Raw genomic sequence first — 69,106 nt, forward strand, 5'->3', positions numbered from 1 at the left:
AATTTTGCTACAATATTTCTTGGGATTTTCTTTATGTAATCTCTTCCAGGAAATGATTGAAGGATTCTTTTAATGACGATTTTGCTCTCTGGTTCTCCTATATATTATGGCAGTTTTCCTTGATGATCTCTTGAAGAATATTGTCCAGGCTTGCTTTTTTTTTTTTTTTTTTTTTTTTTAAGTCGGCGCCTTCAGGTAGTCCAATAATTTTTAAGTTGTCTCTCTTTAATTTATTTTTCAGGTCAGTTGTTTTCAATGAGATACTTTAATTTTCTTCTTTCCTGCTCTGGAGCTGTTGGGGTGTCCCTGCCCCAATATATCTGGATCTAGTGTGCTAAATCAACAGTTTTGCTTTGCTGGTGCTGGGGTCTTATGTTTGGGGCCAGGGCTGCACTGTCAGGGCCTGCACTGGGGGCTCCCAACTTGGTAACACAGACCCTTCCCATTGACTTTCTGAGTCTTCCTTGGTGTTCCCTGGCCAAGAAATCCAGACGCCTCTAGCACTACTGGTGATTCAGAGGTCCCACCTCACTGAGGCTGGTGTCTGGTCTGGGTCTGGGTCTAGCATTGGTGTAGCCTGTGCTGGGATTATGCTAAAGTCTCACCCTGGTTCCTCGGACTTTTTCTGTTGAACTTCAAAGTCGCTTTCAGCTGAAATATGTTCTATTCTGTCTTTGGGGGTATTCTAACAACAGAAAGGGTGAGAATGCTATGTTGTGTTCCACACTCAGGTCCTACAGTCCTCTCTCTATGTGTAGATGGCCCTCTTCATCACTGAACAATTGGAACCCGTTTGAATCATCTCACAGTTGAAGAGAGCTGTGTCCATCAGAATTGATCATTGTATAGTCTTCTTGTTGCTATGTACAATGATCTCTTGGTTTGTTATGCCAAAGTTCCCTTTTAATGGGGTGACCAGTTCCTCGAATTGTCCTATTTCGTAATTCTGCCTTAGGTTATGACCGTCCCCTCTTAATGGTTGAGATAAAGGTTTTATAGACATTCCTTAATGTCATTAGAATGTCAGTAACCTCCTTCTATGAGGTTATCACCACCTAGGTCCCTCCATTATGTCATTGTTCTTGTTATTCCATAAAAGGCTTGCTATCCAAATATTCGGGGCTAGACTCTTTGAAATGATAGTCTCGTCTAGCCCTGGGATCAACATTGGATGCACTGGTCCCAGTATTTCTCTTCATTTAATAAATTATTGAATTGGTCTCTAATCTCTGTCTTGATCAGTTTCTTCGGCATTACAGGTTCTGCTCATTTCACTCAGTATCAGTTCATATAAGTCTCTCCAGGCCTCTCTGAATTCGTCCTGGTGGTTGTTTCTTAGAGAAGAATAATATTCCATAACTTTCATATACCATAATTTATTCCGCATTCTCCAATTGATGAGCATCCACTCAGTTTCCAGTTTCTCGCCACTACAAAAAGGGCTGCCACAAGCATTTTTGCACATGTGGGTTTCTTTTTCCTCCTTTAAGATCTCTTTGGGATATTAGCCCAATAGAAACACTGCTGGTTTAAAAAGGATATACATAGTTTGAAAACTTTTTGTCTTGCTCATCTTTTTTCTCCTTCTCCTCTTTTTGTGATTTTTAAAGTCTTAGTTCTGCTCCTGCACTTTGGGGTTATGTTCCAGCTTCTTGTGCAGCTTAAAGCTTGGCTTTGAGCAAAGCTCAAACACAAACCTTTGTGTTTGGTATCTTGCTTACAGCTCTGGGGGTAGCCTTGACTAGTCCCATCTGTTACCTGATTACCTGGGCTGCATGCTCCCCCCACTGATCTGCTCTGCTACTATTTCATCGAGTCAGGACAGAGGGTCTTCTATTTCTGATCTGCTGATATTAAGAGCTTCCCCACTTGCTTTCTTGGATATCTTCTGAGCTGGGCTGCATACCCCTTTCACCTCAGTAAGATTGACCTTTCTTGAAGTCCTATCTTGAGCTGGAAAATTGTTTCGTTTCATCTCTTCATAGGTCCTGCCACTCCAGACTCTGTTCAGAGCTTGGTTTGTGTGGTTTTCAAGGGAAACTGGGAGTGCTCGAGCAGCTTCCTGGCTTCCCTCCACAGCTTCTGTTCTGTTTTCTTGTGAGTGGTTACTTCATATTTCATCAGTTCATATAAGTTTCTTCATGCTTGTCTGTATTGATGATAATTATGTAAAATTGATTATTGATTGATTAGTAGTGAAGAGTTTTATTAATGACAGCAGTAACCACTGTAATCAATTCCTAAAGACTGAGATTCAGAATTATTTTGTAAAGGCCTTAGTAATATGATACTACAAAGGAGACTATGCATATAACTTTGAGCTAACTTGCCTCTTAAAAAAGCTAAAGCTGAATGGAGGATGATTCAACTTGATCAGATATTTTTCTAAGCACTGGGTTTCTTTGGTGCAAGGGACTGTTGAGTTGAGAATTTTCCAAAGGTGTTGACTAATTCTGTGTTACCATAGACTCTGGAAGACTCTTGTTACAAGTTAGCACAATATGGGCCAATGAAGTCTTAGTTTATTTGGTATCAGTTGATATTATATAATAAACTTATATAATCAAAGTGTTCAAAAGAATGCTTTGATTGTATGGGTGAGATTTTGATCACTGAGATAAGTACTAACCTTGCTATTAAACAGATTATGCTTAGACTTTTGCGCTTCTGTTTCTCTTAGTTACAGGTTTATGGAGACAGTTATCATTTTTTACAGTATAGTAATATTTTGTAACACTCATGTGCTACAATTTATCCACTTGTTGTGTATTTTCATTGATTCTGTTTCTTTTTTCCTTTAAAAAATGCTGTTATTCTCTTTTTATATATATATATATATATATATATATTTATTTATTTAATAGCTTTTTATTTACAGGATATATGCATGGGTAACTTTACAGCATTAACAATTGCCAAACCTCTTGTTCCAATTTTTCACCTCTTACCCTCCCCCCCCCCCTCCCCTAGATGGCAGGATGACCAGTAGATGTTAAATATATTAAAATATAAATTAGATACACAATAAGTATACATGACCAAAATGTTATTTTGCTGTACAAAAAAGAATCGAACTCGAAATTTGTACAATTAGCTTGTAAGGAAATCAAAAATGCAGGTGGGCATAAATATAGGGATTAGAATTCAGTGTAATGGTTTTAGTCATCTCCCAGAGTTCTTTTTCTGGGCATAGCTGGTTCAGTCCATTACTGCTCCATTGGAAATGATTTGGTTGATCTCGTTGCTGAGGATGGCCTGATCCATCAGAACTGGTCATCATATAGTATTGTTGTTGAAGTATATAATGATCTCCTGGTCCTGCTCAAAAAAATGCTGTTATTCTCTGAGGCCACTACACATCTCTCAGATTGGCTAAGATGACGGGAAAATATAATGCTAAATTTTGTATGATAAATGTGGAAATATGCTTAGAAGAATTGCAATGTTTTTCTCACTCTTTTTGTTGCTGTTCACTTGCATTTTGTTTTCTTACTCATTTCTTTCCTTTTTGATCTGATTTTTCTTGTGCAGTAAGAGAATTGTATAAATATACTTACACATACTGGATTTAACATATATTTTAACATGTATAACATTGGATTGCTTGCCATCTAGGGGATGGGGTTAAGGAAAAGAAGGGGGAAATTTGAAACACAAGGCTATGCAAGGGTCAATGTTGAAAAATTATCCATACATGTTTTGAAAATAAAAAGCTTTAAAAAGGAAAAAAAAGAGTCTCTTTCCCTCGAGGAGCCTTTCCTTGAAGAGAATCTGAAATTTAAAGTTTTTCTCTCTGAAATCGGAAGAGAGAAGTAGGATTTCTCCTCTCCCACTATTTGCCAATTAAATAATTAATTTATTATAATAATTTAATCGCCATTAGATAATCCTTCTCCACCAATCGCACCACAGGAATCTTACGCAAATGACTTGAGTTGTTGGTTGCATTTATTAAACTAGATGATACAAAAAATTTTAAGATACTCTGTATTCAAAGAGTTTACAATGAGCTCTTATACCGTGCAGAATAGAGACCACGATCACCAGTAAGGGGATGAAGTTATATGCAAATGCTGAATGACTGAATTAATTGGCAAGAAAACGAGGTCAGCCTCTTCTCTTCCCCCTCCTCTCACCTCCTGCAATATCATTCCCACCTGGTCTCTGAAGCTAAGACATAAAACAGCACTGCTCCATTTGATTTGCAGAGTGGAAGAGACGTTAAAAAACTGTGGCATGTATCACAGCTCAGTTCTGCCTAGGGTGTCCCCTCCTCATCCTGACACCCCCCAGTCAGTCACCGACCTCTTGGCTCTCCGGGGAGTCTTGAGCGCCGCTAAGTCAGGGAGAAGCCAGAGCAGCAGGTGAGCGAAACGCAAGGCGTGCAAGAGGGGGAGGGGCGGAGGCCGGGACATGCTCCTTCTCCACATCTCCCCAGCTAGAGGTAGGAGAAGACAAAAACTTGCCCCGCTGAGCCGGCCACAGAGCTGCCAGGTCGATGCTACCCCCTCGTGGTCGCGCCCGGCACCACAGCCTACCGAGTCCCACCTATTTGCTGAGCTAGAAGTTTGCAAACTCCCCCAGGCGGCAACTGCATTTCGGTCCCAGCGCTGGGAAGAAAGAAGCAAAGGGAGAAAAGGGGCAACGCGCCCGAAAGTACATCTCCAGTATGTTCCTAAACACGGCTTGGTTACCCGTCGTTTCTCCATCTCTTACTTTACAACTCCCAAGTCTGCTCCCTCGCTTTTCTTTTGAGCCGGAAATTCTTCAACTTTTTTTTCCTACAACTCCCAGCGGGCTTTGCGCAGCGAGCGCGTTCCCAGATTGGACGGTTGAATTCGGAGAGACGGGCCAATCGGCTTGCAGGGAGGAATGGGCGTGGCCCTCGTTCCCCGCCTTTCTCCCCCTTCCCCCGCAGTTGCCCCGGTGGCTGTCTGTCTCGCTTCCGGCTTCCGCGCTGTGGCCGCCTCGGGGAGCTACGATGGTGTCTTCCGCCGGCTGGGGGAGCCCGGGGATGGCGCGGCTGGCGCTCTGCCTGGCGGGGCTCGCGCTCTCGGCTTACGCGCTGCACGTGAAGGCGGAGCGCGCCCGGAGCCGGGAGTACCGCGCCTATTGCGACCTGGGCGAGTCCATCAGCTGCTCCCGCGTGTTTTCTTCCCCGTGAGCGCGCGGGCGGCTTCGGGGAGCGGGGTGCACGAAGCGGAGATAGGGATGCTGGTGGCTTGGGGAGAACAGGAGGAGCCGTGGGCGCGGGCAGGGCGACCTCAGCCGTCCTGAGGCCCCCGGGACTGTGCCTCCTGGCGGGACGGAGGAGGAAGGGCGATTGCTGTAGCGGAAGGGAGCTTTAAGGCGCGGGGGGCTTGCGTTCCTGGCACTGAGGCCGTGGCCGTTGTTGCAAGCGTGACGTGGCTTTCCTTCCCTCCAAAGGTCATTGACCTATGGACTGGCCCCCTTAGGAGGGAAAAGCTCCGGGTCTTGACCTTTGTTCGAACCTGGGGAATTGGGAGCGGGGAACGGGGCTGGGAAGAGAATAGAAGGGAGCCCCAGCCTGAGGGCTTTCTTCCCTTGCTTAACCAAAGGTCCGTCCAAGCACTATTGTGCCTTCTGCCTGGGGGTTCAGCATGTAATCCCTACCCACGGGTTCATCCCTTTGGATCTCGGAGGAAGGAAGAAAACACGTTGTTCTTTAGGCACTCCCTTGTTCGGCTGGTACTGTGCTAATTGCATTACAAACACGAGAACTTCTCCCGAGGAAACTGAAGCAACCAAATCCCTTGACCAGGATCGCACAGTTAGGAAGTATGTGAGACAAGATTTAAACTTAGGGCTTCCTTCCTCCAGACCTAGCATTCTGTTTGTTGCTCAGAAGTTTAGACTGTTGGGGAAAGTTCCATATGTATTCCCAAATTGCCCAATCTAATAACTCCTTCCACAGAACTAGGATGAGCCCGGGAGCGGATGCCACTTCTTCAGCCTGAGTCTCCTTGACTCCCTCCCCCTCCCTTTCTCTATCCTTTAGATGGAGTAAGGGCTTTGGGCTGGTGGAACCCTTCCTGGGCTCTGAAAGCATCCTGAACCAGTCCAACAGTATCTTCGGCCTCATCTTCTATAGCCAGCAGCTCCTTCTGGGTGAGTGGGAAGTCCCTTTGCCCCATAAGACTTACTTCTTCACAGTGCCCACCCCTTCTCCACAGTCCCTGCCTCTTCCCGGTGAGGCCTCACCCATGCTTTCCTGGAATCCTTACTTTTCTTATGACCCCACCTCATCTTCCGCTTTCCCATCTGGTTAACAAGATGAACCAAGCGACCCTTATGGACTCATGATCATCCCCACCTCCTCCCCAGATACTGGTAAGGGAGGATAAAGACCTTCCCCCTGTCCTTGAGATCTGAAAATTCTTGGAACAGAAGCAGGAAAATTGTTGATGTAGATGTTTACTGGTAATCAGTATAGATTGGTATAATGCTTTGCTGGAAGATGATTAAAAGAGGTAGTCAGAATGGTACTGCTGCATCTAGCAAGACTTCCTGGAGAAAAGTACTGATTTTCCTACCAATGTCTTCCCCCAGGCTGCTACAGTGCTCCATGGGCTTCCTCTGTCTTGATGTTGAGCTCCGTGCTGTCCCTTTTGGGTTCAGTTTACTTAGCCTGGATCTTGTATTTTGTGTTGTATGACTTCTGCCTGGTTTGTGTCACCACGTATGCCATCAATTTGGGTCTAATGATACTCAACTACCGGAGAGCAAGGAGGCCCTTGAGACTACAGGACCAAAATAAAAAGCATCATTGACTTCGATGACCCTACTGAGGACTGCCAACCCCCTAAGTGAACTCTGATCTCACCTAGGAGGAGCCCACCTCATCAGCTCTTGGAGTTTGGGTGAAGACTGAAAGATGATGGCAAGGATCCATGCTCACAGTCTGTGTTTTTCTGTCCTTGACTTCTTAAATCTCTTCCATATCCCTTCTTGCCTCTTATGTACAAAGACTGTTCCTATATCCCCCTCTTCCCATGGAATCCTCCAGGAAACCTAAGCAGGTCCCTACTGCCAGGACCAGTTGTCTCTGGAGTCACCTGCTGATTCCACCATTTTCTCCTACACTACCAGTTTTAGGAAAAGCTGGAATAAAAATTGCTCATCAGTTATGGGTGGGAGCATAATCAATGCTATTCAATAAAAAAAAATGAGAAAGACATTGGGCATGTGGACTCTTTTTGTCTTGGACCAAGACTAGCCCCACTTCCTTCTCAATAGCAAAGCATTCAGTCTCCACCTTAGGCTGCCTGGGGGCTGGTGAGGATGTGAGTCAGCATTGGGACTTTGTTTAGTCCTGTTCCCCACTTTGCAGAGTCATTTAGGCTCCTGGCAGTCTGCCTCAAGCTTGGGGAGTAAACCCCCTCACCCCAGGTCTTTACCCCACTTCCCTTAGGGACTAGGGAGATTTCTTGTCCTGCCTTGGCGAAGAAGAGATTCTCTACCCCAAACAGGAAAGGTCGTTGGGAATATATTCCATCCCTTTGTCCTCACCAAATAGCTCTGTGAACCATAGAAGGGATGGTCCCAACTATTTGGTAGGAAATATCGTTTTTACTATGAATTTGAATTGCAGTTAGTAACAACATAATTTTGCCGTTTTATTCTTTGATCCTCCATCAAATTGTCTGATTAAGACTGGGAAGAGACATGGATTGAGAGAGAAATTGTAGCATTTGAACTGAGGTTACGATGTGGAATGGGAATAAGGACCCAATTGGAATTTTGGTAGAAGCACCAGAACTGGGAGAATGGATAAGGTCCTTATGTTTTGGATGCTGTAATCGGTTGCCCTAGGATCAGGTGTCTTTTTTTTTTTTTTTTTTTTTTAACAGTTGGGACCAATAGATTTTGCCAGGCTAGATTTGGAAATGTGAGGCAAACTGTTGGGGCATTGGTTAACTGGACTATGAAGAACAAAGGAGACCCAAAGAAACAAAACGGAAGAAAAGAAATAGATTTGAAGAGAGTGAAAATAAAAAAGGAAAAAAGCTAGAAGACATGCAAATAAGATCAAGGATTAGGCTATTGGACCAGTCTTTAGCAGAATGAGAAGGGAAGGGAATAAGCATTTATTAAATACCTAGTATGAGGTAGGGATGTAATTACCTTAATTGACCCTCAACTTTTGGAGAAACTGAGGCAGATGGGTTAAGTGACTCATCCAGAGTGACATATTGTCTGAGGCTGAATTTGAACTTTAGGTCTTCCTGATTCCACATTTACGATCTTAGCTAGTGTACCACCTAGTTGTGCTGGCAGATCTGAGCTTTATCCCTTGTAAACAAAATCTAATCCAAAAACCAGAAAGAGGCAGAGGAAGTATTGAAGCAGCCTGGTGAGGAGGGAATATTGTTGGGTATGAATGTTGAATTAAAATATGGTAGAGAAGAGGCAGTGGAGAATACGGCCATTTGATCGGCAAGTAGTTAAAAATTTTAATTGTCGTCTTTCTACTCCAGAACCACACCAAAAGGGGATGGAGATCTCCTGATGTTATAAGAGCACCCTGGTGTTAGGGTATCAGGCTAAAATAATGAGACAAGCCATCCCAACAATATTCTGGTGAAGGTTCTCTGAGAAGGAAATGTTGCCTTCTTAATTAACAACCCCCAGGGTCAAGTTAGTTTGTCCTAACCTGGGATTATGTCAGGGTGGAGGAATTCATTTGGTGAGTGAAGCAGAATGGGGGTGGGACTTTGGAGGTGGGGCTCCCCAAAGAAAAGGAGACTTGGTGGCCTTCCTGAAAGCATCAGAGCAGAGCTGGGAATAGTATGAAGTGGAGCTGGAGACGAGGACTACTGATATTAGAAGCATTGGTTCTTTCAAGGGGTGAGATCAAGAGGGAAAGGACCTCACCTGCTCAGGGGAAGGAGACTGGGCTGTGGTGTGTGAATAGCTGGGGTATTATAGAACTTCTCTAGCCAAGCAGCTCCTACAGTTTATAGGACCCTTAAGGGGTATGGTGTTGGGCTTTCTGGAGAGGGTAACCATAAACTTAGGCTGCTTTTGAATTCATTGTGTGAATGACTATACAATTATACCTGTCACTCAATAATTGTATAACTATATATGTGCCTGTGACCATCTGTGTGAATCCATGTCTATGCTACTGTTAATTCTTTGAGAAAATTTGACTTCACTGCTATGTTACTCTAGATTTTGTGATCTTCATACTTCACTTTGCTCTTTCTCTGTGACCAATTATCTATTTGTCTGTGTGTGTATTAAGGTGTGGATATAGGTTTTTGAAATGCCTAACTGGGGATGTCTCCTAGACAAACTAGAGACATGGGAGGTGGAATCTCTGGGTTCCTTCTTTCTCCATGTAAATATGACCAGAATTGCCTTTTTTCCATCCTTCAGAGTGTGGGGCAATTAGGCTAATGACCCCCCCATCCTTTCCAAAACTCAACTTTGACTTACCTATTAGGAGACAGACTAGGGTGCAGGATGCCTGAGGTCTATGAGTAAAATGAGAGATGGGAAACCAGATATTTAGGTTCAGAGGGCTACCTAAACCCCAGAGATGAGCCTAAGGTCCTCTCCTTGCCCCTTGGATTGCTGAGGGAGGGAGGAGAAATAATTATCTCAGTGTTGCTTGACGCTCTGAATCGGTTCCAGTAAAAGCTGCTTCTGGACCTCATAAATATTTTCTTTCTGGGAGGTGGTGGTGATGGAGTCAGGTAGTCTCTGAGGAGGAGGAGCTAAGGGGCCTCTATCCCTCACTCCAGTTCCTTTCTCAACCTCAAGCCACCATTTTTTTGGATAACAGAACAGAATGACCAGTATCTCTTATCTTTTTTCAGGACTTCATGCAGCTGAACAAGGTAAGATCTAGGACGTGAGGTGAGAGGCAGAGATGCTTGGATCTAACTATGGGGGTGGGATTGGGACCCTGAGGTCTAATTTTGAATGTGACTTGAGTCTTCTTTGGTAGTGATGGTGTCTGGCTGACCTGGACGGGGAAAGGGGCACCTATGTCCAAACTTTCTCTTATCTCTAGACTGTGGTCAACGTGGTCCTGGCCCTCCCAAGCCTCAGGAAGCTAATACCACACCAGGAGAATGGCCATGGCAGGCAAGTGTAAGGCGGCAGGGAATCCACATCTGCAGTGGCTCTCTAGTTTCAGATACTTGGGTTCTCACAGCTGCCCATTGTTTTGACAGGTGAGTCTGGGGAGGCTCACCCATCCACTATGGGGTTGGGACTCCTTTCCTTGACTTAGGCACTAAACATCCTGGCTAAGCTTTCATGAGAGCACCTTCTTTTGATGTGATTCTCCACAAAGAACAATTAGGGAACAAAACTAAAAAACCTTACTTAGGTTTAGAAATTTGTCAAAGCCAGGAACTTCTAACCACTCTTAATCTTATCCATGTAGGACCTCTGTGACGGATCCGAGTTCCTGGACAGTAGTACTGGGCTCTCTGCAGCAAAAGGGACTTAGCTTAGGGGCAAAAGAAGTAGGCGTGGTTTCTATCCATGTCCCTCAGACATATAACCACTATACTGAGGGCTCTGACATGGCCCTCCTTCAGCTGACTCAAAGCTTGCCTCAGTCTCCCATCTGCCTGCCCCAGTCTGGCCACCGCTTTCCTTTTGGAGCTTCATGTTGGGCCACTGGATGGGGCCAAGGCACGGATTGGGGTGAGTGTCATTTCTGGGCACTTGTCTGTCCCTCTAGTACTGTCCCTCAAATCTCAGCCCTAACCTCTCTAGCATAATCTCCTCCTCACCCCAGCTCCTGGAATCCTCAGGAACTTGCACCTGCGCCTCATCAGCCGCCCTACCTGTAACTGCCTTTATAATCGGTTGCATTTGCGGCAGCTTTCCAGTCCAGCTCGGCATGGGATGCTGTGTGCTGGGATCCAGCCTGGAGCTCAAGGTCCCTGCCAGGTACCATTGGAGATATCAGAGTCCTAATTGGCCTTGGGGAACTGGGGGAGAATGAGACAAGCTAGTAACAGAGTTGGATGGAACCCAGGAAGTAGGGGATTTGTGGGCTTAGCTAGCTGGGCAGGCAGAACAGCTGATTACCAAGTAGTCCTTTGGGGGATGAGATGAATACATGAAGACACCAGAGTGGACTTGAAAGAACAAGAGAGATAAATGGCTACAAAAGAAACAAAATGGAAAGATCCTATTAAAGTATGTCTTCACTAATCAGGGGCATTCATGGGTCTTGAGTCTCTATAACAATGCTTCTGTTTATTCTAGGGCGATTCTGGGGGGCCAGTGCTATGTGAAGAGCCAGATGGGCACTGGGTTCAGGTTGGAATCATCAGCTTTTCCTCAAACTGTGCCCAAGAGGACACCCCAGTGCTGCTGACTGACCTGGCCACCTATGCACCGTGGCTACAAGCTCAGGCTTTTGGTGCCATCTTTCTCCACCAGAACTCTGAGGTCTTGGAGAGCAGTGATGAGGACAGCTGTATCTGTAAGGGCCAGGGGTGCCTGGGTCTGAACTTGGGGTGTGGGGGGAGACAGTGCCTTCTCCAACCTGACACAAACAGCAGCTCTTGCCATTTAAAGTCAGGGAGACATGGACTAAAGTCTGTGGGGGGGGGGGGGGGGGAGAGAAACATTTATATTTCTGCATTAAATAACCAAATATCTGAGGTGGAAGCTACAGTCTTAGATCAGAAACTTGAGCAACCCAGGCTGGGAAGACTCAAAACTCAAAGGGAACTTGAGAACCAGGAACCCAGGTACTTGGGGCTGCCAATACTAAGAATTTAATCCAGGTATAAAAGTATCTTTTTCTTGTAGCCTGTGGTTCACTGAAGGAGAAAGAGCCCCATCCAGGTGCTCCTTCTCCATGGCCCTGGGATGTACAACTGAGGCACCTTGGGCAGTTTGTATGTGGAGGAGCCCTAGTGTCTGAAGAAGTGGTACTGACAGCTGCTCATTGTTTTATTGGGTAAGCTGCCCTCAGATCCAAGATTCATGGTCTATAACCCCTTCATACTCAAGTCCAGATTTTCCAGATCCTTCATCCTCTTTCTACAGGCGCCAGACCTTGGAGGAGTGGAGCATAGGGTTGGGCAGGGGTAAGGAGCAGCGTGGGCTTCGCCAACTCACCCTTCATGGTGCTTACACACACCCAGAGAGTGGTCATGATATTGCACTGCTGCTCTTGTCCCAACCTGTCATCTTGGGTCCCAGTCTTCGGCCCCTCTGCCTGCCTTATGCCTCCTACCGTCTACTTGAAGGGGCCCGGGGTTGGGCACAGGGGAGAGCCCACAAAGAAACAGGTAGGTGGCAGTGATCTATTTGGAGAAGAGATGGGTGTGATGGAGAAATCCTCGTTCTCAAGCTGGAATTAGAGAATCCAATGCAATCCAAGCATTTTGGGTGATCTGGGAGTATATGTAAATTTGAACAAATGCAAATAACCCAACTAGGACCTGATAGTCTCCTCTCTTCACAGATCTTGGCTCCTCCATGGCAGTTCCTGTGACTCTCCTTGGCCCCAAAGCCTGCAGCAGACTCCATGCTGCTCCCGGGGGAGAGGGTGTCCCTATTCTCCCAGGGATGCTCTGTGGCAGTGCTGTGGGAGAACTTCTCCAGTGTGAGGTGAATACTTCAGGTAGCCCTGAAACTGCATTCAGAACCAGGACTCCCAATCTAAATGCTTCTTCTGTCTTTATGTTTCAGGCTCTATTTCTTTTGGAAGGCTAAAAAAGGTTCAACGTCAGCTTTAATCCTTGGTTCTTATATAGCCTAATGTAGCCTCCCACTAATAACTTCACACCAAGTAGTTTCTGACCTAACCAGGCAACACACATTTTTCTTTCCAACATTTTCTATCCTGGACTACACAATTTCTTATTTTGGAAGCATAAGGTTAGGTAGTTGTTAACGAGTCTCCAGAGAAATGGCCCAGAAGCAAAACTAGTCCTGTTGTCAGGGCCACTCCTAGACTATGAAATTGATAGGGCACCTCAGACTTTCTAAGGCTCAGGCTTTGAGCTCAAGAGATTTGCATTAAAAAAAAAAAAAAAATCCTTGTTACTAGGACCTCAACAAACTCCACCCAAGTAAAATTTTTTCTCCCTTTGGCAATTGGGGTTAAGTGACTTGCCCAGGGTCACACAGCCTGTGTTAAGTGTCTGAGGCCAGATTTGAACTTAGGTCCTCCTGACTTCAGGGCTGGTGCTCTACCTACTGCACCACCTAGTTGCCCCCAAAGTGTTTTTACAAAGTTCCTTGTGTTCCCTGACTATTTAAATACATTTTAACTGTGGGAAATGTTGAGGAACAGAGAACACATAGTTGTGCTTTGCCACAGGACCCACAGTGTCTTCAGAAAGTTTAATAAGGGTGACGGGTCTTTTCTCCCCTTGCCAGGGCTTGTCAGGGTCACCATTGGTGCAGGATGTGATGGGCACATGGTTCCTGGCAGGGCTGCAGAGTTTCAGCGACGCCTGTCGGGGCCCAGTCCATCCTGGGGTCTTTACTGCACTTCCCAACTATGAAGACTGGATTAGCAGCCTTAAATGGCAGGTCTATTTTGCTGAAAAACCTGAACCTGAGGGAGAGAACTGCCCGGCTAATCTAAGTATGAAAGCCTGCAAGCCACTCCTACTCTATGACCTTATTTCCTATTCATACTTCTTTCATTGCTTCCTCATCACCTTGTCCTCAGGATCAGATTGTTCTTCCAATTCCTACTTTTACTCTCAGGGAAACGGACAGTTTTGTCAAGTGAATAACCTATTTTTTCTCTACACCCCCATTTTCCCCTCAGGAGGTGGTCTTTCTAGCTGGTGACTGAGCTTCTCTAAGATGTCATCATCATCCAGGGACAGTCCAAAGGTAACTCCCAATTCATTTTTCACCACATGACCCCTGTTCTCTTTCCCCACACCATGTTTTTTTCTCATTACAGGGATAAAAGGACTTGACACATAATGGCCTTTGAGAGATCAGGCCATTTGCTCCCTCTTCACAAGGACAGGCCTTTTGGAAAGACCATCATCTTGTAAGCCTGGCTCCATAAGAATACAGGAACCCAGCTGAACTTGGGAAGAAATATGAGCACTGCAGAGGCAGGAAGAGGCAGAAGACAGAACACCACCATTAAGACACTCCCCCCTTTACCTCCCAAGTTATCCCTGGCAGAACAGGGAGATTTCTGTATAATCTTCCCTAAATGTCATTGCACTCCTCCCCACCCAACCCATGCATCATGTCCCACCACACAAAGCCCCAGAATAGATTTTCTCCCTTCTCCAAATGCCAGATAACACAATACATACTAAAAGCCAACTTTTTTCTTAAAATTTCCTTTTTTTTGGAGCAAATTTCCCCTTTTTTAAAACTTAAATAAAACCTTACAAAATAGACTTTAGAAAATAAGTTACAAATTGTAGCAAAAGGCTTTTCCCCAAGGGAGAAATCTCATTCCCTTCTCCCTCGATGGGAGTCTAGATATCTCCTTTGAACCTATGCTTTTCCTCCCCTTCATTCTTAAGACTCCAAGGTTCCTTTGTCCTATATCCCTCTTTCTATGACCCACACAGTAGATCTAGGGTCCTTGATGCTAAGGAAGAGGGGGGGGGGAGGGGGAGGGGGAAGAACTTAGTACAGCTCTAATCCTTTCCTAAAAACTGGATAGCCAGCATCCTGGAAAATTAGCCCCATATAGCAAAAAATGGGAGCCAGAGAGAAATGGCAAAAGGGCAGAAACATTTTCTCCAGGGTTGGGATTTCCTCCCCTTCCTAGATCTTTCATTGGCAGGAAGGGGAAGAAAGCATCTCTAACCGTGTTCTATCCTGCCCCTCTCCTGAGAACTTCCCAAGAGCATGACAGAAGAGATCCGGATATCCAAACTCTCCTGAGTTAAAAGCAGAAATAAGAACCCCGATGTCCCAGTCTTTGGGAAAAACAGTTCAGAGGAGAAGCCGAGGTCTGGAGGCCACTGGAGTGAAGGGTCTAGGACCAGAGTCATGGGGGTGGATTGAGAGGAGATGTGAGATCCCCACCTCCTTCTGTAGGTGACTGTGAATCTCCTGAGGGAAGAGAGAAAAAGACAAAGGTCACAAGCTGATTGTATATGCTTAACACAGCTAAATAGAACTTTAAATCCACCAACTGTTAGATGTTCTATTGTTTTGTGAACTTAGAAGCCTGACTTTCTCTTCTTTTCTAAGAAGACCAGATATCAAATTCTTCTAGTTTTTTTAAGGTGACAAATGGCTTTTGCCCCTGAAAAGATCCTCTTTGGGAAGGGGCAAAAAGCTTTTCCCCTCTTGGGAATAAAAGCAGCAGGCTAGAACAACAAATTCTCTAACCCTACCTCAGTTTCCCTTCTGGTATTAAGAGAAGGCTCATTCTAGAGCCACAGTATGTAGACTCCATTCCTGCTTCAGTTTTCTCTAGCAAATGGAAGAGGCTCATCCTATAAACCAGTGTGGGTGGAGGTATTTTATACTTTGATCCCCTCTGATAAAAAATGCAAAATGGGGGCTAATTATTGTTATTGCTTCAACCAGGGCCAGCTTCAAAGAAACAATTAACTGTGACTCAGCTCTGGAGTAAGAAGCTTGGGATTTAGAAGGGGGAAGGATGACTGGGACTTGGAAAGAATTGAGAAATGGGAGAAAAAACCAAAGGTAACCTGATAAGAGATTTTTCTTTAAAAGGAAAAGGATATTTATATTTTAGAACTGCAGGTTCTAAGAGAATGGAATAAGTAATAAGCTACCAAGGTGACATGACATGGGAATTGAGGGCCCAAAATATGGCAAAATAGCCATGGACTGTGAAGCAGGATGTTTAAAATGATGCAGAAAGTTAAGAGGCTAGGCTCTAGGAGGGAAGGCATAGCCATCAGAAGAGAAAAAATACAATATAAGTGCACCAGATCAATCAGCAGAGAAACCATGCTTTCTGAACAGTAGCGAATAGATGCCCCTTCTTTCCCTTTTTTTGCTGCCTGCTCTTTGGAATTTTCAAAGAAGAAAAGAACATGAATTGATTTAGTCTGTTTCTTTGCTGAGTAGAAAGAGATTCCAGATTTGGTTAACTAAAGGGGTACAGAGCTGACTCCCCCCGCCAAAAAGTTAAATTTCCAACAGGAAAGAAACAGGTTAATTCCAGCTGGGTGCTTATAGCCACTCTTACCCTCTTTTCTGAAGAAGAGATTCCCTGCTCTTCATCACCCTGTTTCTCTGCCTACCCTGCCCCAGGCCTTCTACCAAAAGACATCATATTGCTTTCTAGAAAGAAGGCATCTACCCATTATCCTACCAGAACCCAGATAATTGGGCCTCCAGACCTAGATTCTTCTCCCCCTACTCAATTCCTTTGTACCTCCAGAATGTAAGAATTTCATAGTTCCTCTTATTTATGCCCTAAGTGTGTTTCTCTCCCTTGGTCCTTGTTCTCTCCCCACTTTAGCATTTGGATTTTCAAAATTCCACCTCATCTTGCCCTCCTAAGACTCTTTAACTCTTAAGACTACCCTCTTCTCCCTCCCCACCCCCAACCCATGTTCTCATACCAGTGCCAGTCATTGTCCACTCCTCATGTTGTTGCTGGTGCTGCAAGAAGCTGATTTGGCGGCGGAAGCGGCGAGGGCAATGCGAGCAAGAGAAGGGTCCCTCCCGAGGTGCATGGACTCTCCTGTGGCCTTCTAGTCGGGCTGCTGTCCGAAAGGCTTTCCCACAAACACCACAACGATGGCGCTTTGGATCTGTGTGTGTCCTTCCATGATTCTTGAGGGCCAATAGGTTAGGCAGTAGTTTGGGGCAGAGGGAGCAAGGATAAAGACCTGTAGCATGAGCTTTTTGGTGGTTCAACAGGCTGCCAGCATGACGATAAGAACGCCCACACTGGGTGCAACAGAAGGGACGTTCTTCTTCTATGGCTTGTTTTAGCCCCTCTTTTGCTTCCTTCACAGCTATCTCAGACCCTGATATTTCTTTGGTGGCTCTATGAGTCTCCCCTTGCCCTGACGTATACTTATCTTCCATATCCCTTTTAGTCTCGATCTCTTGCCCATCAGCTTCCTCTGCCCGAGGTGGGGCCTGTCCTTGACCCATGGCATGGGTTCGCTGATGGCTGGTCAGCTCACGGGAGGCACGGAAAGCTTTTCCACAGTGAGGGCACTTGAAGCGACGGGTTGCTGTGTGAATACGACCATGGGTTTTGGCCGCCATGGGATTTGAAAATTCCTTAGAGCAGAGTTGACAATAGTATTGGCCTGTTTTGTGGGTATTGCGGTGGTTTAGAAGGCTGCCTGCGTGACGGTAGGTCTTGCCACACTGTGCACAGCAAAAAGGGCGGAGTTCTAGCTGGGATTGAGAACTGCTATCTTGGTCCTGGGTCTGCCCACTATCCCAACCTTCTAGGCTACTTAAATCTGGCTCATTAGGTTGATTATCTTCCTGTCTGCATGGACTCCCAAATCCAAAGTCACTGAAGGTAGCATGTTCTTGGCTACCTGGCTTACTCACTGGTGTCTCATTAATATACCACCCATCTGTTTTCCCAGTGATCCAAGAGAAGGACTCTCCCTTGCCTTCCTGACTACCTGATAACCCACTGGGACCCTGACCTAATTCTTCTGTGCCCTTGGTTTGGTTATCACCCTGAGCTCCAACTTCATACTCACGTGATCTTCCTTCTAGTTCACTGATATCTGCTTGACTCTCATCTTTGACAGTTGTTTGGCTGAATACTTTAATTACATTTAGCTCCTTCTTACTCGATGCCTCATGCTCCTGTAAATGCCTCTCTAGAGATGCCCGTCTAGGGAAACTGCGGCTACAAAGGGCACAGCGAACAGCTACCCGAGGCCCACACCCACGCCTTGCCCTTCCTGTCCGTCGTCTCCGACTTTCTGAGTGTAGGCGCTGGTGGTTCTTTAGTGCCATACGGTTTGAATATGTTTTAGGGCAGGTTGGACAACTGTATTGTCCTATCTCGTGGCTCCTCCGATGGTTTAGGAGGCTTCCCGCATGCCGGTAAGTCCTTCCACATTGCCCACAGCGGAAAGGTCGTTCATCTCGTGATAGTGAGGATGATTTTGGCAGCAGCTTTCCAACTCCTGAATTGCCATTTTGTTGCTCCCCATGGACACGCTGATGGTTAGCCAGCTGTTTCCGCAACCTAAAAGCTTTACCACATTCTCCACAATGAAACCGACGGGGTTCAGCATGAATACGTCGATGGTTTTTGAGAGCCATGAGATTAGAGAAGCCCTTGGAGCATGCCTGGCAGCCAAAGTGTCCTATTTGATGGCTTTGGCGATGGTTGATGAGGCTACCAGCATGTTTATACGTCCGACCACACAATTCACAGCCAAAGGGACGATCCATACTGGCTTCTTCTGAATTCCCCTCTTCTATGCCACTGTCTTTTAGGGGCACTTCCACTTCCTCCTGCTTTATAGTGGTTTCTTCTGGCTCTTTCTTAATGGATATTTCTTCCACTGCCTCCTCTTTAATTTCTTGCTGTTCTAATGGCATCTCTGTTGCCGTTTGTGTTCCCCTGCTTTCCACCATAGGGTTGACCCCTAACTGGGGTTCTGCCCCTTTGCAACGAGGATGATTACGCAAATGATTTTGGTAGGCAGCCAAATTGGGATATCTTCGGGCACAGATAGGACAGGCAAAATCTCCTGTTTGATGTGTCTTTCTGTGGTTTACCAGGCTCCCACCATGGCGATAGGTCTTACCACACTGACTACATTGAAAGGGACGAGGCTGGGCAGAAGAAAAGGCTTCAGGAGCAGCTTCTACATTGGTGCCTTCTATCTCTAGTACAGAAGTCGCATCCACAGTCCCTACAGCTTCCATACCGTCTCTGGACATAGAGTCAAAACACTCCACAGAATTAGTACCTGTGTCATCTTGAGAGATAGGGTCCACAGTACTTTCAGAACTATCACCCACAGTTGTTTCTAAGATCTCATTCTTCTCTCCCATGTCTGCAGAAGTCTCATCAATTTTATCTACAGAAATATTCCCTAGACTTTGATGATGGCGCTCCAGACTTCCTAGGTCATCATATGTCTGGCCACAGCAGGCACAGATGTGCCCATAGCCAGCTCCATCCAGTCCCTCTACTTCCCGCTGCAATTGATTTAGTAGCTCTGCTTCTGAGAGTTGCAAGGGAGTGGAGTTAGAGGCCAATTCCTCTTCCTCTTCATCCTCTGAAGAACCTTGGCTCTCACCCGGGGAATCATGGGCCTGACTTCTATGCTGTCTATAATCTGCCCGTCCAGGGAAGATCATGCCACAAAGGCAACAAAGAAAAGGCTGCCCTAATGTGGCCTCTCCTGGTCCATGGTTCTGAAAATGGCTGCGTAGGGCAGGGAGTGAGTCAAATTCCTTAGGGCAGAGTGAACACTGATAGATGCCTGGTGGATGGCAAGGTCGATGGTTCAGTAAGCCAGCTGTATGGTGGAAAGATCGCCCACAGTCATGACATGTGTGGTGGCCAGAGGTCCGCCAACCATTGAGAGCCTCAGGGCCATGGGAAATGGCATCACATACACTCTCCTGTTTATGTTCCCCTTCTACCAAAACTGGCATATCCCCATTGCCTCCCTTACTGCTTGTTGTTACTAACTTCCCAAAGAAACAGGACTGCTTCCCTTCCAATCTTTCTTCATTGGTTTTGCCATCTTCATTACTCTGGAAGCAGGCCTCATTTTTTTCTTGCTTACATTTGTCACGCTGAATATCCCCCTGAAAACAGTTCTCATTGTTTTCCAACTTGCCATTGGCCATATTGATTCCATTCACTTTTACATCTTTATGAAAGTCATTTTTCTCTTTTTCTTCTTTCACGACCAAATCCTTTTCCTGGTAGTCCTCTGGTGAGGATTCACTTCTATTTGTTACCATCACTCCACTGCTGCTTCCATCAGTGATTTCACCAGTCTGCTGCTGATGCCTCTTGTTCCACCTCTGACTATGACGTCGTAAGTGGCTCTTCATGGCTGCCACAGTATGAAAGTGCTTGGCACATGTCCCACAACCAAAGTCACCTGTCTGGTGGGTCTGTCTGTGGTTGATGAGACTTCCTGAATGTCGATAAGTTTTTCCACAATCTCTACAGGAATAGGCTCTTGGAGGTGACTCCACTGACTCAGTTTTATTACCCTCCCCTTCATGATGGGTTTGGCCATGTTGTTTTAAGCTTTGTACATCATCAAAAAGCATCCCACAAAGACCACATATTTGTGCTACTGCCATATCTACTTCTGGATGGCTGTCCATTGTCCCTTCTTCATTAGGATCTTCTTCCCCTTGGGTTGTCTGTTTTATCTTCTCTTCTGGGTGGTACTCCTCTTGACTAGGGGTAGAATCTTCCCTTTCTAGGCCAAGTGTGATATCTTCCCCATCATGACTCAATGGTTCCTCTCTCCCTTGACTCCCATTGCGTCGTGCTGCCTTAAAATGCACCCTCACATGATTGCGGAGGGCCATGAGGTTTGGATACTGGCGAGGGCAAAGGGAACACTGATATTCACCAGTCTGATGGCTGTGTCGGTGGTTTACCAAGCTTCCCCGGTGACGGTAAGCCCGTCCACATTCACTGCATTTATAAGGGCGATGGTCTGTGGTAGTAGTTGGAGTAACAGGATTCTCTTCCTCCTCTGGGTCAACTTCTGGTCGTGTTGCTGCCATTAGGGAAGGCAGTGGTGTTGGAGGTGGTGGTTGATGCTGTTCCTCTTCCCCTCCACTACGACGAGTTTTAAGATGAGCCCGTAAATGGTTTTTAAGGGCTGCAGCATTGAATAGCTGCTTTGGACAGACTGGACATGGATAGATACCAGTCTCATGACTCTTCCGGTGATTGATAAGGCTCCCAGCATGTCGGTAAGTACGGCCACAATCAGCACAACGGAAAGGCCTATATTCTTCTAATCCACCATCATTAAGCTCTCTGGCATCAAGCTCTCCAGAAGTATTTAACTCCCCAGAGGCATTAAGTTCCTTAGTATCATGAAACTGATTTCTATCATGTCCACTTTCTCCATTAGCAGATGGCTCTCCTTTTCCTTCCCAGGATAGTTCCTTCCCTTCCCCCTCATGGGCTTGCTGATGTCCCAACAATTCACTAGGCAGCCGGAAAGCTCGAGGACAACGAGGACATTGATAAGGCCTATATTGAGTATGTAACCTAGAATGATTCTTTAGAGCCATAAGGTTAGAAAACTCCTTGAAGCACACAGCACAGGGATAGACACCTAGGGCATGGCTCTGACGGTGGTTGGTTAGACTTCCAGCATGTTTATAGGTTTTGCCACACTGTCCACACTTATACCGACGTTCATCCTCAGCAGGGGGGGACTGAGGTGGTCTTTCATTCCCTGTAAAATCTACCATGGATTCAGCTAAGTACTGCTCTAAATTGCTAAGAAGGCTATTGGCTGGAGCAGGCAGAGCAGGGGACATTGTAGAACCTGATGTGTTTCCCCATCCCTCTATACTCTCTTTAGAATCTGTCTTGTTCTCCCAGTCATCCTTGTGTCCAGGTGGCTTTTCCCAGGTACTAGAAGATTCTCTAGGATCAGGCCCAGCCTCCCATACATGTGTACTTTGTCCATGGCTTGTCTGGTTGTCCCAGTTTTCCCGAGAACCAGGCACACTTCCCCAAATGTTAGTGGTAGTCATCTGGCCCTGGCTATATGATGCAGCCTCTTTGTGGTGGGGAGGCCTATGCCTCCTGCGGCCCTCTGGGGCATGAGTCCTCAGGTGACTCTTGAGGGCCATAGGATTGGAGAAGTCTTTGTTGCATGTGGTACAGGGAAAACGACCAATCTCATGGGTCCGTCGATGATTGACCAGACTACCTGCATGACGGTAACCCCGCCCACACTGTACACATCGGTATGGCCGGGGAATCCCATCAGCTTCATCATCATTCCTGTTTGGAGGTGAGTGATGGAGCAGCTCACGGTGACGTGCCAGTTCTGGAAGGCTGGGGAAATGACGCTGACAATCAGGGCAGCTGATCAAAGCAGGGGTATCCTCCATGAGGTGGCAAGGCAAACTGCAGAATGCTCAGGAAACACAGGCAAGTGGTAATAGCATCTTCTTGCTCTGAAGAAGCAGCAAAAGGGACTAGAATTTAAAATAAAACTAAATTTTAAAAAGGAAGCATTTAGAAAGGAGTTGAGAATGTAATTTACTGTAAGTGACCCTGTCCATTAGGGAGTATCTTCATGTTACTTCATGTCCTGCATTAAAGTTCCTATCTTATATGATCAAATTCTCAATTTCCCCCAAATAAAAACAAGAGATAGGGTAAGCAAAAACTGAGAGACTGCCACTTCCCTGGATAAAAGGAATAAATTTCTATTACCTTTTACAGGTTTTGATCCTCAAAGTCCAGCACCAAGACCCCTTAACTGTAGTTATCACAACCCAAAGAACTTTCCTTCTTTCTTTAATACCCCCCAAACTTAATTTAACTGTCATTGGTGCCCCCATTTCACCCTCTTTATTTCCTGACCCAATGAACTGGTTTTTATCTCTCTCAAGTTTTACCTCTCCAAAATCTTTAGATAAGAATAAAGTTCACTTTTTACAACCCAAGTTAAAGTCATTATTTAAGATAAAGCTACACTAATACCTTATATAAGTTGCTGGGGATCCAACTCAGAGTTTCTCTGTATCACTATTCTCCAACTGAGGATCTGTTAAGTTAAAAAAAAAAAAAAAATCAAAACTCACTGTTCAAGAAAAGACCAGCTTTTCTATACTCTCTACTTTCTTCCACCATTTTACTACTTTAGCTTTTATTTTATCTCCCCCCTCCCCATCCTTTGCAGATCATGCATTCCCATTGTTTCCCATCTAATAAATACTTCAGGTATTTTTTAAAATTTGAAAAAAAAACCACTTGAATTCACAAATCCCTTTTCACATAATCCTCACAACAAGTCTATAAAGCAGGGAGAACAGATTTTATCATTCCCTCCCCTATTACAGACAAAGAAACTAAGACTCAGTAAGAAGTAATTTGGCTAAGGACCTACAACTAAGTGGCAAAGTTAGGCAGTCTTGAACCCAGGTCTCCTGATTCTTAAGTCTTATCCTTCTTTCACATAACCATGTGCTTCCCATCTGCTTCCTTGCTTTTTATTCCCTCTCTTCAAACTCTTTCAATCTTTTCTCCTCTTCCTCAGTCATTCTGTTACTTTTGTTTTTTCTTCACTCCTCAAGACCTCTTTTTCTCCCACACTTCAAATCTTGGGTCTTCACCATATAATTCACATCCACAGGTATACAGAACATACACACACACACACACACACACACACACACACACACACACACCTCTTGCTTCCAGAAGGTTCTTTCTTCTGGCTATCCCAACTGGACCCCACGTTTTACTCTTCTTTTAAACCAATCTTAACCACTGCTTTGTCCACCTTTTAGAATCAACAACTTGAAATGGACACATGAATGTTCTACTTTCTCTCCAGGGGTTTCAGATCAAAAGGGAAGGTCTTAGGTACCCCTTTCCCCCATTCCCCCAACAGTAGCCACTATCCTGACTCTTCCATCTTCCAGCCCCCCACGACCCAAACCCCTTCTAGTGTCCCGCCCCCCCACACTCCCGAAGCCCAAAACAAGCCCTCAAGTCCCCTCCCCTCCCTCACCTCGCCTCCCTGGGGGCGGGGAGAGGACGCTGGTCCCTCTCTGAGCTCCCTGCCTCCAGCTCACCAGTTGATTGGGAGGGGCCCAAAGTCCTTCGTTTCCCTAGGGACTGAGAATTAAATTGGGGGAGTGGGGGTGGGGAGGGAGGTCGGAAGGTGTAGAAGACGACAAGGTTGCGTTCGTTCGTACAGGGCAACGGTCGAACGGGGTGGGGGGGATGTCCGAGTCTCACGAAGGCTGAAGGGCCGTTCGCGCGTGCGCACAATGAAGACCACTACTCTTCCTCCTCCCCCATAACCCCCCCCCAACCGCCGAAGAGTTCTGTGAGGTAGGGAGGGGGTGGGGGAGGGGGAGGAGTAGTCAGTCGCCCGATGCCCACTCAAGTTTCCCCCCCCAAGAGGGGGGGGGAGAGGGTCTCTCGTCCACGCGCAAGCGCGCTCAGGCCAGGAAGCCAAGGAAGAGGAGGAAGGGAAAGTGGGGAGGGAAAAGGGAAGGGGAAGGAGGGGGAAAGGAAAGGGAGCTCAGCTGGCACGAGCCCGAGATCTCCCCCGGCTCCGCGGACACTTCCTATTGTTACTAGGAAACAGGAAGTGTTCGCCCCGCAAAGGCTTCCCTACTAACCTCCGCCAAACCCGCCCCGGTAGCACTTTCCCTTCTTTTCGTCCGGCCCAATGGGACCGCCCCGTTTCTGGTGCCTGGGAGCGGTATCCAAGGCACAATACTAGCCCCTCCCACATCACTAGGCATACTTCCGTTTGTCCAATAACTGTTAAACTGCACATCCGGTGGGGTAGAGCTAAAATAGTTCCCGCCATACATTTCTCTAGGAACGGTAATCAAATGATTGCACGTGTTACATGCTACAGGTCAGGTGGGTCCTAGACAAATGGCTCTCTATAATGTTTGGTGACACTTCTTATAGAGTTCCCCCATTTGGTTAGTTATTTTCCTCTTCCGGTGACGTTAGCTTCCAAGTGTTATATGACAGTAGTCACCGGAAGTGTGGCTTGCTTTAAGTCCTTAGGCGTGCTCCGCCTAAATCTTTCCCCACTCAATGACAGCTAAGGGGGGTGCGCTTGGTCCTTGGCTCTCTTTCAAGAGTCTTACCCACAAACGAACATCTCTTCTAACGTCTAGTGGTGGCTTTCGAACCCTCTCTGATTTTATTTCCGTTAGTCCCCGCCTATTGCGAATCAATTACATTTTCCATCCTCTTTCTCTCAGGGGCCCCGCCTAAACCCTTCCCCCTCCCTCTTAGCGGGAGAATACCCCCACTTCCGGTGCCTTGCTCTCCTCCCATCTCCCCCGCTGGGTCCTAGCGCCGGCTCTATTTCTAGCGGGAGCTCCGGCTCTGTCCTCTGGAGCTACTGCAGGCGAGAGCGCGTCAGGCTCCCCCAGGTAAGAGCCGTGAGCGCGACCCTGGAACGTGCCCTGTGCAACTTGGGTCATGGAAGTCCCGTTGGTTCGGGTCGTCACAGGTGGACTCAGTTTTCCCATCCGTAAAATGGGAGGGGGTATGCGAGGACCAAATGCCTTTTCATGGTTCATTGAGGTCTGACATTTTGCTGAGGCAGGGACTCTGCATTGATTCTGGGCCTGGAGGCTAGTAAAGCCTTTGACACCCCATTTTATTTTCCCCTACCCCCCCATTCATTGACACACGCCTATTCCTCTCCTGTGCAGTGTCCAGAGATTACCATTGCCCCCCGCCGCTGAGACCCGGCCCAGCACGGTCCTAGAGACCGCCATTTTGCATGCCTTTGTGTGGCGCGACCGGACGCGGCGGCTCCAGGGCTTCCAAGCTCCAAGCCAGACCCGGGGGCGAGGCTCAACGAACGCCGCTTTCCTCACGCTCCTGGGCCCAGCGGGTAGAGAAACAGGAGCTGGATGTTTTTTTTTTTTTTCTTAACCTGGTCCTAGTGACCGCCATTTTACAGGCCTCTCTTTTGTCCCAGGAATTGCAGCAGACTGAGTACCCCGGCTCCCTACCCCCTAGTACTCCTCTTCCCCCCCTCCCCCCGCTCCTTCCTGCTTCCCTCCTTGACTCGGCCCCAGTTTCTTCTGTGTCCCAGGAGCCAGCCCCTCCTCAATCCGCCTCGGGCGCTGGAGAAGGCTTTGCTTTCGCCGTGGTCGCCCCTCCCCCGGTCCTAAAGACCGCCATCTTGATCGTCTTTGTCCCGCGGCCTCGCGGCCCCCTGCGGCGCTCCATGAAGCTGGCGAGGGGGAGAGGGGGAGGGGAGGAGGGGGAGGAGGGGGAGGAGGAGGGGGAGGAGGAGGGGGAGGACCTCCTCTCGCTCCCGCTGACTCCGCTTTCGGGATTAAAGCTTTGGCGCGGGACGGGGAACGGGCGGCCGTGGGAGTTTAAAGCCGGAGGCACCTTTAGGGTCCGGCCATCTGTCTCATTTTGCTGATGAAGGAACTGAGCCATAGTCCTGTCCCCCCTCCCCACCGCATTAACACAGATGAGGAAGTCGAGGCTCTGACCGAAGGAAGGGACTTGGCCCGGGTCTTGCGGCGCGGTCAGTGACTGAGTCAGGACTTCGCGTTGTAATGCCAAGTAGGAAGATCTGGGTTCGAATCCCAACCCTGGGATTGTAAAATGAGGGGCCTGGACTCGCTTTCTTCATGCGCCTCAGGGGCTTAAAACATTAAAACAAAACATCTGTCTATAATCTCATTGTCGCCCCCGTTTTTCCCAGCCAGACTGGCCGAGTAGGAGCGCCGTCCTTTGTCGCTGCCCAGCCTTGCGAGAATCGCCCTCCTCCGCCGCGGGGTGCGACTTGCTTCTCCCCTCTTCCTCCCTGCGGCCCCTGCCTGTGCTCCCTTTTTCCTCTGCCCTCGCGGTTCAGCCCACCCAGCCTCTTGGCCCGGCCCGATTCCCTTCCCTCGGTCCTACAGCCGGGCTTGTCCGCGCCTCCCCCAAGAACTGCCCTAGCCCGGCAGGGTCGGACTTTGGGGCCGGAGAGGCTTTTTGCGTCTGCCTTCGCTGGGTCCTAGAGCCCGACCTTGTGGAGGGGCGGAGGGGCGGAGGGGCGTTGCTTCTAAATGGACAGCTCCCAGCTCGGACCTTGGTAAAACGGCGTGGCTGGGACGGTCCGCCGCGGAGGTGTGGGCTTGCTCTGGGACTTGGCCGTGACGCCTTCCTCCGCCCCGAGAGCCGTGGGCTCGGCTTGGGCGTCCGCTGTAAGAAGCTGGCGCGGTTTGGTGCTGGGGGATTGGGAATTTCTGGCCCCTGCGCTGCCAAAAGAGAATTGTTCACAAACTAGGTCTGAGAAGACTAATTTTCGTTGATTGAAAGCTCATGCCTGGAGTTTCCTTCACGGTCATGGGGACCCTGGGGCGCTAAGAGAAGCCGCTGCTTCTCCTAAGCTTCTTTTGGAAGTTGAGCTAGAAGCTCTCCGAGGTCCGTTTCTGTTTTAGATCCGTGATTCAGTGATCCCTTATTTTATAAATCAGGGAATCGATCGGGATGAGATGGGAAGGAAGAGAACGGGCGAGCCAGGTAAGAAAGTGGCATAGCTGCATTCGAGTCCTTCTCTTCTGCCCCGAAGTCCTAGATACGGTGCCAGGGTAAGGAGCAGAATATTCCCCTTCAGGAGAACAGCTCTCACCTCGGGGAGAAGAGAGAGTGCTGAAAGCGAGGACAAATTGGGGCACAACCGTGGCTCCCCTGGCGTAACAGCATCTAAGGATGCTGCCGAGATGGAGGTTTACCCGGGGTGAAGGGGAAGACCTCAGGGCTAGTGGCAAATGGTAAACCCTGCGGTTAGCTGATTTGGGAGGGAGCTTCGGCCTGAGCCACAAGAATTTTCACTTCCAAGACGGTGTGGAGAGTCTGGCGTCTCAATGGGGAAAATAGAAGGAAGTTCTGCTGGTAAGGAATGGCAGGCCCAGCTGTGCGCAAACCGGTGAATGAAGAAACAGTGGGGGACACTGCTGGCCAGGGCCGCTTACAGGGGGGTGGAGTTCTCAGTTTGGGTCCCAGGCCAGAGCCACCATTCCCCCAAATCCCGGCTCTGGAGGTTGTCGCCTCCTCCCCCCAAAAAAGAGTAGCCAAGGGAGAAAGAACCCAGCTACTATTCCCAGTTAGTATGGGAATAGGGAAGATGGGGGTTCATCTTCAGTGGAGGATCCTGAAGTAACTCAGGCCTCTTCTACCCAAAAAGTCATGTTAATTACCTCACCAAAAACAATTTGTAAAACTCAAAAAAGACTAAAAATGAAGTGAGAAAGACTGAGGGAAAAATTTTTAATTCAAGAAAAACAGGGTGATGAAAATCAGTAAATAGAAAGAGAAATCTAGAATCTTAAGAAAATGACTCCTTGAAAACTAGAATTGGGCAAGGAGAAACCAAGAAAGTAATGAGACCAAGAAATAATAAACTATAAAGAATGAAAAAATAGAAAACAATATAAGACATCTCATAACAAAAACAAAATATCTGAAGAACAGATCAAGAAAAAAAAAACAATAATTGGACTACCTGAAAAATACACACACACACACACACACAAATCTTGACACAAGAAAACAATTAAAGAATTGTCCTGAAGCGTTAGAACAAGTGGGAGGGAAATAAAAATAGAAAGATTTCACAGATCACCACATGAAAGAGACCCTACAGGGAAACCTATATCATAACCAAATTCTGAAACCTCCAGATCAGTGAGAAAATTATATGAGCAACAAGGGAAAAACCCAGTTTAAATATGACAGAGGCACAATTAGAATCTCATGAGACATAGCAGTTGTTGCATTGAAAGACTGCAGGTTTTGGAAGACTATATGTCAAAGAACAAAAGATTGAGGATTAGAGCCATAAATATCATACCCAGAAAAGTTAAGCATGATCCTGAAAGAAAAAAAAGTGGACATGTGATTTGTCAGACTTTCAGGATTTTGTTGCAAACAGACCTGAACTCAATAGCAAATTTGTTATATCAGATCTAAGAGAAATTTAAGGTAAACAGCAAAGACAAATTTCAAAGGATTTAATAAGGACAAACTTTTTGTTTTATATGTGGAAGTATAAACCATGTCATTAGTAATTGGGCAGGTCAAGAAAGATTGGGGTAGAGTAAGCTCTACCCCAATTTGATTTAAAAAGCAAAACTTTGTAGGAAAAAGTAAAAAAATGACTGTCTTATACAAATGAGATACAAGAAGAAAAACTGACAGAAAAATTAGGTACTAAAGGAAGCTTGATTATATGGAACCCTGCTCTCATCTGGAAAAAAGGAATAACATATATAGGAAGATATAAAAATCTTCTAATTTCATTTAAAAAAAATAAGAGGAGAGAATAAGATAAGGTTAATATAGAAGGATGGGTAGATTAACAGGAATTCATTGAGGAGTATATATTAGTGGGAAAGGGATAATGAAGAAGGGAATGTGGTGGGGAGAGGATAAGAAGGGGTTAGGTTAAATAATAGCAAGGCAAGGTAGTAGGTACAAGTAAAACTGAGGAGTCAGTAGGGATAAGAAATAAGATACACACAAACATAATCATGAATAGAATGTATTAGAAAATAATTACATATTGTAGTCATTGATTTCAAACAAAATTAAAAATAGATTTAGTCAAAAGAAAAATAGGGAAACTATACCATATATCAGCCATATTGATATTTTAGAATTTAAAATAGGTAGTATAAAGTTGGAATATTACTGTGGTATAGGAAATGATGAGCTAGTGGATTTAGAAAAATATGGAAACATAGGGACATGTGAAGAATGATATCTATTTTCAGAGAAATTGGACAAACAAGCATAGTATAGCCTTATATAGAAGTATATAATATATATGTGTAAGTATAGATGCCTATGTATATATATATATGTTTATATATAAATATATCTGTGCTTAATTGTAGCCTTCTTGGAGGAGGTAGGAGAAAAAGGGAAAAAGAATAATGTAAAAAGTACACCGCAGATAACAAAAGAAAACCTACAAGGAAGCAAAACAGACAGCTCTCAACAAAATGTGTAGTATTTATTATCTAGGCTTTCTTGGAATGAAAATTTGTCTCATATTTTGAATCCCCTTTTGTGTTCTACTATGCACATGGCAATATTTTTCTTTTTCTTTTTTTTTCCTATTTTGTATTTAAGTTTTAAATAAATGAATTTTAAAAAGAAATAGCCTCAAGATCATGTCTAACTTTTGATTCTCCTCCAACATCCTTCTTTCCCATCCTCATCTTCTCTGAATTTTCTTTTTGCCCAGTTACATATCCTTATTTCAGAAGAAATTGTCAGATATTATAAGGAATCATCCCTATCCTTGACTAGGCCTCAAGTTTTCTCATTTGTAAAATTAAAAGGTTAGACTAGATTATCTTTAAAGTCCCTTGTAAGAGCTAAATTATATAATCCTTCAGTTCAGATAATGCAATGTATAAAAGAAGGCAAGGAGATACAAAGGGGGGGGAAAAAAAAACTCATACCTCAGTACTCCAAAGAGCTCATTGCTCATCACTTCTCCCCCAACATCCAAAGCCCCAAAGTCTTGAAGGACAAACTTGGCACCAAGTCTCATCTTCTATCCCATTTGATTTTTCTTTCCCAAAGGTGCATATGTACCTTGGGCTAAATCATCTGCTCATTCCAGTACTGCCAAAAGTGACCCTGAGTGAATCATTAGATTTTAATTATGGAAGGGAAGAGATAATTTAGTACAAATCCTTTATTTTACAGATGTTAACTGAGACCCAGAGAAAAAGAGGGTCTTGCTTTGCTATGATCTCATGCCTATATCAATCAAGAAATTGTTGAGAACTTGTTTGGCTAAGACTATTCTTGGGGTATACAAGAGAAAAGAAAGTCCCAGCCTTCAATGGTCTTAATCAGCTTGGAAGGCCAGACATACAAACCTTGAACAAGGTTATGGTAATGTTGAAGCAACTGGGGATAAGTGACTGGTCACACAGCTAGTATGTGTTAAGTATCTGAGGCTGGATTTGAACTCGGATCCTCCTTATTCCAGGTCTGGTACTCTACCATGCTATCTAGCTGCCCTAACTATATAGGTTCTTAAAGCATCTTAAGGCTTAATAAAGCTTTTCCTTTACTATAAGTCTGTTAGAAATGTTATCTTCATTTTTATAGATAAAGTGAGTCCCAAAGAGGTCAGGAGATTTACATGGCTTGTAAGTGACTGAACCAGGATTTGAACCCAGGATTCCTGACTCAAAATCCAGTGATCTTTTTGTTCAATGATTATTACACACAGTGCAAGTAAGGGGAGACTTTGTGGAGAAGATAGGTCTTAGACAAAAAGGATGTAGGATTTGGATAACCAGAGCAGAGAGGCTCAGCCTGGGGATTGGGATAGATAGGAAATATAGATATCTATATCTAGGGGATCTATATCTAGGGGAAAAGTCTTGAATGATGCACTCTTTATTAATCTGACTTTCTATAAAGGCATACTTTATTAATACTAGAAAATCCACGTGATGTTTGTATATGTGTTACACTAAAGATTTAACGACTTGCGTGGGGAGGGAAGGGTGAATATATGCTTTTTATCCTGGTTCTGGGCTGGAAAAGTTTGGACCTGGAAAGTGCTGGTGCATTTCTGGCTGTTATATGTGGAAATTTTGAGTTAGACCAAATTGAGGGCAGGGATGGTTGAGGATGAAAGCCAAGTAAAAATACTTAACCTCTTTCTTGTAAGCAGTGGAGAACTACTGAAAACTTTGGAGTAGGGCAGTGACATCATAAAACTAGGGTTTGGGAAAATGAATTTGGAAGATGGACTTGAGGTTCAGAATGACCCAAAGAACTTGGATTCTAATGTAGTTCAAACAATATCACCACGATGGTCTCATGGGTATAGGAACTTTTACAAACTACCTGCCTGAAAAAGAGGATTCTTCAGGAGATCTTTTCCCAGCTGTGATAATTAGGTTCTTCCAATTCTTTTCCTTTTACAAAACCAGCTACTCCAAAGCTCTAAATGGGATCTACTATAATCCCATCCCATTGCCTTCCTATCCCTCAATCCTCTTTCTCTCATCCCAGCTAAGCTGATAATGAAATAGACTGGGCTTGTTAGCCAATCTTATTTGTTTAGCCTTGATCCTATGTAGGGCTTAGCTGCCTGGCCCTGACAAGATGGTTGCCAGGATTCCAGGAAGGAGAAAAGGGATGAGGTAAAGAATGAAAGTGTGAAGCAACCAAATTCCCTCTTTTCCATTTACTTCTACTCTTTTCTGCAGCCACCAATTCATTCAAATAAAAAAAATCTGTCAGGAGAAAGTCCTTATTATGTGCCCAGCCCTGAGGATCTGAGTGCTATGGGAGGACAAAAAGAAATATGAAGAACACCTCTGGGAATGTTGAATATGTTGTCCTGAAAAAGACTTAGTAGATACATGATCGTTACTTTCCAAGAGCTGTCAAACCATGGACAAGGACAAACAGACCTGTTAAGTATAACTTTAGAGGCAAAAATAGAGTCAGTGAGTGAAAATTACCATAAATGATAATAGAGTTTAGAGGAGGCCAGGATTAGCCTGGGCTATGACATATGAAGAACTTTTGAAAAGTGAGACTTTAACTTGGTCTTTAAGAAACAGAAGAATTTGCCCTGGACTCTGTCATTCTAGCATGTGTCTGGCACAGAGCTGTCTTTCATTAAATCATTTTTTATTGAATTGAATGGAGAGGAGGGAAAAAGGTATGATGGAGTACCTTTCAGCCGAAAGCTCAGGGGCAGGTCTGCAGGATACATGTTCAGAGGAGAGTCTTCTCTGGTGAGTAAGCACTGAGAAAGAAGGCTGTTTACAGAGGGCCCTGAATCCTAGGCCAAGGAGTTTGGTCTTGATTTCTTAAAGCAAGCAATAAGCAGCCATGGAACTTTGGATCAAAGAAGCAGTGTGAAGTATGCTATGCATGGGGTTTTTAAGAAGTTTTAGAGTTTACTTCTCAGAATACTCTTGTGTTTATCTCTGAGAAGACTTTGACTGCTTCTCCTAAATTCAGCCACTCTCGACTCAGATTCTGCTTTTCAAAAGACTCTATTTCCCATCTGATTTACCAAGGACCTTTTAGAGAGACCTTGATTCCCCTGCTCCTAGGCAGAAGGTGGCTTCTTCTCTGTCCACTGGCAAATACTGTTCTGCCTAAAATGCTTTATCTCTTTTCTTTCCAACAAGCAGCTCCCTCCCCCTTCCTGGAGGAAGCAGAGGGCCTGGGGGATATGTTACTGATGTTTTTCCATCACCAGATTCAGTAGATTTGGCCTGATTTGGGGGGTAGAATCCTAGAGTGTTAGAGCTAGGAGAGTCCATCTAATCTAATCTATTCTTTTACAGAAAAGGAAATTGAGGCTCAGAGGGGAACAATGTCTAAATGTCGAACTGCAGCAATAGTACAGCCATAATACAGCTCTCTTATCTCTTATATCACATTACTACTGAGTCAGTCATTGAATCTAAAGACTACCTATTGAGGGGTAATAAGGTGACCAACTGTTAATATGACAAATATGAGAGACAACCATAATATAATGAAGAGAGGATTAACTTCCCTATTGTGTCTCAACTTGTTCCTTCTTATCTGTATTCCATTGAGCAAATCACCTAAACTCTCTGGATCTCTTTCTTCATTTGGAAAAAGGATAAATACCTTCTTTACCCGCTTCACAAGGATGTGCAAAGGATCAAATTGTGAATGCATGTGTATATATGTGTATAGCAGCTAGGTGATCCAGGGGGATAAAGTTCCTGGCCTGGATTCAGAACTGAGTTTAAATCTGGCCTTGTAACTCTTAACCTTGTTTGCCTCAGTTTCCTAATCTATCAAATGAGCTGGGGAAGGAAATGGCAAATCACTTCAGTACCTTTGTCAAGTGTGAAGATATTAGGAGACACTCTGCCTTCCAAAACTAATGATCCCAAATGGGAACATGAAGAGTGAAACAACTACAATGACTGAAAAAAGTGTGTGTGTGTGTGTGTGTGTGTGTGTATAAAGCCACAAAACACTTTGTTGTTATTATAACAATAGAGTTTTTCTTGGCGGCTGCTGTTTGTCCTTCATTGTCTTGAAAAGCACCATGACATCAGGGAGGTCTCACCATGATATGCAAGTGAATTGGATTTGAGTGCATAAGGGCTGGGCAAGGTCACCTGCCTCACTTTCCCCTCTAACGCCATCCAGGGGCAGGATATAAATCAAGATGATTGGAGAGAGTTCTATCAGGAACACAGCTGGGAACCTCTGGAAACTGATAACTGGTAACCACTTTCTACTATAGGTTATCCATATGAAGGTAAATAATACCATCATAAAGGGCAGCTAGCTGGTATAGTGGATAGAGCACCAGCCCTGAAGTCAGGAGTTCCTGAGTCCAAATCTGGCCTCAGATACTTAACACTTCCCTAGCTGTGTGACTCTAGGCAAGTCACTTAACCCCAATTTGCCTCAGCAAATAATAATAATAATAATACCATCAGAAGAAACCCCATAAGCATAGCTAGGGTTAGTGGTGTCATGTACGTTGATCAAAGAGCTTATGGGCCCAGATCCTGGAGATTACAAATAGATACTTTAGGTTGAAAAAAAGAAAAAAGAAAAGATGGTTATGAGAAATAAATAGCAAGTTAAGAAAATAGTATTTGAAAGAGGCCTTGGTTTTCTAGAGAAGGGCTTAAGACAGAAGAATGTTCCCTTCTTGGCTAGGAATGGAGCACACATATAAAAGGTCAGTAATTCTATATAGTAATAAATAATTCATTTGGACCCTTACTTTATTCCAATCAGTATTAATCACTTAGATATGACCCCATAGGAATAGTGATTATAAATTCTATATATTGGGCCCCAGATTATAAATTGCAGATTCTAAGATCACTTGTTTCATCATAGGAAGCTAACTAGAGGCCTTCCACCCTTGTTTTTCCTTGTCATGGTGACCAAACCCAGTGATGACTCAATTACACGCAAAGTCCCCCAAACTTAGTTTTGTACCTCCAGACCATTCTCTCTTGTCCAACGTGAGCAAATGAGCATTTTATGATAACTTAGTGGAGATATCCTATGCTTTGTCCAATCTAAGGATATCACTCCCACTCCCCGGGGAAGGGGGTGCCCCCCATACTATTTCTAGCTGATTCATCATTTTTGATTCTCTTAGGAAGTTCTATCAACCAATTGGACTCTACTTTGTATAGCACATTTAGAGTGTTCTCTCTATAAAACTAAGGTCCCAGAAGAAGGGGGCATCTTAGATTGTGAGGAATATCTGAGATCCACTTCAGAGGGGACCATGGACCTTTTAACAAAATGCTATTGGCTCAGAGGTCTCTCTGTCTCTTATTGTAGATGGGGGACATTTTTAATCCTCACAAGATCTTATTAGAAAGTCTTTAAATTGAAAATGGAGAGAGAAGATTAAGTGCTCACATACAGCCATTAGGGCAGGTAGCACATAGATTAATAGTGAAAATAACAGTATTTAAAGCCTCAGATATGTGTGTGTATATATATATATATATATATATATATACACACATATACACACACACATACATACATACATACATACACACACACACATAATGCATATAGTATGGACAATAATAAACTCTGAGAACAGGCAATTTGATCTCACTAGGTATCAGTAGATTTCTTGGGATGCCAAAAGAAACAGATTAGATAAAAGGGACAGTGGGGAAATTTTATATATCAAGAAGGTAATATAATGTGTGGAAATACACAGACCAGAAATGGGAAAGCATGGCAGAGAGAATTTGATTGAGGATTAATGGAAGGAGAAACAAAGGACAATTTGTGGACAATATCTATTATCAACCATGAAGCAATGACTACTGTAGCTACATGGGACAGGTAGAAGGAGCATGGGAACAACAAAAGCCACTTAATGACCTACTTGGACTTTAAAGAGACATATTCAAAAGATGGAAGCAAAGGTGGTAGATTTTATAGGAAGAACTGGGACCCAGCACAAAAAAAAAAAAAAAAAAAGTTAATACAAAAAGGGCTCAGGAGAGGCATAAATCAACAACTACTCATTGTGAAAAGAACTTCATCAAAGTTCCCTATAAGTTATTGTTATTGAGGAAAAAAAGGTTCAGTTATAACCTTCCCTACATAGAGAGATAATGGTCCTGTGAACACTGCTTGGACTATATCTGTAGTATTGGTTCCACATTCTAGAAACCACATTCTAGGAAGGATCATAACAATATTAAGCATGTCTGAGAGTGAACAGGATGGTGAGAGAATTGAAGACCCTATCATATAAAGGTTTCTTCAGTTGAAGACACTAAAGAGGGCATAGTAACTGTTTTCAAAGTGTTTTCCTGCTTTTCCCCAGAGAGATGAAATAGGTAAAAAGTTGTACCTAAGATTTTAATTCAATATATGAAACAACTTCTTAACTATTAGAGCCATCCTGAAGTAGTATATTCCTTATGTATAAAAGAGGGGAATGTTGTAGATAAGAATTTTTTATCAGTTGGAGATTAGATGACTTTGAAGGAACATTCTAAGATCTCTATGATAATATGAAATAATTTAAAGTTAAAATCAAGAGTTAAATGTACTTGGTGCTCATTATTCCATGTAGCCTGTCATCTGCCACCTTTGTTTCCCAAGATCTCTCTACAACCAATGACTTTTTTATCTTTCAGCCATTGTCCTTTTCTTGGACCTTAGTCTCCTCAACTGAATACTTTTGACTAATCCTTCTTATTGGAAACTCTAAAGTTTCCCTTGGCACAATATATAATTCTTTTTAACTTCTCTATCTTGTTGACCCACTAGCCTCTTTATATATCTTTAGTATTTCTCTTCATCAAGACTCAATCTTTAATATTCTGCTCTTCTCTTGATGTTCATCAACCTTGGTGATCTCATCCTTTCATTTCTGTGCAGATGACCACATAGTCATAAGCTTCACTGGTCATTTCTATGTAGATGATTCTGAACTCAAATATATGTCTATAGCCTGAAGTCTATCCCCAGGTCCAGTCTTGCATATTCCAACTTCCTCTTGGATGAGATAGTATAAATAAAATGCTTTGTAAGTCTTAAAACATTACATCAATGTCAATTATCATTATATGTTCATGTTCTTGTAGCAGACTGTTATTCCCCAAATAAGTCCTGTGATCTCCCATGTCTAGCTTATTTTTAAGGTTCCCTAAGCTTAGAATATCACCCCTCTTTCACCATTTGATTGATCTCCCATGTCTAGCTTATTTTTAAGATTCCCTAAGCTTAGAATATCACCCCTTTTTCACCATTTGATTCCTATCCATACCCTAAAACTCAATTTAAAATCTGTGAATATTTTCCTGAATATCACAGTCTTCCCCCTCAAGCTGGTAATGATTTTGCCCTCTCATTTCTCAAAAGGTTCTTGATAGCTCTTTAATACAATAACTACTTAAAGTAGTGATTTATAATTGTTTTTCCCTGTATATGCCTCCATCCTCTGCTAGACAGTAAACTCCATGATAACAGGGAATTTGTCTTATCCAGCATTATGCTTTGGGCACAAGAGGTATTTTAATGAGTGACTGAATGTTCCTGAAATCCAACATGTCTAAAATGGAATTTTCTCTTGTCTATTAAGTCCTAATTTTTCCTATTTGTCTGGGATACTGCTATTCCCCCTTCCATTCTTGTAGATAATCAGGAAATCTGGGAGTTGACTCTTACTCATTCCCCTGCCTGATCTCTAGATCCAATCTGTCACTAACTATTAATTCCTCAAAGTGACTTTTCCTTCTTTTCTATTATCATCATTTAACCAGTGTCTCATCAGCTCACACCTAGATTACTGCAACAGCCCCTTAACTGGTCCCCCTGCCTTTAGTTTCCACCAGACTAGTGCCCCTGCATTTCTGTTATGACTATGTCACTCCTCTGCCCAGAAGGCTCCTCCTTTCTTATTAACATCAAAAAATCAAAGGTGGTAGAGAAGGAAGGGAATTCAAGTTATTTAACCTAAGTTCTTGATTTAATAGCTGGGGAAACTGAGACCCAAAAAACCAAGTTGGTGGTGAAAACCAGGAGGACCAAAGCATCTGAGGGAGAAAAGTCTGAAGCCAGCCTTCATTGCTTGAGATTAAGGAGGCTTTTCCTATTTATTCCTTTTTGCTTTCTTTGATAATACTAACCAGCCTTACTTTTTTAGACTTGGAAAAAACAATCTCTAACTTTTCTGAGATTTCCTATCATATCTGCTTTATTTATATTTAAAATTAGATTGTGTTTTCCTAGGGGGTGAACATTATGCCTTGCTCATCAAATTTTGCCCAAAATGATCTCTTAGGTCTCCTATCCTAACATTGTACAAATAAAAATAGTATATGGTGTGTAGTGTTGAGTGCAGAAGGACCTGAATTTCAACCTTGATTGTAATTATTGCTACTGAAATGACTTTGGCCAAGTTATTTCCCATATCTAAGTGGCTGTTTGCCTCTTTGTTGAATTAGAGGGAAAGAGAGTGACTAAAATGATCTCCAAAGGACCTTCTCGTTCCCGACCTTAAGATCCTACTACATGAATCCTGAAATAACCAGAGTAGGTTGTATGGATTTGAACTGATCCTGAAAAGGAAGGGCAAAATTTGGAACTGGGGATTCTAGTTATTCTGGCTGAACTTCCTGCCTGCTTCTTTTCCGTGGAAGCTGCTACCTTGGGTCAGCTTTTCCTCCTCTGGGTGGAATGGGGTAAAATATCCCCACACGCTAATTGCCTCATTAAACAAAATTGTACCTGGCTTCTCAGGAAACCCAGTGGCTTCCCTAAGGGAGCAGGTAGGCTTAAGTGGTGGCTTGGAGATTAATGAAGGAAGTAATTATTGATAATTGAATTAATGCCTGCTAATGAAGACTGTTTTGTTGGGGGAAGGTGTGTCGGGGGAGAAAGAACTCCTCTTTCTGGCATTCAAAGCCCTGCACAATAGAGTGCCACTTTCCCAGCACCGTTTCACACAAAACCCAAGCCACAAGACTTATTCTTCTCTTCTATGAGACGTTCCTGATTCAAGGCCTCAGTCAGCACCCAGTTTCGCGTCTCTCTAATTCACTGTTGAAATGTATCATTGATATTATTGAGTGGTGTAATTCTTTCCCCGTGTTTCATCCCCTTAAGGCATTGGGGCGTTGCCCGGGGGTAGAATCACTCTTGGGATGGTTTTCCCAAAGGGAGGAACTACCGCTGGATGGGTGACTTCTGTTGGGGCGTGGCTCTGATTTGTGTCCTCTCTCCATTCCAGGGGAGGCCCACCCCGAAGCCCCATGGAAGTGGAGCAGGTGGAAGCCCCGCCGCCCCACCCAGGCTACACCAGAGCCGGCAGACGATTCAAGTGCCTCTCTTGCTCCAAGACTTTCCCCAACGCCCCTCGGGCTGCCCGGCACGCCGCCAGCCACGCTGCCAGCCCCGGGCCCAGCCCCGAGGAGAATGCTGCCGGGGGCGGGGATCCGGGCCCCCCCCCGGGGAACTCGGAGGGCCCGGGCAGTGGCGAGGACGGCGAGCCCGCGCCCAAGCCCCGGCCCTTTGCCTGCTCGCTGTGCCCCAAGGCGTACAAGACGGCGCCTGAGCTGCGCAGCCACGGGCGCAGCCACACCGGAGAGAAGCCCTTCCCGTGCCCGGAGTGCGGCCGGCGCTTCATGCAGCCCGTGTGCCTGCGGGTGCACCTGGCGTCGCACACGGGCGAGCTGCCCTTCCGGTGCCCGCAGTGTCCCAAGGCCTACGGCACCCTGTCCAAGCTGAAGATCCACCAGCGCTGCCACACCGGCGAGCGGCCCTACTCCTGCGCCGACTGCGGCAAGTGCTTCGCCGACCCCTCCGTCTTCCGCAAGCACCGGCGCACGCACGCCGGCCTGAGGCCCTACGGCTGCCCGCGCTGCGGCAAAGCCTACGCCGAGCTCAAGGACCTGCGCAACCATGAGAGGTGAGGGGGAGGGGCGCAGGTGCGGGGCCCACCGCCGCTTTTGGTGGGTAACCGGGTTTCAGCTGCTTGGGCTGACTCAGAAGGGAGGCAGAACGAGGAAGAGGCCTGACCTGGGCCGATGTAAGGGGCTGCTGGACCCGCACTTGGCATTGACATTTGGGAAGCAGTAGCGGAGATTCTGGCTCTGGATACCCCAAAAAGCCTTTCCACATCGGAGAGTCTAATTCGGTAAAAGGGGCTCTTAACCTGGAGTCCCTTAAGGGTAGATTACTATTTCAGTATTAGCGTCATTCAGTCCAATGTATTTTATGCATTTAAAAACATTGTTCGGACAAGGGATCCCATAGGCTTCCCATAGGCTTAATCAGCTTGTTGAAATGGGTCCACCACCAAAAAGAAAAAAGTTTAGAATTTGGGTTATGGAAATTAGAGCCAAAACTTTGTAGTCAGGATTGAATCCCTCCTGTTTGGTGCCAAGGAGAACTTTGGGGAATTGGAAGGCAGGGGGCTCAGAACCCTTAGACCCTGGAAAGAGAAAGTGGAGGGAGAATCTCTGGGTCCTGATGAGAGAGGAGGGGAAAATGAGGCAGAATGGCCTGTTTGGGAATCTGAGTGGAGGGAGAGTTGTGACCTCTGAAATGGAACTGTGCTAGTAGGGAAGGACTGAGGCTGACATGCTATCCTTGGTATATAGTCCCTTCCTTCTCTCCCCAATTCAGGTCTCATACAGGAGAACGCCCATTCCTCTGTTCTGAATGTGGCAAGAGCTTCTCCCGTTCCTCCTCCCTCACCTGCCACCAACGCATCCATGCTGCCCAGAAGCCCTACCGCTGCCCAGCCTGTGGGAAGGGCTTTACACAGCTCAGCTCCTACCAGAGCCACGAGCGCACCCACTCGGGGGAGAAGCCTTTCTTGTGCCCACGCTGTGGCCGGATGTTTTCGGATCCATCTAGTTTTCGCCGCCACCAGCGGGCCCACGAGGGGGTCAAGCCCTATCGATGTGACAAGTGCAACAAGGACTTCCGTCAGCCAGCTGATTTAGCCATGCACCGGCGTGTACACACTGGTGACCGACCATTCAAGTGCCCACAATGTGATAAGACTTTTGTGGCCTCTTGGGACTTGAAGCGACATGCCCTGGTGCACTCAGGCCAGCGGCCTTTCCGCTGTGAGGAATGTGGACGGGCCTTTGCAGAGCGGGCCAGTCTTACCAAGCATGGCCGTGTCCATTCAGGGGAACGGCCCTTCCACTGTGCTGCTTGTGGCAAGTCCTTCGTGGTGTCCTCCAGCCTGAGGAAGCATGAGAGGACCCATCGAGGGGAGATGGTGGGAGGTCTTGCCACCCAGGAGCTAGTCGTAGGGGTCACACTGCCTGCAGGTACCTCTGTGGAAGGGCCAGCACCATCTAGCACAGTGGCTCCTGGAGTGGGTGTGGAACTGGGGGAGTCACAGGCTGGGCTCCTAGGCCTCCCCACAGAGTCAGGCCGGGTTGTAGCCTCCCAGTGGCAAGTGGTGGGCATGACCCTGGAGCAGGTAGAATTCAGGGAGTCTGGGGCAGGAGAGGCCCCAGCACCAGCAACAGAGGGTGAGAGTGAGGGTGGACCCCCCGCCCAGGAGCAACCCTTGGGTACTGCAGAAATGCCCCAGAATGTGTGCCGGGAGTGCAAGGAATCTTTCCCAACAGCAGTGGCTCTTAGGCGTCATGAGCGATCCCACCCTGCACTGCGTCCATTCCCCTGCCCACAGTGTGGAAAGGGTTTCCTGGACAGGGCAGGATTACGCAAGCATAGCCGTACCCACAGTGATGTCCGTCCCCATGCCTGTCCCCAGTGCCCCAAGGCCTTCCTTAGTGCCAGTGACCTCCGCAAACATGAGCGCACTCATTCCACCCCCCAGCTTCCTCTTGAGCCCCTGGTTGCCCTCTTGGGGATGCCAGAGGAAGGAGCAGCGTGAAAGCCCCCAGCAGCCTGCTTTCCACACCTCCTGGCTCACCCCTCTCAGCTTCACTCTTTCCCTGGTTTCCCAGCAGCCATTCCCTCCACTCTGGGGTTTCCTTCCTGTTCCTGCAGATGTTTTATCTTCTCATTCTTCTCTTAGTACTTCATTAGCACCATCTTTGATTGAGAAGAGGCCTCATTCTCAGAAGATGGGAAGACTGGAAGGACGGGATGTGGTGGTAGGGAGGGCAGACAACTTGAAAGGCCAGCTCCAACACAGTGGCACTTATTAAAAGCTTTGGCTCTAAAGTTTGCTCTGTAGTCTGTTTTTTGGAGAGTGAGTCCCCTGTAACATACCCCTGCATCCCTAAATTTCATCCCCCTCCTCACACTTTCTCATGGATTCTTTCCCATCAGCATCCCAGCAGAACTTCAGTCAGCAGAATGAAAACTTATCTCTAAACCAACATTCCTGCGTATATTGAAGACAATATCCATCACCTGGGCTTAGGATGTCAATCACCTTGGAGGCTTCTCTCTACAGATGACCAACCTAGTTATTAAACTGCCAGGCCTGAAATCAGGAAGACATCTTCCTGATTTTAAATGCAGCCTCAAACTGCATTTGAGATCCATCTCACTAACTGAGGACTCCCTAAGCAGCTCACTTAATTCTGTTGGCCTCAGTTTCCTCACTTGTAAAATGAGCTGGAGAGGAAATGGCAAACCTCTCCAGTATTGCTTGCCAAGAAAACCCCAAATAGGCTCAGGAAGAGTTGGACATGACTGAACAACAAGAACAAATAATGTTCAAAAACTCCCAGAGGCTCTCTATTTCCTAAAAAAAGTCAACTAATCATGGAATTTTAGAACTGAAAGGGTCCTTGTATTATCTTGTCATCCCATTTTAAATGAAAAAGAAATGAAGTAATTTGTCCAAAGTCACACATTCAGAAAATGATAGAGGTCTGCATTCCTGTGATCTCTGCTACAGGGGAGGCTGAGGCTGGTGAACTGCTTGATTCAGGGAACTTTGAGCAGGTATAGACTAAGCTGATTGGTGTCCACACAGAGTCTGGCACAAATATGGGGAGCTCTAGGGAGTGAGAGGTCACCAGGTTGCCTGAGGCTCAGGTCACAAACAGGAGCTTCCATGTCTTGGTAGCGGGGAACTGGCTTATGAGTGGCTGCTGCACTTCCATCCTGGTTGGGATAGAGAGACCTAAAGCTAAAAAAGAAAGACATAGTTTTATTGTTTTTCTGTTATGTCTGAGTCTTTATGACCTCATTCGGGGTTTTTTTTGACAAAGATATTGGAATGGGTTGCTATTTTCTTGCTTATTTTACAGGTGAGGAAATTGAAGCAACCAGGGTTAAGTAATTTGCCCAGAGTCACCCCACTCCAGTCTGAAGCCAAATTTGAATTCAGGAAGAGGAGTCTTCCTGATTCTAAGCCTAGAACTCTATCACTGTGATATCTAGCTGCCCCTCAAATACACTAGCTTACATTTAAGGTTCCCAAACTACCTTTCCAGCATTATGGCCACTGTTACATTGTGCATCCCATTTATTCCAGCTATACCAGAATGAGCTGTGCTCCAAATTTGCCCACAGTTTATTGCCTCCTTGCTTCAACTCCTACTGCTCTGACTTAGAATGTATCTCATTTTCTGCATCTGTAAAACAAATGGGTTAGATCTGATGACTTCTCTTGCAGCTGCAAGACTGAATAAAGCCTTCCCTAATTTCCCCCTTGTCAGAAGTTTTTTCTCCCCTCAAAACCCACTTGGAACTTTGAACTCTAATGTACTTTCAAATTCTACTACAGACTGTAGGAGTTTGTGTGCGTGTTTTATCTTCCCTGTTAAACTGACAGGTCCTTCAAGGCAAGGCTGCATACACTGAATACACTGGGGCTGTTAGATGGTGCAGTGGATGGAGCACTGGCCCTGGAGTCAGGAATCTGAGTTCAAATCTGGCCTCAAACACTTCCTAGCTGTGTGATCCTGGGAGTCAGTTAACTCCAACTGCCTCAAAAGAAAATAAATATTGAATGCAGGAATGATAGCTAAGAGACCCTGACACTGGCAGCAAGGAAGCTCTAGCCCTTTCTCTTGACTATTAAAATAACCAACCTTTTACAATTGCATTTTTATATTTCTGGTCGTTGCTGAGTTTTGAGTTGTAGGAGTCTCTGAGACCCCATTCGTTTTTTGGTTTGTTTTTTTGCAAAGATACTGGAGTGGTTTGTCATTTCCTCCTCCAGCTCATTTTACAGATGAGAAAACTGAGGCCAACAGTTAAGCGACTTGCCCAGGGCCAGACAACTAGTTACTTTACAATTTTCAAAGAGATTTCACATCCCTTTCATTTGAATTTTAAAACAGCTCCATAATCTGGTTACTACCAGTCACTGTTCACTGTCAAGGAAAATGTTCCTGAGGTTACAAATCCCCCATGTCTGCAGTCCTGGAAAAGGGTGGTTTAGGACACCGGGCCACAGAGTCCCAACAGACTGGCCCTTCAGTGGGCCTCGGAGGGCACATCCTAAGCAGAGATGTCCTTGCAAATGGGGTCAGCACCTGGCCTTGCTTCCGCCAGCTTACACAACGAGTTCGGCTCACTGCCGACTCCTCTCCATTGCGGGGGTGGAAAGCCCCCCCCCCCCAAACCCAGCTGGCCAACCTCGTTCTGACAGCGCCCGAAGAGGCAGCCGAGGGGAGCAGCCCGCTCTGCGGCACCGTTTTGGAGAGCCAAGCGGCGGGTACTCGGGGCGGTGAGATGGAGAGCGCTGTCCCGCGCCCAGTTCCGGAGCTTACCTGAGGCGAAGGCCGTCGCGGAGGGAGGCAGGAAAGAACTTTCGGGGCAACTAATGGGAAGTGGGGATGGAGTTGGGGGGCCAGAGCAGAGGAGACTGGAGGGATGAGAGTGGGTCTCCAGGGAAGTGAGGGAGACGAGGTGGGCTCTGAAGAGGCGGGATCAAGGAAAGGGTGAGGCTCCCAGCGGAGGGAGGCTGGCGGCGAAGAGGAAGGTGAAGGGAAAGGCTGCTTGGGGGTGAGAGTACCAGAGGAGATGGGGCGCAGGGAAAACTAGGAGTGCGGGCGCTAAGGAGGAGCTCGCTCTGTGGGGATGGGGTATGAATCTGTCCCGCTGAATGTCTTTCATTTCCTTGCAGCTCAGCCGGCAAATAGTCCATCTTTCGTTGACAGGCTCCTGGAGTCCCCCTTAAACCCTCGGCAGCCTTTCTGGGCAGAACCTCCAAAGGAAAATCTAGGACACAAAAGAGGCCTGCATCCAGTCAGCATCCATCCGGGGAATCTCACGCAGGTGAGGCTGGACCCCAGGGGCTGCTCTCTCTGGAGCCCTCCCCTCCGCTTGCTCGTCGTCGGACTTCTCTCCCGAGAAAGCTGGCAGCCTCCGAGTGGGAGCCGGCCAGAGACACCTGCTTCTCTCCCGCTGGTTCTGGGCCGGCGCCGAGCTCCTTCCTGCCTGACACTCATCCCCAGTGCTGTGGGCTACAGAAGCCGCCACTCCCATTACAGAGCTGGCAGAGGCCTCGCACAGATTCCCGTGACAGTTGGGTGGCCTGGCCTTCCAAAGCCAGGTGCTGAGGCTGTCCGCCCTGCAAGGGATTCATGCAGAGGGCACAAGCCATATTAAAGGGGGATGTACCCACAGGCTTTATTTGTGGTGGTGTCAATGTCCTCACTCACCATTTCAGAAGAGAGAAAGCTGGGATGGGGGGAAGTGGAGGGGAAAACTACAAAGTGGGCATCATTGGCTGGGGAGGGAAATCGAAGACTCTGTGTACTAATCCTGACACTCAGAACAGTGCTATGTGACGCTTCATGTCTCAGACTCATTCTGCTCACCTGTAAAATAGGTAAAAAATCCAGATTAAAAAAAAAAAAAAAAAGACTGGATTAAATGATCTCTTCCAGCTCTGATGTTCTATGCCATCTAGAAAACTGAGTTAGTTAAAGGATCTTGATCGTTTGGGTCAAGGATGAGGTATTGGGAAGGGGAAGAAAACAAACATTTCCTAAGCATTTAGTCTATGCTAGACACTGGGCTAAGTGCTTTACAGATGTCTCAAATTTTTGTTCTTTAGTCCTGGCTCTTTGTGACATCATTTGTCCTTTTTTTGTTTTTGTTTTGAATTTTTGTTACTTTCGTTGTGGTGGCGGTGGTGGTAGTTTTTTGGTTGTTCTTTTTAGGCAAAGATACTGGGAAGATTTGCCATTTTCTTCTCTGCCTCATTTTTTACAGAGAGAGAAACTGAGGCAAATAGGGTTCAGTGACTTGCCCAGTGTCACACAACTAATAAGTGTCTGGGGTGAGTTTTGTTCTATTTCTTTTTCTAAAATGGGATTGTTTAGTTTATTTACTTCTTCCGCTGTTAATCTGGGCAAGCTATATTTTTGAAGGTATTCTTCCATTTCATTTAAGTTGTCAAATTTATTGGCATAAAGTTGGGCAAAGCAGTTCCTGATTATTACTCTAATTTCCTCTTCATTTGTGGCGAGTTCTCCCTTTTCATTTTTAAGACTAACAATTTGATTTTCCTCCTTCCTTTTTTAAATGAGATTTACTAAGGGTTTGTCTATTTTGTTGGTTTTTCATAGAACCAACTCTTAGTTTTATTAATTAATTCAATAGTTTTTTTACTTTCAATTTTATTGATCTCTCCTTTTATTTTTAGAATTTCAAATTTAGTGTTTGACTGGGGGTTTTTAATTTATTCCTTTTCTAGCATTTTTAGTTGCAAGCCCAATTCATTGACCTTCTCTTTATTTTATGTAAGTAGGCCTCTAGAGATATGAAATTTTGGGGTGAGTTTTTGAATTCAGGAAAAGTCTTCCTGAGGCTAGACCCAGCCCTCTGTGTACTATTGCTCCCCTAGTCCCATAAATATCTCATTAGATCCTTACAATACTGGGAGATAGGTACCATTATCCACATTTTAGTTTTAGAAAACTGAGGCAGACAGAAATTTAAGTGACTTATCCAAGTTCAGAAGTCAGATTTAGACTCAGTTCTTCCTGACTCTGGTCTCAGCACTCTATCTACTGGTCCACCTAATTAAAGAGGAGATTATCAGAAGAATGGGATTCTAAGGAAGGGTATAGAATGGTTCTATGACAGAGGCAAGGGAACAAGTCCTAGATGTCTCTGAATAGGTATTTCCAGGTTGGGGTCCTAATGGAAACAGATTAGCAAATCTTTGTTCTTCTTTGGGACAAGATTCTAATATTCTAAGTTAACTCATATGCAATATGAACCAGAAATTCAGTGTTTCCAATCCATCTTTTCTAAGTAAACCAAGAATCCCTCTACCTCTTTTAATTCAAAGATGCTTCTACTGTCCTGGGCTATTTTGTGGCTATTCCTCCTTAGAGTCTTTCCTGCTTACTTATCTACAAAACTTAAGTTAAAAAAGTACCTAGCCTTGGGGCAGCTAGGTGGCTAGAGCACTGGCCTTGAAATCAGGACCTGAATTCAAATCTAGCCTCAGATACTTACTAGCTGTGTGATTCTAGACAAGTCATTTAACCCTAATTACCTCAACAAAATAAACAAACAAAGAATGTGCCTAGCCCTCATTCTCCTCCCAGGATCTGTGTTCTATCTCCCATTTGAACTCAGACATCCTGCTGTCTAGGTCTAGTTTTTCTCTTGTGACCCAGGCCCACAGACCAGCCCTACCACGCCAAGCATCCTGCTGCTCAGTCACTTTTCAGTCATATCTCAGTCTTCATGACCTCATTTGGGGTTTTCTTGGCAAAGATACTGGAGTGATTTGCCATTTCCTTCTTTAGCTCATTTGACAGATGAGGAAACTGAGGCAAACAGAATTAAGCGACTTGTCCAGGGTCATAAAGAAAATATTTGAGGACAGGTTTGAACTCAGGTCTTCTTGCCTCCAGGTCCAGTGCTCTATCTACCACACCATCTGTTGCTCAGAACTTGCTCCCCATGCATGACTTGGACATCTTGTCCTTTCCTCCACCTCCCCTCCCAAGATCCAGGCATCTGTCTCTCAATTCCCATAACCCAGTATGAGGGATGTAGAAGACCCTTACCCAAAATAACTACTCAGAGATCATTCAGTAGAAGGCAGAAAAGTTGTTTATTGAAAACCTCCAGAGGATGAGCCATCCCATCACGAGATAAGAAAGAGAAAGCTTGAGGTAGGAGGGTTAAAGGAGTAGTAAAGATAGATAGCTTTTATATAAGAAATTACATCACAAGTAAGAGAGCATTGAGAAGGGGAGGAGGAGGCATCTAATTGGTTGTTGCTATTTGGAGAGAGTGGAATGGAAGGTTTCAGGGAAATCTCCTGATTTCAAGGGAACAGAAAATCAGGCTTTCAGGCTTAATCAAGCAGATAGTGGTCCAGCTAATAGACTAAATATTGACAAAGGTCAAAAACCAATAAATGTCATCAGCTCAGATTAAGTAAATATGTTTCTAGCTGACCAAGGCTCAAGTAAATATGAGCCTGCACATATTATACAGATCATAGGGGAAACACAGAAATAATGAAAATAAAATATAGAAAAAGAATTCATACATTCCTGTAAATTCTTCACTTTATCTCTCTACTCCCCACACCAGGAAACTTCTACCACCGTCCAAGGGCAGCAACAGAGACACATGCAGAGAACACGTGAAATTATAGTGAAAATAAACTAGATTTTGTTGGAATCTTTACAAAGTGTTAAGACATTGGAGTTAATTTAATCTTAGAGTTATTTTGGGCCAGAACTTGAACTAGGTACTAAGTGGAACTGATTGAACAATGCTTGTGTTCACACCTTTAGAGAGCTCATAAGTATCTAAGTACTCAATGGAGTTCACACCTTTGGGAGAGTTCAGGGATAGTATGAGATCTGAATTCACACCTCTCTCAGGACCAGAGAGCACTCTGGGAGATAACCCAGAATCCCTCTCCCTCCAGAAGGCGGAGTTAACCTTTGGGAGATCACATAAATAGAGGGAGCTCTTGGAGCTTGGAATAGATTGGAGATTGAGAAGCCACTAGTCGGAGCTGGCTGGAGGCTGAAGAAAGCAGAGGCAGAAGCCAAGGACAAAGCTGCAAGATCTCTTGGAGCCAGGCAGAGAGATAGGCCTCAACTAACTGGGCTAATTTTGGAAGGAGAAATAAACGTTTGCATTTTTACCAGCTGGCTGCGATATTAGAGTAATTATTTATTTCAGCTGAGACTAAGGCTGCCTCCAGGAAAACCTCCACATTTATTGTCAGAAGAGATGCAACTTAGTACTAATTTGAGCAAGCTTTACTTCCCTGAGTCTCAGTGTCCCCACCTGAAAAAATAAAGGAATTGAACTAGATGATCTTGGAATACTAAATCTGTGATCCTATAGCCCTAATATCTTTGCCTCCCTGACCTGAAGCCTTAGCCTATCTTGAGTTTCCCTATACTCTCTTAGGTTCTTAGGAACCTTTCCTGGTTTCATATAGTATGTTAAGATTATAGGAGAGCTCTTTAGGTATCAACGTCAGGGCTCAGTTACTAAAACAGCCTGTTTTCTCTCTTTATAAGGCTGAGGTCACTGCCATCATATTGAAGTACACTATAGAAAAGGGATAGAATGATGGAATCTGCTAACAGAACTTTGCTCTTTCAGTCTCTAAAATAAATAACTATATCTGCACAAAGCAGGCCTAGAGACAGGGTTTTAGAGATCAAGTAGCTGTTTAATCACTTTCAGAGTGAGGAATTTGATTTGTAAACTGGAAACTTTCCTGGACAGAAGCCCCTGATCTGAAAGTTAGAGATTTCAAACAAAAATCATAAGTGGTAAGAGAGGGAGGAGAAGGATTACAATACATTCATTCCCACAACAAGCTCACGAGTGGAAGACAATACAACAATTCTTGGATTGTTTCAAATCTCGAGGGTCACGATCACTCCCTTCCCAGGTCACAGAACCAGAGTTCTGTGAAAGGAACAATTTTCTGTAGTTCTGATTCACTTCACTTATTGTACAGATACAGTACAGCACAAGAACATAGCTATTGTCAGAATGATTGATATTTTTAAGTTGTATTGTGAATTTCTGATTCCTAAGCTAGAAAAGGCAACTCTAAGAAATCTAAATTATTAGTATATTCATTATACATGTCATATCAATTAATATGAATGAAAATTATAATTTCCTTTCACATCTAAACTTGAAAGCGCTAGAAGGGAGTCTATCTAGAACATCAATTGTTGAAGCTTCTTCATGTTCATGCTCGGGAAATTGTGTTCAGAAAGGAAGAAATTGCTCACACAAGTTCATGTAGCAAATTTAGCCTAACTTTATTGTAGTTAGCTCAAAGAGAAGAGGAGTGGCTGAATGCCAGATCTTTCAGATTCAGGAAGGTCTAGGAAGGAAGCAACTCTAAACAACAAAAGAGAAAGAAAGAAAGAAAAAGAAAGAAAAGCATAGCATTTAGGGATAGAAGGGCCTTGAGAGTTTATCTAATTCAAACTTTTTTCTTTTTTCTTTTTTTTTTTTTTTTGAAATTTCATTTGATAGAAATAAGGCATTATCATCAAAAGGAGCTTAGTGATTAGCCATTCAAAAAACCTCAGAGTGGCTTCCCTTTACTTATCAATATCCAGAAAGTCCATAAGAGGATAATCTTCAGCTCCTAACACCAGCATTATGACAAAGGGTTATGCTACCCTTGATTTATAATGAGGTCATCCTGGGCCTGGACAACAATATTATGATAAGGCTTTCATTGACCTAAGCACAAGTGTTATAATAAGCGTTTCTTGTATAAGTAATTTGGGGTTCAGCTACCTCTATTGTGTGGCTTCAGAACAAGATGCCGTATATGAATTTTCCAATTGTTCATGATACAGAACTTTAACTTTTATGTGGTTAAGGGCACTTTGCCCCAGGATACCAGGTCACCCATTTCCAGCAGTACTTATTCCTCTTCAAGAAGCCATGATTTCTCTTAGCAGCCACCATTTCTGCACCTCCATCTTCTACTCTTTTGTTAATAAGGGCATTAGAGGATACTCCACAATCCAGGGTCAATCCTTCTTCTCCTTGATAGCTAACATGCTCCCAATGGCACACTTTAGTATTTTCTATTAGACTCAGTGCCCCCAAACCACCCAGCCTCTCTTCCCAACACTGCAGGCACAAAGACTACATCGGTAATTTCCCCTGCATAACTGTATCCACAATCAGACACTCCTTTGTACTGTTACTATTTCTTGTGCCTCCAAAATGTTCTCATCCCAGATGGAAAAAAAGGTCATAATGTCTCTGTCAGGATGTTATACAGGTAGATTTGGGGCTGGTACTAGTAATGGCCTTTGCACAGATTAAGTATTTAATAAACCCTAATGGAAGTTTAAAATGTACTTGAGAAAAGTATGTCTTTGGGCTATAATGAGTTTCATGATTGCTTTTTTGAGGAAAGAGTCTATTCTACAGGATACATAGGTCCCTTTCTGATCCCTTGGGTATCAGTCCTCTACTAGAGCAGAAGAAAAGACAATTTTTGAAGTTTAATAACTTCATTGAGTTTACATTATTTAGGAATTTTTTTAGGAATTAAATTATTTAAGAATACTTGAAAAGGTATATCACAAAATGGCTGGTTCCCAAAATATGGTCTGCTCCCTTCACCTTCCTTACATTTACCCTGTCTATTCTTTTTAACTAGAATATACTCCCATTCAGTTTCCACCTGATGAAAGCCTTTTTTTTTTCTTTTAAGTTTCCTCTTCTGTCACCTCTACCAGGAAGCTTTCTCTGATTCCAACCCATGCTTAGGATGTAAGTTACCTTGTTCTTATATCATTTTATAGTACTTTAACTGTATATCTTATCTTTTTTTTTTTTGACACTCGCATTCTTCCTTATAGTCATACTTAATCTGTATATATGTTGTATTCCTCCTCCTCTACCCACCACTGTAACCTCCTTTAAGGCAAAGAATGTATTATATAATTTTCTAATTTTTGTATTCCCATCCCTGTAAGTGCTTAATAGATGTTTACTGAATTTAAGATAGAAGTGGAATTTAGTTCTTGCTTTCACTTCATGGTTTCTTTGTATTATTATCTCTCATCTCTTTTTGCCTCCTGCTAGCTTGTCTTCCTTTCTCACTTCCAAATCCACTCATCTCTCTTTTTCATGATGTAAACCTGACACTTCAGTCAAGCTAATTTTCTCATTGGCTGACCACACACACACACACACACACACACACTTTTGATCAGGATGCTCCTTTTATCTACAATGCCTTCCCTCCTCCTCTTGACCTATATAAATCTTGCCCATTCTTCAAGATCCAGCACAAAGTACAGTGACTGCAGGAAACCTCTCCTAATTCTAGCCCATGCTGAGCCTCTCTTACTCTGAATTCCCTCGGTGTTCATGTACATTCTGCCTCTCAGTATCCAGTGCTTGTTGATCTATTTATTGCTCTGGAATTGTTCTCTTGCCATCCTCAGCTTACTCTAACCTACTTTGGGGGAGAAAGCAGATGCTTTCCTCTTCAGAGGCAGGATAGTGGAGTAAAAAGAGTGATAGACCTATAGTGAGTAGAACTGTTTTGGGATTCCAGCTAGCTATGTGAACAATGGGCAAGTCACGCAACCTGCCAAAACCTCACTCCCTCATCTTTAAAATGGGTGTACAAGAGGGAAGCTGAAAAAGAATACCTGTGCTACTCATATTATAAGAAAAGCATTTTGTAAACCTTAAAATCCTTTAGAAATGTTATTATAATTCCTCTAAATGTATATCCCCAAGAGCCCTACCATCATTTACTGTGTACAAAGGCACTTTAGGATGGCAGACAAATAAGACATGGTCCCTGTCACAAAGAGTTTATAGTCTAATTAAGGACCTCTATTTATATGGCTAGCACTTTAAGTCAAGGCCCATCATCACATGTTACCTGGGCTATTACATTTAGTCTCCTAATTGTTCTACTTGCTTCTAATCCACCTTTCCAGTCTACTGTCCACACAGTTACCAAAATATCTTCCTAAAGCACAGGTCTGACCATATCATTACCTGACTCAATTTTTGGTGGCTCTCTATGGATGCCAAAATAAATCACAAATTCATTTCTATATTTATAAAAGTCTTTCACATTCTGGTTTCAGCTTATCTTTCCAGGCTTATTTCATATTATTCTCCTTCACAAATGCTACACTCCAGCCAAACTGACCTTCTCAATATTTCCCCACGTTCACCATCCTATGTCCTAATTCATTACCTTTGCACTTTGTCCCCCCTTTCCTGGAAGGCACTGTTTCCTCATGCCCACATTTTAGAAGCTGTTTGTTCCTTTAAAGCTCAACTCAGATACCAGTTTCTAGGATGAGCCTTTCTTAGCCTTTAGTATTGTCTCTCCTCAGTTTCTTGGGGCCCTCAGTTATGTGTGTGAATATCATAACCATTTATAGAATTAAACACCTTGTCTCTGTATCTTCAGCACCTTACCACCTGCCTTGCACACAGCAGGCACTTAATAAATGCTTGTCAAATTGAATTAAGTGGCATATCTAACAATGCCAGACATGGGATAATGGGGATACAAGAGTAGGAAGCTATGTATGCATGGTTGTAGTGGATAGTGAGCTCAAGATGAGTCAGCTTTGTGATGTGGCAATCACAAAAAACTTATTCCATCTTGGGTTGCGTTATTAGGGGTATAGTGTCACTAACTCGCTCCTTATATCTCCTTGGCTGGCTTCTCATGTTTCCTCACATGCACCCACTCTCCTCAACTTCCCGAAGTCTGGTTCCCACCCCTGCCATTCTACTGCAACTGCTGGCTCTCTCAAAGGTTAGCAATGACTTACTAATCACCAAATCCAAAAGACTTTTTCTTTTAGTCTTTCTTATCCTTGATCTTTCTATAACATGTGACACTGTTAATTTCTCTCTCCTGCGGGATTCTCTCTCTCCCTTTGGCTTCAACAATACCAATTTCCTGATTATCTTCCTCTGAATATACCCCCTCCCCATATTAGTTTATGTTATTCTCTTTGCCAACAGGGCTCTCCCTCAACCCTGCATATTGACTAATACCTATTCAGACTTTAAAGTCCTGCTTAGAATGTCAATTGCTCCATAAAACCTTCCTTGCTCAATCCAGTCTTTAATGACCCCCTATGACCTCACAGTGTTGTTCAGTCTAGCCCAACTCTGTGACTTTGTGAACTACATTGTCCATAGGGATTTCTTGGCAAATATATTGGAGTGATTTGCTATTTCCTTCTCAATAGCAAACAGGTTAAGTGACTTGCTTGGAGTCACACAGCTAGTAAGTGTCTAAGGCCGGGTCTTCCTAACTTTAGGCCCAAGCTCTCTATCTACTGAGTCACCTAGCTTCAGAGAACATATGTAGTGTATTAAAAATTTTATTATAGAGCAGACCCATGATCATATCGTTTCAGGAAACTCCCAGTAAGAAAACTTCCTCTACCAATGTAGATTAGCAACTTCATTATGTTAGAGTTTCATGGAGGCACTTTGAAGTAGCTTGCTTTGGATCATAGAACTAGTTAGTATGTGTTAGTGATAGAATGTGAATTTTCTGACTTGAAGGCCTTGTTTCTAAAGCTGCTTCTCCTTTACAAGAATAGCAATGAAAACAAAGTAATAATATAATGTCTCTCTCCTAAACCTTGAATTTGTTCTTCCACAAATATACATACTCAGTGGAAAGGGTAGATCTTTAAAAAATTATGTGTGGGTGATTCACATGGGGTCCACGTCTTTAAATCGTGTGTTAATAGGCACATATTTGAAAAATATGGGGATGTGACCAGAAGGTAGCTGTGGATGTTTTGACTGATGTCATCTTGCTCCTTTCTATAGGATCTGCTCCCACCTGCAATGCTTTCCAATCCAATTGACCATCAATTCTGGCTTTTTTTTTTTTTCAGGGTCATTTTATACCCAATCTAAAACTCATTATGGATATTATAGTTGTAGCTCTCTCACCAGATCTATATTGCAGGATAGTATTATCATTGTGAATTATCAATTTTCAGATATGAGTCATATCCCATCCTTATTAAACTAAACTGGATGAGAAGACAGAAACTGACTAATGTCCATTCTATGTATTGCCTTATCACCTTTCAGAGTTCTGCATACAGTAAAAACTGTTTGTTGAAAAAGCACAGGATTTATTTACAGAAATGAGTTTAATTTCATATTGGCATGTGAAGTTTTATCAAAGTCAGGAAGAAGTGGATTCAAATGTCAACTCTGAAATTTGTAAATATGGATAATCACCTGACTACTCAGATGTTAGTTTCTTCATCTGTAAAATGGGGACAACAAAAATTATATTAATGATAATAGCTAGCATTCATATATAACCTTAAAGTTTACAAAGAATTCTATAAATAGAATCTCATTTGATTCTCAAGATGACCCTGGCAGGTTGGTGCTATTATTATCTCCATTACAGATGAGGAACTAAGGCTGAGGTTAAATTACTTGAGGCAGAATTCAAATTGAAGTCTTCTTGACTTTTAAATCCACTGCTCTATCCATTGGGTCACCTAGTACCGACTTCAGAAGATTGCTTTAAAGTTCAAATGAAATAATATGCTTAAAAGTTTGCAAAATGCTTTATGTGCTATGTAAATTATTACCATAATCATTATTTTCAAGGATTTATACCAAAAGACTGAAGAAGAAATACAAGTAATACAAAGCAATCAATAATCCAAAAGTAATTGCTATGCCTTTGGAGTATAGAGTGGGATACACATAGAAGTACAGGGTTTAAAGCAGAGAAGGGCAAACTACTCTTTCCCACCATGTAGGGCCTACAAGTCAGCAAGCAGTTATGTTCTAATCAACCCTGGGCCGAGGGACAGCCAATCTAGTGGCTTTCTTTGGTGTCCAAATCATAGCTACCGCTATCTAGAAGGTCGAAGTCCTAGTTTCATACCTTCAAATACAACTGGGTCTTCACACTCTGGCCCAGACTAATGTGATCCAAGTCACAAGTGTGGTGTCAGGTAGGAGAGTTATGGTCCACTATCATGATAATGGATTTCTTCAGGGTTTCAAGAGTCACAAGCACAAGGGCCTCAGTGACACTGAAAGACACTCCTCTAGATGAGTGCTCCTCCGCCTTCCCCCTGTGCCCTAAGCCCCATCAGATTTCTGTTTCCCATGTCTCAGAGCAGCTACCTAAGCATGCTCATTTCTCATCCCTCGGACACCAGGCCGGGTAGTTTCCAAAGAAGCCGTTTTTTCTTTCCCCAGACACAAATTCTAGGGCTTGGTGCAGCCCTTCCCTCCCAGGATCTTTGAGGGTCAGCAGAGTAAAGTGGGCCCACATGGAGAGAAACAAGCCTGGCAGAGTTCAGAGGCTTCACTGATTGCTGAAGTATAGGAATGTGTCCACAATCCCATAGTTGCCTCTCCCTTATCACCTCCTCTGGTTCTCAAGGTGTACTCCTTAGTGGGGAATCAGAAACCAGTATTAGATGGGAGCTTCTGTGGGCACAGCCTGACCACCCACCAGCCCTCCAAGCCCTCCAGAGAACACGAAATGCATAGTGTGTGAGGCGTGACTCCATCCAGCATAGCCAAGCAGAGGTTCAGTGCAGTGGCAAATGCCAGGCGGGACACCCAGTAGCAGGTGGGTGACATAGTCCCAAAGGCCTGGATCAAACCCAGTAGGTGCCCTCGATGTAATTCATAGGAAGAGAGGAAAAAGCCTGGACCAACGTGATGGAGGAGACAATAACGCATTGGTAGTTGCTGGAGGAGGAAGAAAAGTCCAAAAGCTCGGCTGCCCTGCTCTCCAGACCCCTTTACTCCAGCAGGTCTCGTGCACACATCTTGTCCTCTACCTCCTAGGGACTAAACCTATTCCCTTTATCCGTGCGGATCCGAACTGCTGGACTTGGGCTCCCTCCTCGAGGGGATAGGGTGGGGAAAGAGAAGAGATCCTGTTTCGGGCTTAGGACAGTGTTTGGCCAATAATAGGTATTTAATAAATGTATGTTGATTGTTCCTTAGCCTTCTCAGCCTCAACCAGCTCCGCCCAACTCCCTACTCGGCGATCCAAGTGTCTCTTTTCCTAACCACCCCACAAACCTCGAGAGAGCTAAATGTCCCTTTCCCTGCAGCTGGCTCTCGCCCAAGAGACCCAGGATGGGTGCCCCTCACCTACCTGTAGACAGGACACGCAATCGCAAGTAGCACAAAGTTAGAGGTGTCCTGCCGAGCCCAGGCTGCTGAGAATGAGTAGAGGAAGCTGGACTGAAAACCTGGGGCTATTCTCGGCCTTTTCAAGCCCCCCAAAAGGGTTTCTCTAAAACCCTATCTTTTGAACTCTGATCCCGCCTTCTGCTCGCTTCTAGCCAATCACGGCCCGGCCCTTCAGGCCCAACACACCCGAGACCATTCTTTCCCACTCGGGCTCCCCGCTTAGCGTCCTTTTCTGAATGGAACTCAACCGAGGCTCCGCCCACCTCCGGATCCCGGACCCAATCCTCATACAGCCCCACTCTGGCCACGCCCACCTCATCTCCGAGTGCGGAGCCGGGTGGTTTTCAGGCTCCGACCCCGCCGCGGTTTCTGCCGCTCTCCCCTACCCTTCTGTCTCAGGCCCAGTGCCACCGCAGCTCGGCCACGACGGCAGCCCGGTCCTCTCTCTTTTAGGGTTCAGCTCCCACTCAGGTCCAGGGAGTTGGTCCGCGTGGTGACCTCCGGGGCTTGCCGGTGGCCAGCCCGTTCCGCAGCTGATGCTGGGTGGCACCCGAGGAACGGCCGGGGTCAGCGGCGGGAATGGCCTGGAGGTGGGAAGAGGAGACGGGATCCAGGTAGCCTGGCCGAAAGTAGCCGCCTCCCAGAAACTTCACCCAGGAAAACCCTGATCTGCCAGCTTAGGCTTCCCCTACCTCAACCGAAAGACACTCACCCCAGCCACCCCGTCCCTAAAATCTAAACTTCCTCTGGCCGGAGGCCCGATTCTGGGACCCTGTCCGCCACAGCAGCTCTAACTGCAGACATTAGCTCTGCGGGCCCTCTCACCCGTAGTTCTGCCCAAACCACGGATACCTGGCCTGCCCTGGACTCCGGCAGGCTCCCCCAAAGCAGGAGTTGAGCCTGAAGACCACAGTCCGTTTTACCTTCCTGCTTAAGTCTTACTTCCACTCATCTAGTAAGCAAAAGGGACCTGGGGAGGCTCACCATGACCAAATCAGTTGACCTCTGATTATATCTATACCTGATTATATTTACACCTATATTATCTGTTTATATATACAGGGGAGGCAGGGGAAGGCTGGATACCTGGAGTCTGGTCTGAATACCTTCTTATGAGTGAAAGAAAACTAAAAGGGGCACTGACATACTGGAAAAGTGTCATTTGGGTTCTAAGAGGTCCAGGGAACTATAAAAATCAAACGCATACAAACACAATACACTATTTTAACTTTATTTCTTACAAACTTTTGTCCCAGATGATCCCAGGACCTAGAAACCCATTTAAGCTGAAGCCGAGGCCCAGCAAGGGTCAAGTTCTGTTCCTGCCTTCACTCTGAGTCTTCCCCACTCCATTTAAGCACCGGGTAGTCACCCTGAAGGGTGAAAGTGGGAGGGAGAGAATGGGCTGGAATAGGATTCTAGGGATGGGAGAGTGAAGTGAAGGTGAATGGAAAGGGAAATAAAATGAGGGTGTAGAGGGAAGGAGACCTCTGGAGGGTAGAAACAGGGATAAAATGGGCTCTAGGAGCCACCCATCTTCCTTCCATTCCACTTCTCCCCTCCAAGGAAAAACATCTGCCTCCTTTGCCAGCTGGGCCTCCTAACTGTGTTCTTGGGGGTATAAGGAAGAGGCAGTGCCGTTGACCTCTTTCCTAGGTTCCATGTATCCCCCAAAGTCAGGTCTCCCCCCTCATCTGTAAGGGAAAGGAGGGAGAGGAAGGTCAGAGGGAAAAAAGTAGGGTGAGGGAGAAATTCCAGGTGTTGGGGAACTGGAGGATGAAGGAAAGCAGAAGCTGCTAAGGGACTCCCCTCCCCCCCCCCAAAAAAAAAAGACTTGGATTCAGAATAAAGAGCTGTTTTGGGGTAGAAATCCTGGAATAGGATACTAGGCTCCAAAGCCGGTAAATGCAGGAGATTTTAGAAAGAATAAGAGGGAGGGGACAATTCACCAGTTCTTAGGTATGTAAAGCTGCTCACCTCAGCTGATGAAGGTTGCTATTAGGTTCCTACGCTGAGACCAATGATTAAAGCAAGGATGAGGACAGCAATAACGACACAAATAGCGATCCCGACCTTTTTCTACAGGAAAGGAGAGGAGAGGAAGCTTAGAGCATGGTCTGGGGCCAGCAACTATGGGAGGAGATTCTTGCTAGTTCGGGTAGACAGCCTTCTCTCACCTTTCTGGCCTTCTTCTGACTCTCCAATGCAGACTTGACATGCTCCTGACCTCGCTCCACAAAGTCTGCTGAACTGAGAATGTTCTTCTCAATCCTGTCAATCATTTCCCCCTAAGGAGGGAAGAGGAAGAGGAACATCAGAATTTAAGAAAGGGCCACATACAGGGTCTAAATCACGTTATCTTCTATGTACAACTAAGATTAATGACCTCACAGACTCCTTCAGGTATTCAAACTGTTTCCCCTTATCTCCTATTGCACCTCCAAATCTAAATTCCACTCATTTTTTTCAGTTTAGCCTCAATGCTGTCTTTTCCATGAATGTTTCCGATTTTTCCCTCCCCTTTTCTCTAGCCAGAAGTCCCAGATTTAGAGCTGGAAAGGATGTGAGAGAGAATCTAATGCCTTCTTTTCATTGAGAAGGAAACTGAGGCCTATAGAAGCAGTTTTAGTGCAGAACTAGAATGTGAACCGAGGTCCCATGATTCTAAATTAAGGGATCTTTCCATTATACTACAATTCTCCTCCTCCTAGAAGGACCACTTTAACATTGAATATTGTTATGTGTATAGATTTTGGGCGTTTGAAGCCTTTGACCATCTCCTCCTTGGGCTTCTGGGACACTGCACTGCAGGATACTATCTTTCCACTGTCTTGCTAGTTCTCTGACCTATTTAACTTACATCTTCTAAGTGTAGATGTCTTCATAAAGGTTCTATTTTCAACTGTCTTCACTTTTCTCTTTGTACTCTCTTGATTGGTGATTTCAATCATTCCCTCTATGTGGATGACTCCCAAATCTATGTTTATATTTCTAATCTTTCCACAAAGTTCCGGTCTCACTGGCTATTTGCTTTCATTTGGGAGACCTCAATTTCTATATCTAAAGACTGAACATATTTTTCCCATTAGACTTGTCCTAGCTCATAACCTGGAATTATCTTTATTGCTCCACACATTCAATCAACTTCCAAGTTCTTTCCACTTAACTCCAAATCACCTTTGCATCCATCCTGTCCTCCACTCCCTTCACTCCAATACCACTCTATCTACTGGTTCTCATCTCTTTACTCCTAAACTATGGTCACCTCCTCCTCCTAACAGGGTCTTCCTGCCTCTAATCCAACCTCTAATTTATTGAGCAATTTCTTAATGCATCACTATTTTATACTACTGCTTTACACATAAAAATGTGCAATGGCTTCCCATCTATTGCTTAAGCAGTAATTCATTGAGATTTATACAGTAAAGTATAAAAGTCTTGACTCTGGTGTCCAAGGCACTTCATCTAGATTCACTTGACCACACTGGCCTTATCTCATAGCTTTTCATTTATTCTACATTCCAAATAAACATCTCCATCTCCCTTCTAGTTTAGTCCTCACCTCTCTCCTCAATTTTTTTCATTCCATCTTCTGTTCCAAGAATAGATTCCTTTCCTTTCCTCCAATTTCCAATTGCTAGAGTCCCTTCACTTCTTTTTAGGTCCAACTTGATGGTGCCTCCTCCAAAAAGTCTTTCTTAACAACTCCCCCATTCTCCCTACACAGATTTCTCAGAGCACATCGCCAGAATCTTTCTTTTGTATATGTCCCACTTTCCTTCTTTTTTATTTAAAAAAAGTTTTTGCAAGGCAATTGGGCTAAGTGACTTGCCCAGGGTCACATGGCTAGTAAGTATTAAGTGGCTGAAGCTGGATTTGAACTCAGGTCTTCTTGACTTCAAGGCAGGTATTCTATTTAGCTGGCCCCCAATTTCCTTCTTAATGTGGTTATTTGTATACATGTCCTTCTATCTATTAGAATCTATGCTCTTTAAGAACAGAATCTTTATTAGAATTATATTTGTATCTATAGCAATTAACTCAATGCCTTCCACTTATTTATTCCTTAATGTCTGTCAAATTTGTAAGTCCCTAAGGGAGAAAGGGTCTCTGGGAGAGAAGGGATACTTCTCTGTCGCTTTAGGCTATCATGCACATACTTGGCACAGAGCTTAATGATTTGGGAGTGGGAGAAGTCAGAATAGGAAGAGACTAAAGATGAGTAGAAAGAGGAAAAAGAGTTTTGAAAGGTGGTAGGACTCTGAAAAAAAAGGCAAAGCTATAAAGAGGTGAGGCCATGGGAATGTGGAACCTTCACTCCACTGAGGGTTAGCAGAGAGTTGGCAATTTCCCACCTGCATCTCCACTTCAGTGGCCAGAAAGGTGAAGATTTCATGGAGTTCCCGGATGCTTCGTTCAAGCTGCTGGATTTCCCCATGTCGGGTGGAGATTTCATTCAGTGCTTGCCGTGTCATTTGTGTGTCCTTTAAAATCTGGGTCAGCGAAGAATGGAGGCATGAGTATAAACATCACCCAAGCCTCCAAAGTGCTCCATCCTTAGAATAAAATCTTAAAATCTTAAAAGCTCAAAAGATCCAATGAAATAGAAGACATGGACACAGAGACACTACCTTGGCTAACCCATGATATTGTGTGAATTAGTGGACTAAGACAAGGGAAAGTAAATCCAAGTAGAAAGTAGGAAGACTCAAACAGGAGATGACGTGCAATCATCTTCTTAAGCTTTGAGAACTTATTTCATATCAGTTTTCCTTTGGCAGGGGAACAGAGAACCAACAGAACTCACCCAGAAGAAATTTGGGTTGAGGGTCAAGGTTTGAATATTTGATAGACTCACATTGGACACAAACACTTCACTTTGTCCACTTTCCAGCATCTGCTCCAGCTCTTCTTCTGACACCATTCCAGCATTGGCTGAGAAGGGGAGTAGAGGAGGGAGGAAATATCATGCTGTTACTTAAAAACTCAGCATTTTGGCTGTTTAAGATCCAAGGTTTGCTGTATTGTTCCCATCTAAACCTGGGTTGATCCTAACCCTGCCCTTTTACTTCCAAGGACACCTCTGCCCTCACAGCAAAGTGTCCTCTTTCTCATTCCATCTCCCCTTACCCCCCCTCCGCAATGCTCACTGATTTTTAGCTGCCTCTGGATCCGTTCTACGTTCTTTTCTCGGTATTCTGACTGCATTGTATTACACTTGTTGATGAGCTCAACAAATTGTTGGGATAAGATTCCATGCTGCAGGTAGAAAAGTATATAAGGAGAACAGAAGATATAATATCAGTTAACGAAGGTCCAGGTGGGAATCAGAACACTGATGTTTGTGCTCTGGTCAGGCTACTCTCATCACTGCCCTTCAAATAAGCCAGATTATTTCACACTTGGACTTTTGCAACCATTTTCTAAAGAGTACCTCTGCTTTCAGTCTCTTCCTTTCCCGAAAATGTATTCAATCAGTCAGATTAATCCTCCCCCAAAGTCCAGATATCATCCTTTGATTTCACAGCTTAAGAAGCTTCTTCAGTGAATGTTGGTTGCTTCCAAAATAAAGTAAAAATTCCTCAGCCTAGAATTTAAACCCTTCCATGATTTGGGTCCAACCTACTTTTTTCAGCTTTATATTTTACTCATTACCAAAACTAATTTTTACTTCAGTGTTCAACTTAACTGTCTCCTGAACAAGATAGCAGTATGACTGACAGCACGTTTACAAATTTTGTTCCCATTAGTTTGCCATACTATGCCCCTCACTTGTCTAACTCACATTCACAGTCCAATTGAAGTTCTTCTTCTCTTGTACTCTAATCAACACAGCCAACAAAGAAGTCATTACAGCATTTAACCACTTCGACATTCAACATTATCTACAGCCTAGTGTTCTCTGTTTGACACTCATCATTTAAAACTGCAAGCACTATAGGACAAGGACAAGGCATTTAAGTATCCCTCCCTTCCCCCTTAAAATTCCACCCCCTTCTCCAAAACTTGGCCTTCAGGAAACATTTATTGATATGTCAATATTCAGAAGAGAACAATTTATACAATAACAATGAGGTAAACACAAAAAATTTAGTCTCTGGACTTTGATCAATGCAAGGCCTATGATGAAGCAAGCTATACAATTTCTGAAAGATAATGGACTCATTGGTGTACAGTGATACTTTTTTTTTTTAATGACCAATGTGAAAATTTATTTTCCTTGACTGTGCATATTTGTTGCATTTGTTGTTTTTGTTTCCCCTCCCCCAATGGGAGGGAAATGGGAGAGAAAATAGATTTTTGTTCATTGAAAAAATAATTTAAAAATTAATGCTAGTGTTCTGGAAAGGACCGACGCACCTGGGTCTTTCTCATCCTTATGTTGACAGAATTACAGTTTTCATCTGCTTCCTCCTTCTGGGGATCAATGGCTGTTAAAGGACAAAGGAGGGATAGGGCAATGGGCTTAGGGGACCTGCCTCGAGCCTCAGGTTTCTTCCCAGAACCCTGGCAGAATAGCCAAGCAGTACTTACTCTTCAGCTGAGTCCGAATCTCCTTCCCCAGTTGTTTTATCTCTTCCCTGAGATTCTGGAGATCTTGCTTCATACCTGAATTGGAGGCAAAGGTGGGGAAGGGAGAAGAGCATGATTTCAAGATAGTTCCAATACTAGAGGTCCAATAGGCTGCTGGGGCTTTCCTCCCCCCCCCCCCCCGGGAAAGCCGTCCCACCAGAGCAGGTGGAGGACTACAAAGCCCATAAGCCCTAGGGGGAGGGAGTGAGCTTGCGCCCTCGTCCGCACTCACTCTCCTCAGGAAGAGGCGTGGCGAGGATGGTGATCTGCTGCTTCTCCAATTCCTTGACTTTGTTCTCTAATCTCGAAATGGTTTGTCGGATGCTCCGGACCTAGGGAAGAAGCAGTAGGGCAAGGAGCAACGGGGAACCCCACCCTCTCCCCGCAAGGTGCCCGTCTTCCAGCTTCCTCTTCCTCTCTCCCTGCCTCCAAAACCAGCCATTCCAACCTTCCCCCGAGAGGCCTCGGGAAACCCCTCCACTCCGTGCCGCGGCTTCGCCCCCCTCGGTGCCCCCTCCCCTCCTCTACCTTCTGGAAGAATTCCTCGTCGGGGCTCCCCAACTTGGCAGTACCCGGATGCACGACCAGGGCCACTCGCTCAGTCTCCTCCTCGTCAGAGCTGTCATCTCCCTGAAAGGCCCGGCGTCGCTGAGAGGAGCCCCTGCCCAGCCCCCTCATCCTCAGGTGGGGCGTCCCCCTCTCAGGTGCTAAGCCAAGGATGCTCAGGATGCCCGCCGCCCTTCCCACCTGCATCCCAGCGTCAGATGGCTTTCCCGTCTGCCTTACCTGTCTCAGCTCGTGGGTCCGGTCCCGCATGCTGACCCAAGTTTTTCCCACGCCACCCCCCCGCACCTGGTGGGGGTCTTACGGAATGACCCAAACCCCACGGCCTCCGAAATCCCCAGAATGAAAGGCTCGCCCCTCCACCACCCCCCTCTTCCCCAACCCACGCTCGGGACCCCTCACAAGCACCCAATACCCTAGGCTCCGCCCCCCTCCGCCTCCAGTAGCCAATAGGAAGAACCCGGCCACTGGGACCCCCTCAACGTTCCACAGGTTGTAATTCCCTCCTGCTCCTCCCAATCCTACCACTCCAGCCCCTCCCCCTCCGGTAGAGGGATCTGCGCATGCCTACGAAGTTTTCTCCTCGCCCTCAGGAAAAACGGAAACGGGAAGCCGCAGCTGCAAGCTGAACGGAAGTGAGGCTGCCCGGACTCAAGGATGCTTCGCCCCTACCGGAAGCTAAGAGGAAGAGGCTCATCACCGGACGTGAAGTTCCAAGGCGGGGGGGGGGAGGGGAGAAGAGGATAAATATGCGTCATCCAGACGTCACCCGTCAGTCTTCTCCCTGCTCACATCACCCCATGGCGTCCACCCTCGCCACCTTAAGTGACCTAATGCGGCCCCTCATCCCTACCCGACCGTCTCCTCGCTCCCTTAAAACCCCGGGTCACGTGATCTGCTCGAGTCTTTGTGCCTCCTTGTAGGTCATCCCTCTTAGCGGGGACTCGGGGAACTTGGTTAGATTTCGGGTGACGCGATCTTTCTCCCCCCATTCCCGACAATCTAATGGATTAGCCCAAACCTTGAGGAGGCCCAAGTTCTAAATCTGGAAATCAACAACACGTGACTTGCGCTTCCCACCGGGGTACGCCCCCCCCCCCCTCCTTTCCGTCCCGCCCTCGAGATATTCCAGGTCTCTGGAGCGCTTTAGCGCTGGAGAATCCCGGAAATGAAGCGCCTCCCCTAGCACTTAGTGGGGCTGAGTCCTGAGGTGGTCAGACCCAGTTCCTGCAGCTCCGGGAGAGCTCCTACCCAGCCCCTATTTGTGACACGCTATGACCCTGTTAATGACCCCCAAATCCAAATCCACATTTCAGTGCTGAAATAGAAGGCCCTACCCAGAGGCATAGACACTCTAGATTTATCTTTTAAAAAGTAGTATTTGATTTTTGTTAGTATAGTAAAATGCAGCCTTGAATGCTTTCCTTCATCTTTCTTGCCTCATTTCCTGGTACATTTAAATGCTAGTGCTTTCCCTTTGAGATTACTTTCAGTCTGTCCTGTGTATATCTCAGTCGTACTCTGAGGGTTAGGAAATCCTATCCAAAAATGACTACTCAGAGACCTCTCCAAGTAAAAAGCACAAAAGTTGTTTATTTAATTAATTCTCATGAGAATGAGCAATTCCACCGTGAGGAGAGAAAAAGAGAGAGGTCACGGTAGAAGGGCTAAAGAAGGGGATAAGGTATACAGTTTCTATAGGTTTTAGACACAAAGGATTACATCATGAGTTGGAGAATATTAAGACATAGGTGCCCCACCACCCCTTAATTGGATGTTATTCGTGCCAAAAACAGCAGATTCCTAGTTCTAGGAGCAGCCATACATCAGGCAACTAATTGGCCAGATGTTGGTAACTTGAACAGCCATAAATGTCATCATTCGAGGTTAAATACATATGTCTAAAAATCTAAGTACATATTGGCTACCACTCAACATACTCACGCAGGTCACAGAGACCTAGAGAAACTAAAATATAGAAGAGGAATTTAAATGTCCTTGGAGTTCTTCACTTTATCTTTACTACATGCAGCTGCTGGAAGTTCTTCAACTACACACACACACACACAGCTTCCCCCTTCTAATATGTAAATGATTTTTATCATATTGTCTATGAAGAATTTACACATTGCTCAAAGTCAGTTAACAGACTTACACATTGTTTGTCAAGTTCACTATCAGAATTATCTCCTTGCAGCACCCTCCAGCCTCTTTTCTGGAGGATCATCATCTTAATAGCATTCTCTGAATGCAATAATTTCGATAGGGACCCTTGGACTATTCTGGTTATTAAGGTAATGTCACTAATTGCAATTAGTCCATACCATAAAGTCGTTTCCACCATCTACCATCAAACCAGGACCACCAATTATTAGAAAAAGGGGATTTCCACTCCTGTGCAGGCACATGAACTATTCTGTGAATGCCTTTTGTAATTTCGTTTACCACTTGCCCCTTATCATCAATTTGCATGCAACAAGTGGACAAATTTAATTTTCCACAGACTCCTTCATCTGCTAGCAAATAATCTAAAATTAGTCGATGCTGTAAAACAGCTTCTTGTGTGTGAGTGGCTTGATCAGCTAGCAAATCAAGAGCCTGAGCAGTTTGATTAGTTGTAATCTCCAGAACTGCTTGTAATCTGATTAACCTATTTAGTATATATATTGGTGTCCTATACCCTCAGCCTCCATCCTGACCCATGTGGCTAACCTGTACTCTTTGATGATTCTTTCCGGGGGCCATGTATTTCCTATCCATGAGCATCGCCCGTTTGAATCAGAGAAGGATCTGTGCTAGTCGTATTCCTAATTGTTTTGTCACTATCTTCTGGAAGGACAAAAAACTTGGGCCTTATTGCACCTATATAACAACTCCCAGTCCAGTTCCTTGGGAGGTGAGTACATAACATCTGGCCATAAATCCAATAGTATCCCCTTAAAGCTGGGTTTTTCTCATGCCAGAAGATAAAAACTCCTGTTGAGGATAGGAAATATATAACATCCCATGGGCCTAACAGTCGCCCTTTCATGGTTTTGAATTACACTTCCAAAGTTGCTTTTCAGGCATCCAAGTGCAATTACAATCATTTTCCCCAGTAAAATATTACTCCAAAAGCTACCAAACATTCTTCTAATAGTTCCATTTCTATTTTCCCACTTCCATCCCATTACAGTACTAGCAGTGCCTGGCTTTGTACTCTTTAACCTTAAACATCTCCATAAATCTTGGGGTATTTGACAAGTTGGTTTCTTTCTAAATTCCCTCAAGCATTCTTCACTACCCTCTGCTGCAAGTTGATGAGTACATTTAATCACTGACCCATCGTTACAAACAATACTTGTTTTATTATATCTATTTTTATATTTACTACAATCTATAATATCTACCTTCTCTGGCCGGTGGGTAAAAGCCCATTCTCATTTATTTTCTCCCATCCAAGACCTTGTGCTTGTTTGATTTAAACAATGTCCTCCTGGGACAGCATTAGTTAGTTTCCACTGATATTCCTCCTGATCTGACCAAAGTCCTATACCATCATGTACAACTGATCTATTACACAATATGCAGGCTGGAAATAAAGGGACAGGTACTCAGGGCCATCGTGTGAGTTGTTCGGGTCCCCCACATATCCAGCAGTCAGTCAGTTTAAAACTAGTGGCTATTATTTGGATGAGGGTTTGAAAGGTATTTTCATACCCCACTGCTCTTGAGGTACCAGTACAAAAGGTGTACCCACATAAAATCATACATGCATATACAAGACACAGTCTCCAACCCCTTAGGTTTGGTTCACACCCCCATTCTTTCTAATGATATATAATATCCCTAATTCCTAACAATACAGTTCAACAAAATGTAATATCTAGTACAAACAAGAAAAGTCCCAAGAGAGCTCCCCAAATGAGACAAGTCAAAAAGATTTTACATGGAGAATTCATCAGTCTTTTCCAAGTTTCCTGTAATTTCAGCTGCACTTTCAAGGTTCCTGGATCAGTCTCTACTGCCCACTTCTTTGGCTCATCCACAGGACCTTTGACTCAAGTGTGATGTGTCCAACCTTTCTCTTTGGTGTGTATAGCCGTATCTGAAGTCAACAGGGTCTGGAACAGTCCTTTCCAGCTCAGGGTCAGCTTGTCCTATTTCCATGTTCGAATCAGGACCCAGTCTCCAAGCTAGAACTTATGCACTGTGAATGCTAAGGGAGGAGTCTGAGCAATAAGCCCTTTTAGTTATAAAGTTTTTAGATGTTGCATGCAGTACAGACATGACATATTCCCTTAAAAGCAAATCCTTGGTCTCAAATATTGAATCCAAGGAAGAATTTTGAATCCCTTTTGGATAAGGGTGACCATACAATACTCATAGGGTGATAATCCCACATCCCTCCTGGGTTTTGTTCTATTCTTAATAAGGCAAGGGGAAGGCACTTAGTCCAGGGAAATTGTGTCTCAGCCAATTTAGTCAGTTGTTGTTTAATTTCCTTATCCATCCTTTCCACTTTACCTGATGAGGGTGGATGCCATGGAGTATGTAAGTCCCAGGATATTTCTAGAGGGGCCACAGTAAAATCCTCTGATTTTAACTGTGAAATGGGTGCCTTGGTCCAAATCTACCTGCTCTACCAGCCCATACCCTGAAATGATATATGCTCAAGGATGACTTTTACGACTGCTGAGGCAGTTGCCCGGGCAAAAGGGGGATGCCTCCACCCATAAGGTCAGATGGTCCACTAAGACCAACAGGTATTTGAGACACCCCACTAATGTAAAGTGGTAAAGTCCACCTGAATGCTTTGGAAAGGCCTGATACCAGGGGGCTTTCTTCCTTTTTGGACTTGTCATTGGGCCCCCCTATTCATCCTCTTCACAGGACACCCGCTGGCCAGTTGCCTGCTATTGTGTAAAAGCCGGTGCCACCAATTTAGTCAGCACCACGTAACACAGGTCTTGGACACCTCAATGACTGCCCTGATGTAAATATGGGAGTACATGTCTCATACCTGCTGTGGTCAGTACCTCTCTGCTGTCAGGGAGGAGCCAGTGCCCCTCTTTATCCTCCTGAGTGTCAAGGTTCTGGGTTTCCTGCTCTTCTGGGGTAAGGGAAAGTGGAGGCATCGGAGGCAGAAATGCCAGAATTAGCACCATCATTTCCTCCATACTTATAGATTCCTCTTCTCCAGCC

General features: G+C 44.8%; 5 protein-coding genes and 1 long non-coding RNA gene across 13 annotated transcripts; 4 read left to right on the plus strand and 2 right to left on the minus strand.

Annotated features, from left to right (window-relative positions):
* The first annotated feature begins 4,903 nt into the window (after positions 1-4,903).
* On the plus strand, positions 4,904-7,196 carry VKORC1 (vitamin K epoxide reductase complex subunit 1). The gene is made up of 3 exons (XM_003775264.4): positions 4,904-5,160; positions 6,020-6,129; positions 6,571-7,196. The coding sequence occupies exons 1-3, from the start codon at positions 4,982-4,984 to the stop codon at positions 6,789-6,791; spliced, it is 510 nt and encodes a 169-aa protein (XP_003775312.2). The 5' UTR covers positions 4,904-4,981; the 3' UTR covers positions 6,792-7,196.
* A 243-nt stretch (positions 7,197-7,439) lies between these two features.
* On the plus strand, positions 7,440-14,130 carry PRSS53 (serine protease 53). 2 transcript variants are annotated; one of them, XM_031939852.1, is made up of 11 exons: positions 7,440-9,866; positions 10,043-10,205; positions 10,421-10,686; positions 10,781-10,935; positions 11,257-11,476; positions 11,809-11,959; positions 12,049-12,293; positions 12,470-12,615; positions 13,390-13,600; positions 13,790-13,857; positions 13,931-14,130. In XM_031939852.1, the coding sequence occupies exons 1-10, from the start codon at positions 9,818-9,820 to the stop codon at positions 13,810-13,812; spliced, it is 1,629 nt and encodes a 542-aa protein (XP_031795712.1). In that variant the 5' UTR covers positions 7,440-9,817; the 3' UTR covers positions 13,813-13,857; positions 13,931-14,130. The 2 variants fall into 2 exon arrangements, with proteins under 2 accessions (XP_031795712.1, XP_031795721.1); XM_031939861.1 differs by lacking the exon at positions 13,390-13,600.
* ZNF646 (zinc finger protein 646) lies at positions 13,939-24,541 on the minus strand. Of its 5 annotated transcripts, none has more exons than XM_031939818.1 (4): positions 24,289-24,541; positions 22,637-22,700; positions 16,548-22,125; positions 13,939-15,054 (listed from the first exon to the last, which is right to left on the minus strand). In XM_031939818.1, the coding sequence occupies exons 3-4, from the start codon at positions 22,036-22,038 to the stop codon at positions 14,990-14,992; spliced, it is 5,556 nt and encodes a 1,851-aa protein (XP_031795678.1). In that variant the 5' UTR covers positions 22,039-22,125; positions 22,637-22,700; positions 24,289-24,541; the 3' UTR covers positions 13,939-14,989. The 5 variants fall into 5 exon arrangements, with proteins under 5 accessions (XP_031795678.1, XP_031795672.1, XP_031795685.1 ...); XM_031939812.1 differs by lacking the exon at positions 24,289-24,541 and adding an exon at positions 23,734-24,265; XM_031939825.1 differs by lacking the exon at positions 24,289-24,541 and adding an exon at positions 23,670-24,265 and having other exon boundaries at positions 16,548-22,104.
* A 39-nt stretch (positions 24,542-24,580) lies between these two features.
* ZNF668 (zinc finger protein 668) lies at positions 24,581-42,377 on the plus strand. The gene is made up of 3 exons (XM_023497540.2): positions 24,581-25,065; positions 38,931-39,608; positions 40,328-42,377. The coding sequence occupies exons 2-3, from the start codon at positions 38,953-38,955 to the stop codon at positions 41,559-41,561; spliced, it is 1,890 nt and encodes a 629-aa protein (XP_023353308.2). The 5' UTR covers positions 24,581-25,065; positions 38,931-38,952; the 3' UTR covers positions 41,562-42,377.
* A 14,837-nt stretch (positions 42,378-57,214) lies between these two features.
* STX4 (syntaxin 4) lies at positions 57,215-64,318 on the minus strand. 3 transcript variants are annotated; one of them, XM_031939887.1, is made up of 11 exons: positions 64,145-64,318; positions 63,887-63,988; positions 63,591-63,690; positions 63,320-63,394; positions 63,146-63,216; positions 61,936-62,044; positions 61,644-61,720; positions 61,141-61,278; positions 58,963-59,073; positions 58,763-58,864; positions 57,996-58,479 (listed from the first exon to the last, which is right to left on the minus strand). In XM_031939887.1, exons 1-10 carry the CDS (start codon positions 64,172-64,174, stop codon positions 58,784-58,786), a joined length of 894 nt encoding a protein of 297 aa, XP_031795747.1. In that variant the 5' UTR covers positions 64,175-64,318; the 3' UTR covers positions 57,996-58,479; positions 58,763-58,783. The 3 variants fall into 3 exon arrangements, with proteins under 3 accessions (XP_031795738.1, XP_031795747.1, XP_031795732.1); XM_031939878.1 differs by lacking the exons at positions 57,996-58,479; positions 64,145-64,318 and adding an exon at positions 57,215-57,369 and having other exon boundaries at positions 63,887-64,075; XM_031939872.1 differs by lacking the exon at positions 64,145-64,318 and having other exon boundaries at positions 63,887-64,074.
* On the plus strand, positions 63,686-65,344 carry LOC116419471. The gene is made up of 2 exons (XR_004229796.1): positions 63,686-64,042; positions 64,516-65,344. It is a non-coding gene; the product is annotated as an uncharacterized LOC116419471 (long non-coding RNA).
* The last annotated feature ends 3,762 nt before the right edge of the window (positions 65,345-69,106 follow it).

The sequence above is a fragment of the Sarcophilus harrisii genome, chromosome 1 (assembly GCF_902635505.1).
Source record: "Sarcophilus harrisii chromosome 1, mSarHar1.11, whole genome shotgun sequence".
In the NCBI taxonomy this organism is placed as follows: domain Eukaryota; kingdom Metazoa; phylum Chordata; class Mammalia; order Dasyuromorphia; family Dasyuridae; genus Sarcophilus; species Sarcophilus harrisii.

Coding starts and splice junctions, on each gene's coding strand:
- VKORC1 (XM_003775264.4), top strand. CDS start 4,982: ATGGTGTCTTCCGCCGGCTGGGGGAGCCCGGGGATGGCGCGGCTGGCG. Junction 5,161..6,019: donor TCCCGCGTGTTTTCTTCCCC/GTGAGCGCGCGG, acceptor TCTATCCTTTAG/ATGGAGTAAGGGCTTTGGGC. Junction 6,130..6,570: donor TAGCCAGCAGCTCCTTCTGG/GTGAGTGGGAAG, acceptor GTCTTCCCCCAG/GCTGCTACAGTGCTCCATGG.
- PRSS53 (XM_031939852.1), top strand. CDS start 9,818: ATGACCAGTATCTCTTATCTTTTTTCAGGACTTCATGCAGCTGAACAA. Junction 10,206..10,420: donor GCTGCCCATTGTTTTGACAG/GTGAGTCTGGGG, acceptor TTATCCATGTAG/GACCTCTGTGACGGATCCGA. Junction 13,601..13,789: donor GAACTGCCCGGCTAATCTAA/GTATGAAAGCCT, acceptor TTTTCCCCTCAG/GAGGTGGTCTTTCTAGCTGG.
- ZNF646 (XM_031939818.1), bottom strand. CDS start 22,038: ATGGAGGATACCCCTGCTTTGATCAGCTGCCCTGATTGTCAGCGTCAT. Junction 15,055..16,547: donor GTGGACAATGACTGGCACTG/GTATGAGAACAT, acceptor CTCTTCCCTCAG/GAGATTCACAGTCACCTACA.
- ZNF668 (XM_023497540.2), top strand. CDS start 38,953: ATGGAAGTGGAGCAGGTGGAAGCCCCGCCGCCCCACCCAGGCTACACC. Junction 39,609..40,327: donor GACCTGCGCAACCATGAGAG/GTGAGGGGGAGG, acceptor TCCCCAATTCAG/GTCTCATACAGGAGAACGCC.
- STX4 (XM_031939878.1), bottom strand. CDS start 64,036: ATGAGGGGGCTGGGCAGGGGCTCCTCTCAGCGACGCCGGGCCTTTCAG. Junction 61,279..61,643: donor GTGAAGTGTTTGTGTCCAAT/GTGAGTCTATCA, acceptor TCGCTGACCCAG/ATTTTAAAGGACACACAAAT. Junction 58,865..58,962: donor GTCAGAAGAAGGCCAGAAAG/GTGAGAGAAGGC, acceptor CCTTTCCTGTAG/AAAAAGGTCGGGATCGCTAT.